The sequence below is a fragment of the Chelonoidis abingdonii genome, chromosome 4 (genome assembly GCF_003597395.2).
Source record: "Chelonoidis abingdonii isolate Lonesome George chromosome 4, CheloAbing_2.0, whole genome shotgun sequence".
In the NCBI taxonomy this organism is placed as follows: domain Eukaryota; kingdom Metazoa; phylum Chordata; order Testudines; family Testudinidae; genus Chelonoidis; species Chelonoidis abingdonii.
In genome coordinates, this window is record NC_133772.1 from 79,667,319 (window position 1) to 79,728,171 (window position 60,853).

A 60,853-nucleotide genomic window follows, 5' to 3' on the forward strand; every position below is an offset into this window, starting at 1 on the left:
TGAGAGCCCCCCTCTGCCCCACTGAGAATGCCCAGCCAGCAGCCCCTAGGTGTTCAAACCTAAAAATGGTCAGCAAAAAAGCACCCCAGCTGGTCTCAGCTTCTGGGGTCAGAGGGAATGATCTCTTTCAGGTGGTCATGAGCCAAACTGCAAAGGATGTTTCAGATCACTTAATACCTGATAGTGAACAGGGACCAGAACAGCTACAGGAAACTGGGTGTAACATGTTCAGTACTTTCCCTTCTGCTGGGCAGTCACCTTTGGAACTAGCAATACCTTCCTCAGAAGCATCTGGTGCTGGCTACTATCAGACAGAGGATACTGGACTAGATGGACCTGGGGTCTGATCCAGTATGGCAATTTGTGTGTTCCTAACTCAGCTTAAAACGACAGTGCACTGATCCCTCCTGAGCTCACTGAAGCAGAACAACCTAGGGGCTGAAACAGCATCAGAGGTCAGTGAGTCAGTTCCGTACTTTGCCACTGCGTATGTTGCATTCCCAAGGAGAGCAGGGAAGGAGGCACTACAGGCTTGAATCTCTTTTTGGCTAGTCTAGATTTATTGTGCAGTCACATGGGCTGTGCTGCAATAACAGGGCCTCTAGATTCCAACAGGAACAACTTTGCAGTCTCTCTCCATCAAGTTCCTTGCAAGCCTTCCTGTCCCTGTTGATGGCCCCAGCTCTTGACAAAGTTTTCTCTGCTCAGGATGATACCTTCTGACCCTATCTATAGGTTTTCCATGAAAGCAGCAGGAATAGTAGTCGCTGGCAGCAGGAATATTCAGCTTTTTTGTTCTCTGGTGGTGAAAAGATCTCCTGCCTGTGACTCTTCTCTGGAAGTGACCGCTGTCACATAAGTACTGGGCAGTTCTGTTTCCTGCAGTTATTTCTTTCACATCTCAGACTGGTCAGGTGATCAGTCCCTCAATGCCAGGTTTCAGAGCTCCAACCTGGCAGCTTGTCCCTCACCCCCTGACTTCCAGGTGCCTCTGCCTTGCATCTGGCTTCTGCCCCTGCTCTGTGTTTAGAGCCCCACTCCTTTCTGAACTGCTATTAAAGCAGATCAGGAGCCAGTTCTAGCCTCCCAATCTCAGTTCTTCTTGCTGTTTCCCAGCCCTACTCAGGAAGCAATGACCTCAAACAGCATCCATTACATGAAGGAAAACAAGTGAAAGGTGACAAGGTTTGTTCTTGATGCTTGCTGTGTGGTGGAGGGCATTTCCCGGCATAAAAGGTCCTGCTGTAAATACGAGTTTGAGCTGAGATTCCAATATAAAGATGAATAGTAAAGAGGAAATCCAAGAATCCTGTGCAGGAAGCAGGGAAATGATCAGAGACAACAGTTTCAGAGGCCAAGAGCAAAGGTGGAAGTGGAGCAATGGGAACAGAATCTACCCCAAATTTACAGGGCCTGGCCCAAGAGAGAAAAATGGAGAATCTCTGAGGATTACCTTCATGTGTTCCAGTGAGTGGGGGCGGCCTGCCTGGGAAAAACATTTATTCCTGAGAGGAACGGGCAGGGAGAAGTAGGAACCCAGTAGGCAGAAGTGTGGAGAAAGGAACATTCAGGAGATGGCCAGTAACCAGACTTCCTGTGCTGATTAGAGACATGCCCTGCCAACCAGAGATGCTGGCCTCTTGTGCCATTACTGAACCAGGTGTCAGAGAGGATATACAGAAAAGGGGCTACTGTGGATTCAGTAAACAATGAAAAACACCTCAGTAAGGAGCAACTCTCCATGGGACACAGTATGCAATGGGTAGTGCCCGAGGGGTCTATCCTGGGACTGGGGGACAAAAACAATATTAATGCAAGCCTTGCATTTTGTATCTTCAAAGCACTTTACAAACGGTAACAAGCCCTCACAGCCCCCGGGAGAGGGGCCAGCACCAACCCATCCTATGGCTGGCAAACTGAAGGTGCAGAGACAGGAAGTCTCTGTTAGCCAAGGCCACCCAGCAAGTTAGTGTCACATCAGGGATAAGAACAGTTCTGCTCCATGGCTAGATCTTGTCTTTTGGTATAAGTCAGGGGTAGGCAACCTATGGCACACAAGCTGGTTTTCAGTGGCACTCACACTGTCCGGGTTCTGGCCACCGGTCCGAGGGGCTCTGCATTTTAATTTAATTTTAAATGAAGATTCTTAAACATTTTTAAAACCTTATTTACTTTACATACAACCATAGTTTAGTTATATATTATAGACTTCTAGAAAGAGACCTTCTAAAAACGTTAAAATGTATTACTGGCACACCAATCCTTAAATTAGAGTGAATAAATGAAGACTCGGCGCATCACTTTTGAAAGGTTGCTGACTCCTGGTGTAGGTGGTTCCATCCCATGGATATCCCAGAATTGCTAGAAACAGGAATAGTACATTAAAATGAGAGAGATGGTAACTAAACCTCTCAAACCCAACCCTGAATGGCGTAGCTGCCTAGAACATGTCAATAGATAGCTAGGTGGTTTCCCCAGGTTATCCACTCAGAGTTCCAGGTGGCTGTTTGTGGAGCTGTCTGCTCTGAGAAGCTACCCCACTTGCTGGTCTTCAGACAGCATTTTTGTAGTCACTGGAGATTTCCCAGGAGTCCTTGCAAGTGGACAAATCCTTTCTCTGGGATTAGCCTTACCAAGTTTCCTAGCCCCAGCTCTGCTGGCCCACTGGTGAGGAAAGGGACAGCTCCATTTCTGGCTTTGATGCAGCTAGTCCTGGTGGTATCCATCCCTATGAACACTGGTGCCCAGCCCAAGAAAATTTATTAGTATCATTTCCCCTGACTAGGTTGCACATCAGTGATGTTCCCCTCCTTTGAAGGGACTCTTGTGGTTCCAGCTCCTTTCAACTTCCCCACCCAGATGCCTCTAGAGAATACTTGAGCCATAATTACACGAACCCAGCACTGCCCACAGTTTGAGCCTTCACTGTATGGCTTCTCTGGGTCCCAGCTGTATTAATCAAAGACTGAGTTCCTACGAGCTTGTGTGGGCAGGGCTTGTCTCCTTCCTGTTTGTACAGCAGCAAGCACAGGATGGAACTCAGTAAATGACTCCAAGGGAAGGGAGTGGGGGGCTTCAGCCAGGCCAGAATCTGGCTGCAGTGGTAGAAGAGGGAGAGAGAAAGCATGGCCATACAATGAGAAGAGGAGGGAGAAGGAAAAGCACTTAGCCAGAGGATTTTCTCCAGCTAAACAGAGTGAGCGGATAGCTCTTGATATGCCACTGCTCTCCATAGCCCTAGAGCAACTGCCTGTGGAAAAAGCCATTGCAGTTTAGGGAAGAGAAAGAAAACAGAGAATGGCAACAAAGAAAGAGAACAGAGAATGGCTAAGAGCATTGGAGAAAGAAAGCCACAAGAGATAAGTTTATTTACTTTTGGAAGGAGACTAGTAGGGGGCAGAAGCAGCCTCTGAGCCTCTCCAGTGTTTTATTCTAGCTTCAGGCTGTTGTTTCATTTAAGAAGAGAATGTGTCTATGTGTAAGTTTTAGGCTGGCTATTAGGGGAATGATCAGTAGATCAGGGAACAGGGGGCTCAGCGCTGTAAAGATCCTAGAACAGGTTATGGCCGATGTCTGTGGGGAGAATGGACGATTGTGGAGGGGGATGACTGGGTGATCAAGCAATCATTTCTGGTCTCCCTGTTACCCATTCTTAGCCCTGCTGGCAGGCAAAAGCATCTTCAGCACTGCTCCTGTCCTTCCAGCAGCTCACAGGCCTCTGGAGTTTCTACATCACTCTTTAGGTGTAGCTAGAACCTGGGCCAGGGCAGCTGATGGGATTTACAGGGTAAAGGAGGGAGTATGGCTCTATGACTGAAGGAGAGGACTAGGCAAGCAGAGACCTATAAGATCTGTTCCTAGCTCTGCCAGTCACTCAGCATGGGATCCCTTGGGCAAGTCATGTTCCCTCTCTGAGCCTCAGTTTCTCTGTTTGTAAAATGGGGGTAATAAATATCTCCAGGGGGCCGGGAGGTTGAATTAATGTGTTCCAGGCAGTGCAGAGTATTATTAATAGCACTCAGGTATCAGAGGGGTAGCCGTGTTAGTCTGGATCTGTAAAAGCATGCATCCGACGAAGTGGGTATTCACCCACGAAAGCTCATGCTCCAATATGTCTATTAATCTATAAGGTGTCACAGGACTCTTTGCTGCTTCCATTAATAGCACTGGGGTTGTGGCCCTGTTGGCTGAGTCCCTCATCTGCACTGGCCTCCTCAGTGGCTGAGTCTTCCGGGACTGTTGCTCCTGCCTGAGCCACTCAAGGTCTGTGTCAGCTATGTACCCTGAGCCTGTTCCCTGCACATGGGTCACACATTTATTAGTCATGAATTTATTGCTGCTTGAATGATCTGAACTTCTGCTCCACACAGAAATCACCCAGAGGGCAACGTCCACCCAGATCCCTTAAAGCCATGGGTGCCAATGTACCATCAGTAGGCGCTAGTGAGACTGTTTCACCAGCAGATGTCTCTCCAGCTCAAGCCAAAGTGGTAAGCCCAGAGCTCCCATCCCATGGGGCCTACAGACTACAGTTAAGACAGTACTTATTGCCGTGACAAGGGAGGCTGGGAGTAGTTTTGTATGACTGAGGCACAGATGGCAGTAAGAGGAATGCTTCCTGCCTCTCAGGGTTCATAGATCTCAGCACTCAGGCTGGCCTCTGACAGGAAGCTGGGGAGGGGAGAAGACCACAGCGGCCAACAATGATGGATTTAAAAATTAACTTATCACACTGTGTGAAAATGTCCTTGGCTCTCACAGTGGCTGGGGTGGGAGGGCCAGGAGCTGGGCCAGCAGGAATACAGGACAGTTAGGTCGTTGGAAGGGTGACTGAAGGTCCTCTGTGTCCTTGCAGGTGGAGCTCATCCATGCTGAGCACCAGTACAGCCTGACGGAGGGCAGAACAAAATCCCCTCTCTCCCCAAACCCTGTGCTAGGAAATGAGCAGGAGCAGGATGCAGCCCAGCGGCGCCTCACCTACTATCGGCTGGAGCTGCGGAGTGTTTTGGAGAGCCTGCGGGAGCAACACCTGCTCCGCGAGGAAACGGAGCACATGCTGAGAGCCCAGTTTACTGGTACACAAGGGGGACAGGAACAGAGGGGTTGGGAATACTGATGAGGACCTTGCTGCCCTTTCAGAGACTGTGTTAAATAACAAGACTTCTCTTGCGTCAGAGCCTCAGCCTGACATGGGAGTCAGCACAGTGAAGGGGGTGAGACCTGACTCTGGCCTCGGGGAGTACACGCTGCTCCTGGTCTGTGAACAGCACATTTCTTCTCCTATAGACAGTTAGATATTGTCCCTCCCCCCTCAATGGCAGCAAACCCAGGGGTGGGGTTTTTGTACCCACTTTGCCCCCCATCCCTTTGGAGCTCTAGGGCCTTATACCTACTAGAGCCCTGAGTATACCTCAAGGAAAGGGCCTCATGCCTGCTCTCTGCCACAATCTGCAGTAGAGAAGGGTACCTACTCTCTGCAGGTCTTTCCCACAAAATAAGCCCCAGCCCAGGGGCTTTTCACTCTACTCTCTACCCCGTCCCCAATACCTATCTCTTTGCTCTAGCAGACTTGCAGCTTGACTTGTGCTATGAAGGAACCCAGCGTGGGAGCTACCCGGCCACCATGCGCAACTTCGCCGTCTCACTTCATCTGTTCTCAGCCAAGGCCTATGAGTGTGTGGCGAGGACTTTCCAGCTGCCAGAACCCACCACCTTGCACACGTGCGTCTCTCCTACATGCATCATACCCTCCACTGTTGGACAAATGCTATTAGGAAATCTCCATCAGCACTGGGCACAGGCCTACAGAGTCTCATTCTTGAGCCCTGTCTCTGATCCACAGAGCCTGCTAGGAAGACGTAATTACGAGAGGCTGAGCAAGGGAGGTCCCAGCACCTCTCAGCACAGCTACAAGAGGCCATGTTTTGGAACTGGACCCTGCTGTCTTGCAGAGGGGTCTGGATTCTCTTTCAGGCCTCATGGGAGAGTGTGGCAGATCAAGCCAAACCACAGCACTAGGCAACATGTACAAAATCAAGAGAAGAAAGTGCAGGAGCTATGAGAGCAACCTTCACCTATTCCAAGGAGCAGAGCTGGAGGCCAGAGGACCATTGTTTCAGTGTCCAAGAGGGACAAGAAGGGAGAAGCAGGAACCTGCCAGCCAGTTACTTAGACATTGGCCCTAGGCCAGGGGTGGGCAATCTTTTTGGCCCAAGGGCCGCATCTGGGTATGGAAATTGTATGGCAGGCCATGAATGCTCACGAAATTGGGGTTGGGGTGCAGAAGGGAATGAGGGATCCAGCTGGGGGCATGGACTCTGAGGTGGGGCCAGAAAAGAGTTCAGGGTGCGGGAGGGGGCTCCAGCGTGGGGCAGGAGGGTTGGAGGTGCAGGAGGGGGCTCTGGGCTGAGACTGAGGGGTTCGGCGGATGGGAGGGGGATCAGGGGTGTGGCAAGGGGTTGGGGCACGGGAGGAGGGCAGGCTCTGGGGGGCACGTACCTCAAGTAGCTCCCAGAAGCAGCAGCATGTTCCCCCTCTGGCTCCTACCTAGAGATGCAGCCAGGCGTCTCTGCATGCCGCCCCATCCGCAGGTGCCATCCGCAGGTGCCATCCCGCATGGTTCCTGGCCAGTGGGAGCTGCGGGGGCGTTGCTTTGGGCAGGGGCACCATGTGGAGCCCTCTGGCTGCCCCTATGTGTAGGAGACAGAGGGGGACATGCTGCTGTTTTGGGGAGCCTCACAGAGAGAGGCAAGCTCCTGACCCTGCTCCCCAGCGGGAGCGGGAGGGCTAGATTAAAATATCTGGAGGGCCAGATGCGGCCCACGGGCCATAGTTTGCCCACCCCTGTCCCAGGCTGAGGATCAGGGAGCTGATATGTAAACATTTGGGTGATATAGCCAATAACAGGCAAATACTGGCCTTAATGAGAAGAGGGATTGTCAGCCTCCAGTGCCATTAATGAGCCACGAGAGAGAGAGGGACCAGTGCGGCTTTGCACAGAGATTAATAGAGAACCGCAAAGAGGGGAAACAGCAAGGATCAGAGACAGGCTTTCTAGCCAGCCACATAGAGGCTGGTGTGGTATCAGATTTACTGACAACCCTGATGCAGACATATAGGAAACAAGGGAGCAAACAGCTGAAGGGGCTGGGACAGCGAGAGCTGAAGACACAAAGATGCATCAGTCTGAGACACCCTTACACTCGGGGAGGGGAGAGGACACAGGTGTAAACTGGGGGAAGAGAAGGAGGGGTGACTAGTCTGAAGAGCCGATGGGATGGGATGGGGAATAATAAGTTTGGGGTACTGTGCAGTAGCATTCAGATGTCTCTAGGCAAATGGCATGTAATACTAAAGTAGTAACGGTGCTGCTTTCCCTAGCCCTGGGGCAGCCAGAACACGAAGTGCAGTTCTCAGCTCCACACCTGAGAAGAAAATGGGGAAAAAAAAGAGCAAACAAACCAGAAAGACAGTTCTGGGATTAGAGGGCAGGACAGTTGAGGAGAGCCCAAGGAGGGTTAACTGAAAGAGGCTTATGAGAGAGGAGCGTGCCTGTTGTCTGAATACCAGTGAGAGACGGAAGGGAGCTTAGCCTCAGGCTGCCTCTGCTTCTCTTGTCCTCAGTGGGGATGACAAGGGTGGGGGAGTTTAACTTAGACACCAGCTTGTGTCTCTTCCCTCACAGATCCCATGGGAAGAATCCCCTCCAGGTGTGTGGCTGCATCCTCACCTTTCGTATTCTCTGAAAGTTATGTTACTTGCCAATGAACATCCTGTTCCTATCACAGTATGGGCTTTTGCAGCTTCCCTCCTGGGTAACCTTACTCTGTTCTCTGTTGCAGGTGGCTCTCAAACCCAGATTACAGGCCAGGGTTCAGCCAGCAAGTCTTTAGTGTACTGGCAGAAAGATCACAGGCAGGGGACAAAGACTTCCAGTCCTGTTCTTTGCTCATTGGTGCAATGTCATTGGAAAGGAGAATCCAGTATGACCAGCACACCAACAGCATGCAGGGGCTCGTGGACTTTGGTGCTGGGAATTATGATTCAGATGAGGTGCCAGCAGCAGGAGAAGCCCTCATGCTTATGGCAGTAGGATTCCAGGGGCATTGGATAGCTCCTCTCGGCTATTTCCTCCTTGCCACACTCACTGGTGACGTGCAGTCCCAGCTGTTGCGTCACTGTATCCTCAAACTGTACAGCATTGGCCTGCAGGTGGTCTCTGTTACTTCAGATGCCACGGCCCCCAATGTGGACACAGCCAGGCGGCTGGGGGTGCTGGTGGATGGAGTCTCTGTGAAGTCAACATTTTTGCACCCTGCCAACCCTGCACTGGAAATTGCATATTTCTTTGACCCCTGCCATCTGCTCACGCTGGTTCATAACACGCTGCAGGTATATGGCAGCCTCCAGGTGTGCAGCAAGGCCATCTGCTGGGACTACATCCTGCACCTAGGGGTTCTGCAGGAGCAGGAGGTGCTCCGGGCTGCCCACAAGCTTTGTGGGGTAAGTCTATCTGGGCAGCGGGTGTGGGGGAACGGTGCTGCACAGCTGTTCAGTGAGAGCACGGCCCAGGCCCTGCACTTTGCAGCCAGCCTAGGCTTGTCCCGGTTTCTGGGGCATGAAACCACATCGCACTTTATCACCCTGCTCAGTGCAGTGTTTGATGTGTGCAGCAGTCGGAGCATCCACACTAAGGGTCCCAAAGCGCCACTGTCCCTCGCCAGTTATGACTCCCTCAATAACCTCTGCAACGAGTATGAGAACCTGCTGCGCAAGCTGCGCAATTGCACTGGGGAGCTGCTAGGGCTGAGCAGGCATCGCTGGGGCTTTCTGGGCTTCCTGGTAAACCTGCGCAGCTTGCAGTGGATGGCAAAAACTTATCTGGAGGCAGAGGACAGGCCTGTGCCATATTTGCTCACCGGCTGGTGGAGCCTGGACCCTTTGGAGTGGTGCTGGGGAGCCATTCGGCAGGGTTGTGAGGAGAGAGGGATTACCACAGCACAGGCTTTCCAGTCTGCATACAGACATATCCTGTGCAAGGGTCTTGCTGGGCTGCGACACAATACACTCAATCTGCTGGACATGTCCTTGAGCAGACGGGCCAGCCTCCAACTGCAGGCCTCCTGGCCACTGGGAAAGGGGCAAGTCTGGCTGGATCATTGGTGCCCCGGTTCCAGACAGGATACCAATGCCATAGACTTATCTCCATCCCTCCTTTCATGGGTAGAGGAAGACACAACCCCCTATGTTTCATGTTTTGTAGTGCAGAAACTCCTGCCGCTCCTCACCTGCGCTGAGTGTCGAGCTGCCCTGATGTCCCCTTCTGGGGTGGAGCCTGCAGGCAGTGCCCTAATGTGTGTGAAGAACAAGGGAAGGCAGTTCCTCCCTGCAGAGTCTGTTCAAAGGGTGATCCGCAGGGCAGAGAAGACCTTTGGCCTTTCCACATGGTTCTTTAGAGACTCCAGGCAGCACAGAAGCTGGGGCTTGGTGCTAGAGCTGGCCATCTTGGCAGATGTGAGTGAGGAGCGAGGCCTTTTCCCATCTCTTCATGATCATCTCTTTGAAAGCAACATGCTCGTTTCCAATCACTACGTCACTATCCTCCAGGGTCTTGTGCGAATCTTCTTGGAGCTGCATTCAGTACAGTTGGGGGCAGCACAGAGACCAGAGTTAGGACAGTCCATTTCGGTAAGTTGCTCCAAGGAAGCAAACAGTGAGCAAAGCCAGGGCAGTGCCAGCAGCCAGCAGAGGAACTGGTCCTGTCAGACACCTGGACTCAAGCAATGGTTTCATGCTCCTTGAAGAGCAGTTGACTGGACTTTGGGGAGAAAGGCCAGTCTGAGCTCCAGGAGAGGTGGGCTGGGCTCATAGCCCAGATCCTGTTTGGGCTATGAATTCTGAGCAGCAGAGTTTAACAAGACCTTGAGAAACTGACAGTGTTTTAAATGCAATTTTTGTATCAACCTTCCTTTGTTCAGGGGTTTTAATTGCAGAACTGGAGGAATAGGCCAAAGTCAAACCAACTGCGTTAGAGAGGAGAAAACGGTTGTTGTGAGAGAAGGTAAAGAGATTCTTTCCTTGTAACAGAATGGATACTCGGTTCCTACAGCCTGTATAGCAGTTCCAGAGCAATATGGCTGCCTAGCACTTCAGGGATCCTCATCACCCTAGTTTTTGAGCTTCACAATACCCCGTGCCCCAGGAGCTCAGGAAGTAAAGTGATCTCTGTGTACAGATATGGAACTACAACTCAGGGAATAAGTAACTTGATCAAGGTCACATGCACTGTGGTGGAGCCAAAGGTGAAACTCAGATCTCCTGAGTGTCTGTCCAGTGCCCTACCCACAGCACCATTATCTCTTTTCAAACTCAGTCCTTCCAAATCTTTTAGCAGAGGCAAGAGACCTATCTGAGCTCCCCTACCCCATCCTTTCAAGTTCTCCAAATCTCCCCTCTACCCCATTTTCTAGTAGCAGCCACAGTCTGTGAGGTACTTTCCAAACAAGGAAGAAGGCAGGATCCCCAGCCATAGGCTGGGCAGGCACTAGAAGGTAGGAGTGTAACACACAGCTAAGGAGGTGAAAGCAGTAAATGGCCACTTGTACGGGGGCTGGCAGAGAATCCAGCAACGAAGAAGTTACACTCATCAAGGTGGGCAATGACAAGGGCTGGAATGAGCATTTCAAGGAGTGGGATGCAGCAAGATCTTGGAGGAAGGAGCAGCAGATTTTGGATTCAGCCTAGATGTGCAGGGAGAGAACTATTGAAGAGGGCAGTTTATAGGCCCAAGTGACAAGGAGATTGATGGGATAGGAATGTTGCCAGTGGAAAAGGGAAAGAGCGGGAGCTCAGTTCTAACCTACTGAGTGCAAGACTGGCTGAAATGAAGGCTTGCATAGAGGGAGACATGAATCTGCAAACCCAGTGAGAGATGCTGTGAGGAAAAGGATGGTGCAGTGAAGCAAGCAGAGATCAGGGGACAATCAATAGTGGCCAGCCAAAGTTGAAAGAGGATGCAGTTGATGGCACTGAAAGCAGCAAGGAGGTCAAGAAGGCTAATTGTTGTGAAATTTGGCCAGGAAAATCTCATTAGGGACCTTGCTTAGACCAGAGACCTGTCTTAAAGACACATCATGCTAAATACCTGATTTCCTCTCACTGTCTCCTTCCCCACAGCAAGTGCCTGTTCTGAATATACCATTTCCATTCATCCTCTGCTTAGTCTCTCCCTGAGAGCCTGGGTGGCCTAGTACAAATATGGAGAGTCTCAGTGCAGGACTGTCCTCCAGCCCTCACCCTGATGGCAGCACTGCACTAGGTTTGGAGTTGTTCCTTCGTTCACAGGCTCTAGTTACATCTTTTGTGAGGTATCTTTAAACCCAGTTTGCAGGTTTCCCCCCTCATTTTATTAAGTCAGTTTATTCTCCTGCTGTTATCGGCCTTTCCGATCCCATTTTGGGTTGGTTCATCCCTTGCCAACTCTCCTCACCACTCCCTCCATGGATTTTTCTATCCACCTACACTGATCTTACCCAGTGGCTTTAGTTCCAGCTTTGGTACAGTCCCTTCCGTGAAGTGCCTCTGATCAGCCTATCATCATCCAGGTTACAGCCTGCTCTGGGGCTGCTGTTGCCATTGGCAAAAAAGAACTTCACCTGCACAGCTTCTGCCCATTAACCTGGCTACCAGGTCATTTGATTTCTGCTGCCCTCTGCACATGGGCAGAGTCTAACTGCCTGAGCAACAGAGCTGAGGCAGCCCTAGTTAATAACACAGCCTGACCTTCAGTCGGAGAAAGCCACCATCCAGCACTGAGTGACTATGGCCTTGGACTAGGTCAATAAATAGCAGAAATGCAGAGGGCGAGGGGCAGATATGGCTTGTTGTAACAGTTCACTGGGGTGCTGGTCAGGTTTCCACACACTCACACCTGTTGCAGTGCTTCAGTGCTAGTGCCAAGCAACCCTACCACACAGAAACCAGCTGCAGCAGGTACTCCATAGGGCCCCAGTTGGGGCTGCTACAGATCCACAGGAAAGTGCTCATCTGCTGCTCATCAACTTTGACATGTCTACAAAAGAACAAGTACACAAAGTGGAGGGGAAAAGAGATGGGGAGGTTGTAAATTTAAATCCTATCTGCAACAAGCAACAGTACTAAGTGCTATGAAGGACCTGGGGATAAAACATTACCCATAGGGTGGTTGGTGTATGTTGATTACCCCATCAACCCCCACCCATAGATGGAAACAGTTTTCCCCGCTGGTTCTGGGTTTCTCTGTAACCTCTCACCCCAGAGACTAGGGGGCTGCTGCATGGGCCACAGTAATAGATGGAGCAGCTCAGGTGGTAGCCAAGTCAGCTGCTGCTTTATCGTGGAGCTATTGAAAGGGACGTGATCACCATCATATCCTCTTCAACTACTTCTGCCAAGCAGGCTCACAGGCCCTCCTATACCAGCCAGGATAGCCAGGCACTGGTTTCTCCTTCCCAGCATACAGAAGCCTTCACTGCTAACTCAAGGTAGGGTTTCCTAGAAGGGCTTCGCTATTGTTATTGATTTAATGTGGAAGGCACGCACATCCTGTGGTGCCTGGGGGCATAGGTAATATAAAACACTTGCATAGAAAAATACAATTTATTTAAGAAATAATGTCGTTAGTACCATGGTGGTCTGTTGTAGTTTAATTTTGCTGTATTCAAAATCTCAGTGTCAGCAACTAGTTCCTCGTTAGCTTTTTGGCTCTCCCAGAGTATCACATGCAACCACATGGTGTGACAGTGTGGATTGGGGCAGGGCCTATGGAAACTTCACAGTCCCTGATTGAATCTTAACATTTAAAGCTCATTTTCCATTCAGTGGAGGAATGGGACAAGTTTTAACACAAACAGGGCTATAGTTTAACATCATCCAAGCATTTAAATCTGAACCTTTCAACAGGTTTCTGTATCTGTTTTAGACAGATTCCTAAAATGATTTCTGGTTTAAGAGCCCCAAACCACATTAACCAATTATGGCAAAGGGTATTTGGCTCCATTATAGTTTTGTATCCATTTTGATTTGTCAGATCTCTGCCAACATCAGAAGTTTGTCAGGCTGTAATTGTATCAGTCTGGTAAACAAGTATACACACAGCTATTTGTACAGAGTTCTGCACTATGGGGCAATCACCAGCAGATGTATTAAGTAGGGTTGGTTTGTTTTTAATTAAATTCTTCACTACTTAGCCTCCATATTTTGTTTAATCCATTTGTTTATAAGAATCTCATACTGTGTCATGCCAAAGTACAGATTCCAGCAAGGTCCAAAACCTCCCCATTCTTAATGTGTGGGCCCCTTGTCCATTAATAGAGTCCTTGGCATTTTATGGAATTCCCAGTGTGCAAACTTGATTTTCTGGATCTGGTCACACAAGCTGTGGTGTATTTAAGTGTTGATGTTTCTGACAAGTTCCAGTCAGTCCGTTATGATCAAGTAGTCATGTTTTCTCAGGACAAACAAAACCTGTTCAGACTTTGTCCTCTGGAGGTGCAGGTTGTTCATTCTGTATCAGGTTATTTCAGCTTTGCTTCTCAGTACCTCCCACCATCTTTCACATACAGTCACCGTTTTTTCAATGTCACTCTTCATCCCTGGCCAGAATACAATTTTTAAAAAGGAGAATTGTGGACTGTCATTTGAAATTGCCCTTCCTGTGTTCTTCCCAATATTTCCTTGTCACTATGGGAAGGCGTATTTGTCCTTTTCTGTGAATGGTTATGAAAACTCATATACGTTAGGAATATATAGGTGGGAAGACTAGATTTCTCCATTTATTACATAAATGTATTGTTTTGTAGGGTTTTATACTTGGCCTGTTTTCCCTCTAGCTCGTCTCATGTTCCTGTTCAGGATACTTCTATCTCAGGGGTAGGCAACCTATAGCATGTGTGCCAAAGGCAGCACACGAGCTGATTTTCAGTGGCACTCACACTGCCTGGGTCTGCGGAGGCTCTGCATTTTAATTTGGGGGGAGGGATAGCTCAGTGGTTTGACCATTGGCCTGCTAAACCCAGGGTTGTGAGTTCAATCCTTGAGGAGGCTACTTAAGGATCTGGGGCAAAAATCAGTACTTGGTCCTGCTAGTGAAGGGAGGGAGCTGGACTCAATGACCTTTCAAGGTCCCTTCCAGTTCAGGGAGATAGGTATATCTCCAATTATTATTATTTTTTTATTTAATTTTAAATGAAGCTTCTTAAACATTTTTAAAACCTTATTTACTTTACATACAACAATAGTTTAGTTATATATTATAGACTTATAGAAAGAGAGCTTCTAAAAATGTTAAAATGTATTAGTGGCACGCGAAACCTTAAATTACAGTGACTAAATGAAGACTCGGCACACCACTTCTGAGAGGTTGCCAACCCCTGTTCTATCCTGTTCATGTGTGCTATCGCTTTGTTCTAGGTCATCTGGCTGCAGGTCAGTGAAGGGAGCACATGCAATTTACTAAGCAATGCCCTAGCTGGAATTTCAGACTCATGGTAAAGGAATGGCTGTATCCTTGCTTATACTTCTCCATGTCCTTCTGTAAGCCATAATCAGTGGTTTATGCTCCATTTCAGCTTGAGGATTCATAACTCTCTCTAGTCAAACTGTATGGTGATCAGCAAGGCCTAGCATCTTTTCAGTGGGACATTTTCTGCCAGGCATGCTACTTGTAGGGAGCCATCAGTCCCACTCTTTTTGAAATCTCTTTAGAGACTCTTCCTGTGAGTCAAAACATTGCTAGAGTAGTGCTCTATGCTAGGCTTGAATTCTGACGCACTCTGCCATCCAAATCTATTCTGTTTATCTCTGAAGCGATTTGACTGGAAGTTGTTTGAGCTGCGTAGGTAGGTACAAGCTTCCTGAGCTAAATAAACATGCCTTGCAGTCTCAGAATTCCTTTATCTTTGGGTCTTTGCATATTCACTAGTGCTTGAATCTTACGAGTCTGCTCAATTTCAGTAACTTAAGCCTCCTTCACTTGAAGGTTGTTACTTCTTATGGTTTCCAGTCCCCTCTAGAGTTGTTCCTGAAGTTCAAGAATGGTTCTGCCGCAGATTATGATGGCATCAATGTACATTGTCACTCCTGAGACACCTTCCTGAACCTGGCACAATGTGCAGAGAAATACCTCCTGGTGCCAAATACACCTCCACCCCTATACAACGTGACCCAGTATAACATAGGTTTGCATACAATGCAGTAAAGCTGTGCTCCAGCGGATCAGGGTGTCAGCTCCTAGCCTCAGCACTCCATTTCCCGCCAGTGAATGCAGGGAGGTTGGGGAAAGGATGCCCCCTGTACTCACCTGTGGCGGGAAGCAGAGCGCCACAGCTGGGAGCTGGTGCAGTGCAGCAGGCTGGGGCCAGGCTGCTCCACTTCCTGCTGCTATCAGTGAGTGCGGGACCTTCCCCCCCCCCCCGAGCAACACGGCTGGGGCCAGGGCAAGGAAAGCAGAGTGGGCCTGGGCTGTGGCGCTCCGCTTCCCGCCGCAGGTGATACGGGGTGGCATCATTTCCCCAACCTCCAGGCACTCACTGGCAGCAGGAAGCAGAATGCCACAGCTGGGAGCTGGTGGAGTGGAGTGGGCTGGGCTGCTCTGCTTCCTGCTGCTGCCGGTGAGTGCCTGGCAGGAGGTGGGGGGGGGTGGGTGGATAGAAGTCAGGGAGCAGGGGGGTTGGGGTGGATAGAAGTCAGGGAGCAGGGGGGTTGGGGTGGGGTCCTGGGCATGATTAGGGACAGGGGTCTCTGGAGGGGGCAGTCAGAGGACAAGGAGCAGGGGGACCAAAGCAAGTTCAATATAACGTGCTCTCACCTATAGCATGGTAAGATTTGTCTCCAGAGGACCCCGTTATATGGGGGTAAAGGTGTATATCCCAAAAGGCAACCTCATGATGCATTGGAAATGCAAATATCAAAGCTTTGTGGCCAGGCCCATCTCCTAAACCCTGTCAGTACATCCATTGTGATGAAGAATTTGGCTCCTACCATCACAGCAGATATTTTGCTACTTGTGTTTTTGGTAACTCCTTAGGCAGACTCAAAACTCTGTGCTGACCCTGTCTTTTGTCTCTACAGTTAAAGAAGTGAACCTGGGTGTTGGTTCTCTTTCTAGTCTAAGACTTTAGAACTTTTTTGTTGGCCTGTATAACATCTGGGTTACCAGAATGCATTGCACCTGTTTTCCAGTTCTCTCTTTTGTGTTTGGCCCAAGTTTGTCATTAGTTATTCTGACTCCGGCAGGTATCTTCTTGACTTTTCATGGGCCAAGCACACCTCGTGTGTAAGTGCAGTTACCTTCCTCAGTGAAATTCTAAGTGCTGTTTTTACAGTCTTGCCTCTGTATCCCAGTGATATTCACTTGCCCAGGACTGAAATCTTACAGTGAAAAATTAATTCCAATCTCACCTTTAGTTTTGCACTTCAAATGTCTCCTGTTACATTTATTTGGGTTCCTACAGCCATTCTGTAGGTCACATGTAGGCCAAAATCAAGGACCCTAGGCTACCACATGATATTTGAATGCTAACACCATGAACTTCAGACCCCAACCTGATCTTAGTTGCCCCAGTGGAACAAAGAGAGAGAGACTACCCAGGCCATAAAAGGCTTTATAAATCACCATCACTGAATGGCACCTGGAAATAGTTGGGAAGCTAGTGGAACTGGGGTAAGGTAGCTTCTGTTGCGAAGCAGGTAGGTGCATTCTATACCATATATTGCTTCTAAATGGTCTGCAAGCACTGAACCCCATGTAGAGTGCAATACAGTCATCCAGTTGCAAGTCAAGGGCCTGAAGGATGTGGGAGAGGGTCTTGGCCATGTGAGAAGTGCTTACAAGTACCTTTACAGACAGAAGAGGTAGTTTGAGCTACAGTTATCAAGGATCCAAAAACCCACTTCAAACTAAAAGTGCCATGAACCTGAGTGGGGTAGGCACGAAGCCTCTTCTCCCCTATGTCAACTTCATCTTGTCAGAGGCTCCAAAAAGGTACATCATCCACTTCCCAGTCCCAGCCAGATAGTAGGAAAGTAGAGAGTGTGCACCATCCTTGGTCCAATGACACCCTGGACATATTTTGTGACACTTCAGCATCCCCCCAGCTGTCTGGCATAAATATTGACTAGGATGGGAAACTTAGTTGAACCTCAAGATCTTGGTTGGCTCCACTTACCCTGCAGGAGCCCAGAGCCCCCCACTGCAGCCACAGTGCCCCCAGCCCTGGTGGACCAGGCACGCAGTGCAGCCCCAGCCGCCTTGAGTCCCTGTAGGAGGCAAGCCAGCTAACCCCCGTCAGCCTGGGCCAGGGTAGAGAACTGGAAACTGTAGGAGGGGACCTGGCCTGGGGGCAGGCCCAAGCTAGGCTGTTTGGGGAGGTACAGCCTCCCCTTGCCTATGAGACCCACCACCCATGCTCAAGATGCTCCACCTGGGATAGCCCTTTGGGCAGGTGAGCAATAACCAGACCTACCGTACTGGATCTTTGGAAGAGAAAAGAATAGACTAGAGCCACTCAAGCTATGTCAGCTACTCCAGCTGCAGTCACAGAGCAATCAATGAGACTTAGAGGTGAATGGTATTGAAAGCTACCAGCAGATCTAAATGAATTACCATGGACGCTTGGCTTTTGGCAGTCCCTGTGGGAAGGGGAGCCAAGACCACCACAGCCATACCTGAAAGGGTCCAAAAAAAGGAAGCTACACTAAGGTTTCCTCACAGCAATTTGTCTTAAAAGTTTCCCTAAGGAGGGAAGCTTAGTAACAGAGCAGCCTTCAACCAACCATGGACCCTAGAGCTCTCAGCTAGATTTTACAAGCAGAAGCAGAGTGGCAAGGTATCAGTATGTCCCAATAGCCCATCCCAGCACAAGACATTAAGACCCCTCCAAATCCCTAAAGTGCTCAGAGGCAGCAGCAGTCTTTACTCAATTTTTGTTTATTAGAAAATCCCTACAGCTCTAGAATTTTAAAATGAAGCATTGATTACAAGAAATAAGTGTCCCCAGAGAGTCCATAAATTGCTACATATGCTGTTGATGTGGGTTAGGGGCCCAGCAGTGACCTGGTGACCTCTGCAGAAGATGCTGATATACATGTGAGACACACACACACACCCCCCTCAGGATGAAAGTAGCAATCATGATCCCACCCTCTTGACATAGTTAGCAGGATAGAGTCCAACCTGGCCAGTGCAAAGCCGGCCTTTGCACCAGCCCTGCTCATCCTCTTCACTGATCTTCATTAGCTCTTCACCTAAAAGAGGAAACGGCACAAACTTTGCCACTAGAAAAGAGTCAAGAGTCCATACACCTTCCAGGGTCTCGATAGCTCCCTAGGGGGAAGGGAGCATGACCCCCCCAATAAGAAGTACAGTATCTCCTCCTCACTTAATGTTGTTTTGGTTAATGTTGTTTTGTTGCTGATCAATTAGAGAACATGCTCATTTAAAGTTGCGCAATGTTCCCTTAAGTTGTTTGGCAGCCACCTGCTTTATCCACTACTTACAGAAAGAGCAGCCGGTTGGAGCTAGCTGGTGGGGTCTTGGAACCGGGGTGGATCAGCAGCCCCCCACTCCCGTAAATTCCCTGTGCTGCAGTGGCCCAGCAGGCTATCAATTGCTGGGCAGTTCAGCTGTCCCTCCCCTCACTGCCATTTGCTGCTCCCAAGAGCCTCCTGCTTGCTGGGGGGCAGGGGGAGAAGGGAGAGTGCTGATATCAGGATGTCCCCCTCTCCCTCACTCCTACCCCTCATTCCTGTACCCCATCTCCACAGGGCTGGGGAATAGGACAGGGCTCAGGATGGAGGGAGCAGCTGCTGTCTCAACGTGCTGATCTACTTAAAAAAGGCAGTGTACTTAGAGTGGTGTCAGGCATACTTAAAGGGGCAATGTGCATCTCTCTCCTCCCCCTCCCCCCCATGTGTGTCTCCCTCTCTCTCTCTCTCACACCCCCACAGCACTTTGGAAAGTGGAGGGAGTTATGTGCTCCAGTGGGATAGCAGGGGCTCATCATCATGTTCAGTTTCCCCAGGGAAAGTTTGCAGCCACTGCCATGCTGTGTCTCCTCCCTCCATTTGTGCTGCCTTGTAGAGTGAGAGGCTACATTAACAACGTGTTAACCCTTGAGGGCTCAGTCGAGTGCTAGTTCATCATTTAGCAGTAAGGCATTCCCTGGGAAATATCCCACCCTCTTACTCCACCACCTCAACCAAGCTTCACAATCATCATGTCTGTATTCAATATTAAATTGTTTGTTTAAAACTTTATATATAAAGTCTGTCTGGCGAAAAAAATTTCCCTGGAACCTAGATACCTCCCATTTACATTAATTCTTATGGGGAAAATTGGATTCGCTTAACATCATTTCACTTAAAGTTGCTTTTTTCAGGAACATAAAATTACAACATTAAGCAAGGAGTTACTGTACAAACCCCACACAGGTGAAATGCAGCAAACAAGTCTAATCTTGATTTCACCACCACATCTCAATATTTCCCGTTGGACTGGAACCATATTGCAGGCACACAACTCTATAGAGAGAACTCAAAGGAGGATATGTTGCTCATGAAGGATTTTTTTTTTTTCCCTAGATAAGGAAACCAGGACCAGAGAGGTCAAGAGAAGGCCCTTGGGGAGCACAGCAGTTCAAGTTTTAGTGCTGGAACTCCTGCTTCATATTCTCTCTGGCCCAAGGCTCCTCCGAAGCAGTTGGAAAGGACTAGTGAGAAACTGCGGAGTTCTAGCTGTTAGATGCCTATTCAATGATTGGCCAAAGACCATGCAGTCAGTAAGCTGTGGAATAGGCCCACAGAGATTGGCCAGGAAAGGCTCTCATTCCTTACCCCAGCTCTGAACTTTGGGAAAGTGAAAGAATAGGATCACTTGCCACCAATAGAAATCCTTTGTCTCTACCATGACAAGGAGATTTGACAGCCATTGTGGGACCATCCAATTGTTCAGAGACTGGGAAGGAAAGTCACATTGCAAGCCAGGTTGAACTCAAGCCCCACTAGTACAGGGTGGTTATAGCAGCATTTGGATGGAATAAGCTGACCCCAGCACTGAAGGGACTAACTGGTTTGATTTAGAGCTGTTTCTTTTGGGGGAGGGATGGGGCCCTTGGGCCTGCTATCTTCCATCTCCTCCCAAGCAGCAGGTGTCAGAGAGAAATTGTATCTCTCCTGCCCCCTAAGACAATTATCCTCATCCACATTATTGCTGAGATTGCTTTAAAAGCTGTTCTACTGAGCCAGTAAGTGAGTTAGTGCCAAGAAATCTAGCAGTGACTCAGCAGCACAGATGCTGACCTCATGCACCAGGCCTTTGCTGGGCCAGGGATTTTAGTACCTGAAAAAGAGTCAATGTTTCTGCAAGCAAGTCAATACAAGCAAGATTAGAAACACTCCCAAGATCCAGATGGCCCCTCGGCAGACTGGGGAGGGGCAGGCAGAGTACGAACAGCTGAAGTGGAGAGAAAGGTCCCAGGGTTCTCCTTAGCCTCATCATCTACTGGGAGCAGACTACTCCAGTCCCAGAAGCTCCCTCACCTTAAGTCAGTATATCACAACCCATGACCAGTGGGCTGCATGTAGCCCAATTAGCACACAGCTGGGTGCTAAAGACCGCCCAGCTTCTGTGCTGCAAGGACAGAGCTGCCGCCCAGCTTGCACACCAAGCTGAGTGGCAGCCCCAGTGTGCATGCCACAGGGCTCTGCTCCTGGCCCAGCTCTGTGGAGGGAGTCGGGGGGGCGGGGGCTGTGGTTCTCAACTTGTGTCCCAGTAACGTGTGGCCCACAATGATAAATAGGTTGAGAACCACTGCCTTAGGTGGTGGCTTGTGGAGCTTCCTCCTGCTAACCTCACTCCAGCTTATCGGACAAGAACTTAATCCCCCCAAAACTAGCTCTGTCTGGCCACTTTACAAAGGCAAGAGGAGGCACTTTATAAAAAGGCAACCCAAACCCTCCCCCTTTAAGTTCCTAGGGAAAAGTTTGGAGATTTTCACACTTTTGGCCGAAGGGAGCAACATTTGCTAATAAGGGCTCAACCTCATGTCTTTGTTCAGAGTTTCCACCTGACACACACCAAGTAGGTCCCATCCTCCGCCAAACAAACACAAATCAGGTTATGGGCCTGCTCTTCCCCAACCCCTTGGTCAGGACTCAAAAAAAAATTCCCTTTTCAGCATTTTAATGTCTCACTAAGCATGAGGTGCCTCCTCCACAATATGAGCCTTGCTGATCCCCCTCACTGAGCAGCGTGGTGGAATGGAGTGCTGGCCTCCCTAGTGCTATGCCCTTCTCCAGGGGCAGTGGGCAAAGACAATGAACAGTTCCCAAGGAGCTATCCAGATCTCAGTGGGAGGTTTCCAACCATCAGCCCAAGTGGTAGTGGCAAGGGGTTAATGCCTCTGTACCTGCTTTAAAGCTCAGTTCATCAGCCTCCTGTCCTGTGTAATCATACAGCGCTCGCACCTGTACACCTGGTACTTTTACGTCCTCCTCGTGCCCATTGGCATCCAGGCACTTCTTGGGAGTGTCGTCATCGGACCACTCTGACATATCCTCTTTCCCACCGCTGCATGTATGGGGAGCAAAAACAGAAATCCAGACTCATCTCAAACTCAGGACTGACCCTCTGAAGCGCCTCCTCATCGCCTGAGTCATGCACCACCGTAGAGCCCCAGGGACAACTATACTGTTGAGCCAGGAGGAGACAGAGAGGCAGGACAGAAGGGTGGAAACGTACGGGAAAGAGAGACCAGGAAAAGTTAGAAAACTGCGGAATCCCAGGGGGTTGTGCAGGTAACTAGTCCAAACAGCAGCTCCCTTTCAAGCCCCAGCCCCACTCAGCAGACACCCCTCACCCAGGACAGACCAAGCCAATTTTAAATACAAGGAAGTTCAGGTATTTCCAAAACACACACAGCTGGAAACAGTCCTGAAAGAGAAAGGAGGCCACATCCCCCCAGGGCAGACTCAGCTGGTTTCCCTAACTCCGGGGCCAGAGCAGAGGAGAAAGGAAGAGCAGAACACAGATACTTTGAACCCAGACACCTCCTGGATAGGTTGTGTTCCATACTAACTTCAAATGGGCTGATGCCCTCAGGGTGTCATAGAAGAAATTGTTCTTCTCCGTTTGGTAGGAAAACCTGTTGATTAGCAAATAGGGCCCTGAATCCAGCTGCCTGGAGACAGCTCCACCCAGATTGTTTCCAACTCCTTCCCTCCCATGTTCAACTCTAAGCTTCATTTGTGCCAGCAGGAGATGTCGTCTTCTGGGTCAGGAAGGAAGTGACCACCATAGGACTGATTTCCTAAGCCCCTTCCCATTCTCTAACTCATTTACTACAGATCCTGGAAGAGGAAGCAGCTACCTGAATTGTGTAAACTGTCACCACTGGGCTTGTCAAGTTTTGACCATGTAGCACCCCACACCAAACCATAAGATGCTCATATCCAGGGAAGACAGTCCCAGGCTTCAGCCCTTACCCTTGCCGTGTCTGTGAAGGGGTCTGAGAGACACCATCTCGTGTGGGCACAATGCTGGTCAGCATGACATCTTCAGCACTTTTACTGCTTTTCGCCTTCTTGCTGATTGGCCGCTGGGTTTCCAGGGTCCATTCCTGTCCAGAAGGAAAGGAACATCAGTCCCCTGAGTCCAGAGAGCTTTGACACAGTTTATTCTACTGCCAGGGAGGAAGATAGGAGGCACAAGAACACAGAACCATATTTAATGTCCAAGCAATGCAATGGAATAGTCTGCCAAATAAGAGCCCTGCAAAGGCAGTATGATCAGGCCTGAGGACTGCGGGTGCGGGGGAGGGGAGGATGCAGCATGTCTCATTACCCTTAGTGTAAACCCCCATCCCTGACCAGAGCTGGGTGCGGGGCCAGAATGATTGCATTGTAGCTGGCATGGCAACTCCCCAGTTATCACAGGGGTGGAACTTCCAGTACTATCTCCTCAAAAAAAAAAAAAAAAAAAAAAAAGGTGCAAACATCATGATCCCAGGTGAGCAGGGATAGAGCCTTTTCCAGTGGGAGGAGTCTCAGAGGGCAGGGGGAAGCCACAGAGTACGAGTACAATAAAGTAGCCCTGCGGCATGTGGAAATATATTCTAGAGGGATATGCCACCTCAAACTGTGGCCAATTCATGGCCATGCCTGGCCCATGTGTGTTGCGCCACCATTTCAGGTCCTCCTGGTCATCTGCAGCCACAATTCCCTGGTACAGATCCCGGTACAGTGCATGGAAACTGCAAGCAGAAGCAGAACCAATGTCAGTGAGCAAGTCTCTGTACAGCCTCAGATTACTGTCAGGTGCATAAGTCTCCCCTTTTACCACCACATCATCCCACTTCAAGAACCACTAGGGATTAGAGGCTGTGCTCCAGTGCCTTTAACCCCAAAGCATTTCACAAGCCACACACATCCCACTCCATAGAAACACCATCCCCTCAGAGATGGAGCAGGGAGCCAGTTGGCCTGGCTCACAGGGACACAGACAGCTGGGGATGCCCTGCTGCTGGAACTTGCAGAGGGTTGGCAGAATTCCATGAAGAGATGCCGGGAAATGGGTCTGTTTGATGTATAATGTTCTCTGACCCTACACAAAAAAAAACAAACAAAAAAACAAACAAACCACACACCATCCTGGGAGGCTGCAACGGCTACCTCCATGCTCCTGCACAGTATTACACGTCTCCTGACTCATATCACACCAAAGGAAGCAGGTTAAGTGTCCCTCCAATAGCTGGAGAATGGGGTGGTGTTGGCCGTCAAAGATTATGGAGCAGTGAGTTGGGGTATGTCTATACCACATCTGGGAGTCTCTCTCTCAACCTGGGTCCATAGTGGAGCTGGCTCACTAAAAATAGCTGTGCAGAAATGGCAGCTCAGGCTCTGAAGCCTGGGGGTAGGTCTGTGCACCCAGATATAGAGTAGACATCCCCTTAGAGGCATGTAACAGCCTTCACTTCAAAGTGAAGGACTGAGTAAACTAAAGACTCACACCCACAAGAAGGGTGCATGATGGTAGGAGCAGTGGAATCCTCAAACTGAGGCGGAACCCTCCCTGAATAAAACCAGAGACAAGCTGTGGTCGGACTGCAACTATTCACTCAGACACCTTAGAAGGGGAAATAGGACACCCCCACCCCCACACGGTCTCCTTTCCAAGAGGCCATGAAGTGAATATCCCCTGTCACAGACCAGGGCACGCTGAACAGGTAGGTACCTTTCATTAATGGAGATGTTGAGGTGTTGGTGTAGATCCAGGAACATCTCCTTGAAGAAGCACAGTCGCTTGCACTCTGCCTCCTGGCAGCCCTCAAACACCTGTTCCATGTCCTCCATGTAGCGGGGATTGTAGCGGTTTAGCTCCTCCAGCATCTTCTCATACTGATCCTTACACTGCAGCAGCCGGGAGAGAGAACAAACATAAGCCAACCGGTTCTCTCCATCGGGGGACCCAGCACAGAGTTCCCTCCACAGCTAAGTGTGGTGTATGGAAACATCAGGGGAACCCAGGCAAGCCCCTTTCTCCCCAGAGCCAGGCTCCCAGTCCTGCCATATGAATGACCCCTCTCTGCCTTTGACACCTTCCCTAGTTCTCCAATGGCAGTGACTTTCCCAGCTGGGGGGGGGGGGGGGGAAAGGGAGACAGAGACAGACACACACACACACACACTCAGCTCTTCAGCTCTCCATTAAGTAGCTCTACAACTCTGCATTCAGCTAAACATGCACACTAGTCACTCCTGGGCCAGATCCTTCTGCACTGCAGCTTCTATCCTGTGGAGCAGTAGCCTGGAACTATTTGTTACACAGCACCAGGTGCGCGGTCTGATCCTTGTCACCAGGACCTGGCTAGCTATAGGTCAGTCCCATGAGGTACCGAGCTCCCACATTTCCCACTGAAGTCAGCAGGCAGCGAGGATACTTGGCACCCTGTAGGACCAGGAGCTAAGTTGACTTCTGCCTTAAACACACTTATTTCAAGTCTCTTCTCCCCATGCCTCGCTAGTATAGTGACCCCTAATGGTATGAGTCCACATTGGGCACACTCACCTTCTCAGCCTCTTGTGCACATTTCTCCACACGCTCCTGCAGCTTGTGCAGCTGCTCCTGTGAGATTGAGGAATCTGCCTTGGCATGGTTCTCACGTGTCTGTGCAGTCTTCTCATCCTTCCGGGCTGTGTGATAGTTCTTCTTAGAGGTCTCCACCTAACACAAGTAGTTCTGTAAAAACAGAGCCAGATGCCCCAACACAAACTTCTCCATCCCTTACATGTTGCTGTGGGGTGGGAGAAGAATTGGTAGGTGTTGTTTTTCAGCCTTTGTTACTGCCAGCAAACATTACACAGGAGCAAGCCCCATCGGGAGTGGCCAGCTCAGCCATCAGCCTGCCACGCTCAAAGGGAAAGGCTTCCCCTGAATGACACAGCCAGGAAGTCACCTCCTATAAAGTCACAGGTTGCCACACAGGAGGGCCCCAGCCCACCAACCTTAGATATTGCTGCACCAAGGAAGGCTGGAAGTCTGCCATGGGCAAGGACCCAGCCACACCGAACAGAATCAACCCCCACAATCTAAGAGAGGCCTAAACAAAGTACACCCAAGTTAACTGCACTCCAGGCAAAAATGTTTAGCCTCAGCATCCCAGCCCCCTCTGCCTTACACACACTCCTTGCTCACATCTTTCAGCTTCTTCACCCAGGGTTTCTGGGCCTTACGGAATCCATCCTCTGCTTCTTTAGTCTCCTTGAACCCACCAATCATCTGCTTATGGTAGGCCTCCTTCTGCCAGACCTTCATCTTGTCTGCATCTTCACCAGCAAGATGGTTCCGCACCTCTAGATGAACCTCACTCAGCTTGTCTGCGGCTGTCAAGAAGGCGTGCCAAGTCTTCTCTAGTGTGCCATACTGAGGGCCTGGAGGAGCAAACACAAGAGTGGCCATTACAACCCTATGTCCACGGATATGGGGACCAAGTTCAAAAGCCAGCCTTCCCTCATAACGCAGGACACCTCTGCCACCACCAAAAAGTACTCAGGCCAACGTGGACTGTTCTCTGCACAGATAGGAAAGAGAGGAAGGACTAGGTGTTACAGCTCAGAGTCAGGTATTAGCAATGAACATCCATAGCTGATGATCTAGTCCTGCTTCAGTCAGTGCAGGGTGAGTCCCTACAAAATATTCCTCAGGGGCTTTGTCTGAGGGCTTGGCTACACTGGCACTTTACAGCACTGCAACTTTCATGCTCAGGAGTGTGAAAAAACACACCCCTGAGCGCTGCAAGATACAGTGCTGTAAAGCCTCAGTGTAATCAGTACTGCAGCGCTGGGAGCATGGCTCCCAGTGCTGGCACCCCCCCCACACTCCCACTTCAAAGCGCTGCCATGGCAGCGCTTTGAAATTTCAAGTGTAGCCATACCCTGAGCTGAGCTTAGAAGAGGGAAGCAATGGCAGCCCCCTGGCTGGAGCTTAAGGCCAATTTCACAGGCTACTGGGCACTTTAGGGCATCTGTTCCAATACCCCCTCATTCCTTGTTATACTTTAAGGCCCTATCACCTTGTGATGTCAATCACTTGCCATTAGAGTCTCTTAGGCACTTGTGTCCCCATCCTCTCCTCCCAAGTCATCCTTTAGTCAGGCTACAGATCTTCCCTTGTACACACTCTAAGCCTGAACCTCCCCTCTCCAGTCTGGCAAACATTTTTTTGTAATGGAGCACTTGGAAATCAGAGGGAACATCCCTTCCCTGAAGGGATCAGAGAACTGGTGGCTGGACAGGAACCACAGAGCATCCCTGTCCTAGAGCTACTTGGTTTGAGCCAGGAAAGAAGAATACAAGAACTCCAGCTCCATGTTGCCCAATGGGTGTGCTCATCTTCTACAGACAGCCCCAATCACAGTGAGACAGGGTGCTCTAGGAGCAGAGAGCTTCTCCTGAAGCCTGTGCCCACCCCAGCCTGCCTGCCTCACCCTTCTCCACAGCAGTCCTCCATTTGCGGGACCAGTCTGTTAGCTGCTGGGCATAGTTCTTCTCAATCTTGGCTCGCTCCTGGAAGCAGGAGATGAGGTCGTTACAGAGACGGTGCCCATCATCTACACGCTTCACTGTCCGCCTGTAGTTACCAGCCTGAAAGAGCAGACAGCGTCAGTCCCATTGCATTGACTTCACACCCACCCATCCACCCACCCTAGGAGCCAGAGGGAGCAGGTCAGACCACCACATAGTGAGGGCAGGTCCTGCTGAGGCTAGCAGCTGGGCTAGGACCCCACCTAGAGCTTCCGCAGGAGGCAGCGAATATATTCTGGGAGGTTTAAAAGGTGGGATATTCTGGCTTCACATTCTTCTCTGTTGGTGCTGATTCAGGTCTAGAACAGAGGCATCACTCAGTAGCTTCTGAGAAGGGAGGAGACACCTCCCCCTTACACCAAGGCCTATACACCCTATTGAACCCCCTCCAGAGAAGTATATCAGTCCCAAAAGCAAGTCAGTGTCTCTCCCTCCCCACCACTCCAGGGGAATAGTATATTACCCAGGGAGCTTGAGACCCACGCCATAACTCTATGGGTGACATGTAAAAGACATTTTCCTCCCTCTTAATGATCCCACCTTACCTCCCAAAAACTGCCCCCAGGAGCCTCCCCACCAACATCATCTTCTGATGACATAACCCTGGTTTTCTTGCAGCAAAGAATTTTTGCAGATTTCAGTGCAGCTGGAAGAGAAAGAAGAGCTGTTTGTAGCATGACACTGTCTGGGATTCAGCTACGCACCATCCCGACAACTCAACACTTATGGAAGGGAATTCAGTTCAGTTACCAGTGGGCAAGTGTCCATATCACAGCACCACTGACACTTATCAACCCCCTTACTCAGTTCCAGCACTGAACTGGCCATGCAGACTTAACTCCTCTCCCCACTAGAAGGGATCCATGTGGGAGAGGCTTGTGGCATATTAGAAGGGATGTTGTGGAGGAAACTGGCCCTGCCACCACCCAGACTACACCTGTCCTGGAGACCCTGGTAAGTCCAGCACCTTTCATCAGCACTGTTAGCCTCAGCAGAGGCTCCTCCTTTTCACACCAAGACCATCAGAGGAAGAGACATTAAACTACTGAGCATGCTCAGCCTTGAAACACTTAAAATAAGTTGTGTTGAAAGAGATGACTCTAGTGTCCCAATATAAAAGAGTGAGGAGGATTAAGGGATTACATCAGTTACTGACTACAGAAAACAAAACCCAAGGGTCACCAGGAAGGCATGTCCTGAATGAGGTGCAGCCTGTCGGGCTAGGAAGGGAACTATAGCCACACCTAGTGCCATCTATCCAAAGATGTGTTTGGGTTTCTGGGCAGAACTAGCTTCTTGGGAACATCACAACTTACATTAGGCCACAGTCTGTCACCACATTCCTGTTGGGCACAGGGAGTCTGGTGTAGAAGGCAACAAGGCCCCATCTCACTCCACACTGATACACTATCACTACCAAATCCTATTCAGCCCAATAGATAAATTTTGGCTGTGACTGGGATGATCCTGGCACTGCTGCCACACGAGGACTGCCCTGATGGTGGTGCTCAGGACGGTCCTGGCACTGCCACCCTTGGGGCGGGAAGGTGACAGAGGGAGACAGGAGAAAGGCCTGAGTAAGGAGCAAAGACAGGCCTGTCTCAGGCAAGTTTTGATTAACATAGGATTGACATGCTTTGCTGCTGCTCTTCTCCTGTTGCACATTCCCAGTTATAAAAAGCTTCCCTCACACCCTAGAAAGGTATCTGCTCACTCTGCCAGCCCCAAGGCAGAACTCACACACCAGAAGCCTGAGATCAGTCCAAGAGACCAGATCTCCCATGTCCCCTCAGTCCTTCTCAGCGTCTGCTTTCTGGACTATCAGCCACACAATAAGAGCCCCATGGTAGACTTCATAAGACATACAGAGGGAACCAAGGAGGGGGTTAAGTATCATCTGCCTGAGCAGCACATTTGGGTAATATGAAGGGTGTTAGAGGGGAATCAAAGAAATTCCTCCGGCTTCCCAAGAAAGTTCCAACTTCCCCCAACCTCACTGCCCTCCAAGAAACTCCCCTTCAGTTACAGGAGCAAGTCGTTATACCAAACAGAAGATTTGGGCATAAAACCTTAAATGCAGAAGGACTCCTCCCCTCACCAGCAGCCCTGATAGCCAGCCTGTGAAATAACTTTGCATGACTACAGCTGGAGTAGTTCCACTCCTGTGCCCAGCAACAAAGTAACTACATACCTGAAAGAGAGAAGAACGAGCACTCTGGAGGCCCCAGCTGCCAGGAGTGACTTCTTGGGCTGCTCCAACTCTAAACGTGGTGGTGGGTAAGAAAGAGATGTACAGACAGTCAGACTCTGCTGCTCTGACACAGACAGAGACACTGCTGTTCTGACAAGTAACAGTCCTAGGATAGGAACCTGGGTCTCGCCCTGTGCTCAAGGCAAGGAGGGGCACTCCCGATACAGCAGCTGTTGCTACTCTCCATCTTCCAAGGTGCCACATTCCAGCATGTAGGGGAGATGCCAAATCCCTGTGTCACAAGATCTAGTCCCAGAGATTTAAAATAGAAGCAGTGGGGCAGCATGACGGCATTGTGCGGGAAAGGTGCTGTTATAACAGCTGAGCTAAAGGGACAGCCCAGTGCTGGAATGGACTAAACTAAATGAGGTTTCCCATGCACAGCAGCTGCACTGAGCTCGGTCCTCCCTTCTGTTGCAGTACAGCCCACATGTCTTCTCTAGCTTCTCCCACTGCTGCGCACACTTGGTTTTTTGGTTAAGCCTAGTGCCGTCTATCATGATGTGCAGGAGAATCAACAGGCAAAAGCCTTCTCTAGTGCCATTAGGCGAAAGAGCTAAGTGATTTAGACATTTTATTGCAGTACTAGCAATCCCACTCATAGACCAGGACCCCACTGTGCTAGGCACTGTATAAACATGAGGAGACAATCCCTCCCCAAGGAGCTTGTACTCCAAATAGTAGTAACATTTCGTGTTTGGATTGGCTTTGTTTGTTTTGATTGATTTTTCTGTGTTAAAAATGGACATCCTGCTGAAGCTAGAAGGCTACAACAGCAGAGAATTAATTACATGGAGATAACACAAGAGCCAACAGAATGGAAGCCGCAGCACCTGAGAAGGGAGGGGATTTAGTCAAACTAAGATTTGGCAGGGAAAGGCAGGGGTAAGGGAAGGGGATGAGGGGCGGCTTGAGTCACTGTGCTAACCTTTAAGTGTTAAAGAGGCATCGCATTGCCCCTTCAGTTAAAGTGTAGGCATCCCTGGGACTTCTAGTCATCCTCCAATACCACCAGACTTTACACTCTGGAAATCTCTAAGGTAACACATAAGCAGTTAAACACATATATTTAACCTATCTCCCAGGCCTTATTTCTCCTTCATAAAGAAGCAAGAGGGATAAGACCAATTTAAAAAAATTCTTCTCAGGTCACCTTTAAACAAAGTATTGAGTCCTCCCGCTACCACCCAGTGAGCGATGAATCACTGACATGCTTTCAGACTCTGGTTTCCAGTCCTGACTGACTACCCCATGTGAGAGTTTGGGGGTTGCAGCTGAAAATTGTTTAATGTGCTGTGGAGCAGCCATGCTCCATCTAGGGAGCAGTCAGTCAGAAAAGAGACTAAAGGACACTGAGAACCCAGGTCCATTTTTTCTGCAGTTTTTACATCAAAGATTCAATTTAGGAGTCAGACAGGTGGCTTCTTTAGCTGCCAAAGCTATTAATCAACCCCAGAACTGCAAACCCAGATGGATTTACTATGTCTTAACACCAGAAATAATGGGCTTCGCAACCCAGAAGTATCTGGCATTAGGTTAGGGCACAAGCTTCTCCTGGAGCAGGACAGGCCCTAGAGAAGTCCAGTGGGTCTGTCTTGGTAGAAGAGACACATCAGGAAATGAGAGGGACCCTTTTTTGTACAAGCTCTTTCCAGAGCTCCTACACACTGAATCCATGTCAGTCACCAGGTCATACTGACCTCACATGCAGACTTGAAGAGAACACTTTATAACGAACTCAAGCACCGAGAAAGGTAGATGCCACTGCCACTCTGAGCCCCAGAAAGAGCAAGAGGCTTGTCCTCCAAGTTGGTTATTCCTACAGCATCATGTGTGCTGTCCGCTCCCACCAACAGCTTGAGGGCAGGGATAGCCAGGAGAGTTTACTAGCACAAAAATTTCTTTGTAGATCTATGTACCACACTCTGAGGCTAGTGGGATGGCAAAGCCAGCCCAAACTCCAAGTAGGAGAATCCCTGGGGTGGCTTTGAGGAGTGGGGGTTTTATTTGTGGGGAAGGAGACAAACTAGAAGCAGAAGGAAGCTCTGACTGCTGGACAGCTTTGACAGTGTTGCCATTTTATTGCAAGTCTGGGAATCACTGGTATTTTCTTAGAGCCCCAGGTCCCGGGGTAACAGTATTACAAGAGACTCTCCACTTTCATTTTAAAGGGTTCCCAGCCCTCACAGCTGTTGAGGATAAAAAGCTTAGAAACTATGACCCAAGTGCACTACAAAAAGGGAAATTTTTCAAATGCATTTTGAAACCAAACTTACGATTTTTGAATGCCTGAGGTTGGCTGTACCGTTAGGGGGTCATTTCACCAATGGAGACTCCAAGCCCGCCTTAAAATACAAAATTACATTAGTTTTGTGGTCACAGCAGAGTATCTTGTGGACATCTTAACACAGCAGAGTGCTGGCAATTGCTGTACAGGAGAGGCCACAATACCACAATAGTAGGGGGTATGTAGGTCAGACCCAAGGTTCTTTGGCAGAGATAGTAGCAGTACTGGAAGAGCAAAGGATGTGGCAGGTCAGGATTGGGTGGTGGGGGGCAGGAGGAGACGTGCACCTGTCTCCCTCTCCTCCCTTCCACACCAGTAGTGGAAGAGAATCACATACTGTGTTGCCTTGCCTGCTCCTGCAAGAGCACTAGAGTTAGACTGATCAGGACTCAGGCTCATTCTGCAGCAGAAAGACTACATGCAGGGGCATCAGAGACTTCTGCAGAGCAGCTGGCTGAGAGAGCAGAAAAAATAAATACAGGATTTCCACACCAAAAAGTTAGACCCCATAAATCAAAAGGGCTTTCAGAAAATCTCCTGACAGCAAAAATGTGGCCAGAATAATATTCCCTCTTCTCACTATCAGCTACCCCATCTAGCTATCTAAACAAGCAGGAAGACTCTCAGTTATAAGAAGGTGCTAGAGTGGCTCGGGGTTTCTTCAGAAAGTTATTTCCTACCCAGGAGCATTCTGTAAGCAGGGCTCAGCACCAGAGAACCCATTATGGCAGGACTACGCCTGCCTCCAGAGCAAATTGAGAGGCAAACAACAGTGCTTGAGACCTAGTGATGAGAATAAAAGGTTGTGGAAGAGCTGTTAACTCACCCTCTGCTCTTCCCAGGGAAATGGCAGGAAGTGGTCCCCAGGGTGACTAACTAGTCTGTGTCAGTACAAGGGAGCTGATTTTTTCTCTCTGCTTGGTCATTTCCAGCCTCTAGTTATCAGGCCACAAGCCAGTTCCATCCTCTAAATCCAGTGACTCCACAGGATTTACACCAGGGGTGGGGAATCCTACGACCCACAGGCCAGATCTGGCCCATTGGTTAATTTCATCCAGACTGCAGCACCCTCCTGCGGGGTTGGAGTTGTGAGCACTGAGTTGGGGAGGAAGCCCTGAGCCTCTGCCCTCCCCTACCCCGCAGGGCTGGAGCCACGAGTGCTGGCTGGACCTGCTGTGGGAGGGAAACGCTGAGGCTTGGTGCGCTCCCCCCACTCATGAGGCTCACCCCACTGCAGGGGGGGAAGCCCCGAGCACTGCGCCCCCCACCCTGGGTAGGTAAGTGGCCTGCGACTGATTTTTTTCTGTGGGTCAATGGCCCATGACAGAAAAAAAGGTTCCCCACTCCTGGTTTACATCAAGACTGGCTGACCCTAGACAGTTTTGTCTGCTCCCCAAGGACAGGCAAAGGCTAGAGTACTGTAGGCAAAAGAGGCTAAATGCGGAATTGCCCCCTCCCCTCCCTCCCTCTCTCTCACAGGGAAGGAATAGCCAGACTCTGCATGCGTTGCATACCAAGAGCCCAATACCCATGTGTGCCCATAGCCCCTTCACTCAGCTCATACCCCTATCCACTGCTTTTGCATCTGTCTGCCACCCATCTTCATGCCTTCATCCCTGCAGTCCCGATGCATTAACTCGTTCTCTGGCTTGGGATGCCAGAAGACCATCTTCTACTTCTTCCAGGAAGAATCAGGAATCTTTAGCCACTGTGAGTGTTTACCCAAGGCAGACAGAAAGCCTCCTCCCTGTGCACCACCCTTCAATACTTCCACCTTCTGAGTGCCTAGGGCACTATCTGGGTATATTGTTTGGATTGCCTCCTTGGACTGCTGGATCATTGTGGACAAGGTCTGAACTTTTCTATTCAGTAAAGTGAGGGGCATACTGAGATGGAAGGTTCATTCTCACCCTCCCAACTCCCCTAATTCTGGAAGGCAGCTCTGCAGGAGCTTCACCTTTGAAGTGGATTTGCACAAGTGGGAGAGCACAGCCTTTGCCCCACTAGGTGTTCTGTCCCACCTTCCCCCACAGCACCCCAGTTACTGCCAGACACAGGGTCATCATGCAACTCGTTCCTATCTAGAAACTGAGGTTTTTGTCTGCCCAGCTTAGCCAGACATCTTTAACAAGGAATGATTTTCCCTTGTTTTTAAGTCATTTCCACATCAGACACTGAAGCCAAGGATAGCCCATGTTTGTCAGGAGCAGGCCATGTCTATCTCAGTTCCACTTCAGGGAGAACAGGGCCTTTGTGACTGGTTTGATTCCCCAAATAGTTCTCAGCCTTATACCAGATAGAGGTGAAGGCACTGTCCCTACCGTACTCTCGGCCACAGTTACAGACATTTAGAGTGAACAAACTTACAAGAGATACTGAGCCTCAAGCCTCCATAGTTAGTTGTGACCTTTAAGGCAGGCTAGATAGAAGACTATCTATGAAAGCCAGGCTGCCCTGCCATCTTATCTACAGGCCATCAGCCAAGAAGGCCCTTTATTTTTTCCACTCGTCTAGTGCCAGAAGAGACTTCCTGGTCTCAGCAGACCCCAGCACATTGGTAAACATGCATTTCCTTTGAGCTAGTGATGTGTTCTACATTCCCACTATATAGCAGCTTCCTGTAAATGCCACACAGTACTTACCCACTTCCAGCAGGGCATGCCCAGGTCCCTATTCTAGCTTGCAGCTACTCAGTTGGGTGCCTGGTCAAGATGCCAGATAATGCAGAGATCCCACAAGCAATGGGAATATTAAGTGAATGCATGGGACATCCTTGTTGCTGGGGCGGGGCAGACTTTCACAATAGTGTTTATTCCAATCCAGGGATTACACCACCCTTGGTGGAGTCACCTGTCTGGGAAAGGAGCTAGGAGCCAATATTTCCCAGATGCTCCCTTGGAACTGGAGCTCCCAAAGCTGCCTAGTCCAGTTTAAAGAAGATTTTCAGCTGGGTTCTCCAGCTTGCGAAGAGAGAGAACGAGACAGACAGACAGCGTTTAGGTACATGCAAAGGTCACTCCAGCAGCCTGCTAGCAGAAAAAGACATCTTGCTGAGGTCAGACAAATCCACATCGGGTTTCAAGGACTGCAGTGCATCAGCAAAACACACAGAAGGAATCCCACATTCTTTCAAAGTTGGGAGATTCTGTCACTGGAATGGACAAATTCACACGGCCAAGCAGCCAGGGGCAGCTCTATGTATTTTACTGCCCCAAGCATGGCAGACAGGCGGCTTCTGGCGGCGCGCCTGCAGGAGTTCCGCTGGTCCCGCGCCTTTGGCGTACCCACCGCCGAATTGCTGCCGAAGCCACGGGACTGGCGGCCCTCCCACAGGCGCACCGCTGAAGGCAGCCTGACTGCAACCCTCACAGTGACCAGCAGGCCGCCCCTCCCCGGCTTGCCACCCCAGGCATGCGCTTGGTGCCCTGGTGCCTGGAGCTGCGCCTGCAAGCAGTGAACTCAAACTTCTCCTGAATGTTGGGAGTTAGCTTTACTCTTTGCAGTAGTATCCTCCACAACTCCAACAGACAACTTCCTGAAACATAGAGACTGCACCATGCCCCATAATCCTGAAAATCCTCATTCTTACCTCAGGTTGCTCTCCTTGCCAAAAGCAGTTCCTCATGTCCAAATCCTCCTTTAGCTTCAGGTTGCTGCTCTCTCTTCTATTGTCTGGGGGTGTATCTACACTACGAAGACTACACTGGCATAACTATATCAGCATGGCTCATAACGCACACGTAGCCTACACTGACAGAAGAAGTTATGTTGGTGTAGAAACACCACCACCTTGAACAAAGTTAACCATGTCAATGGAAGCCCCCCCCATCCACTGCTGCAGCTGCGTCACTACCAGGGGTTTTGTCAGCATAGTTACGTCGGTCATGGTGTAGTTTTTCCTCACCCCTGACCAATGTACTTATGCTGATATAACTTTTCGGTGTAGACCAAGCCTGACACAGGAGCGCCTTTCTTTCACTTTGGAGTTATCGGGAATGACCAGATTACTTGGGGGTGGTTTTTTCACACCTCTGAATGACATAAGTTATACAGACATAGGCTGTAGTGTACGCATAGGGTATGTCTTCACTAGCAACATTATGCAGCACTTTCACATGGCTGCATAGTTGTGGCATCAGCGCTGGGAGAGAATTCTCCCAGAGCTGTTAAAAACCCACACACATACCCACGCCCCATGAGGGGAGCAGCTAAGCACGGTTCTCAGCTCTGTAACACTGTCTACACTGCCACTTTACAGTGCTGAAACATTCTCACTCCGGTGTGCGAGAAAACACCCCCCTGAGCAATGCAAGTTTCAGCACTGTAAAGTGGCAGTGTAGACAAGGCCTTAGTCTCAGTCTCTCCTTCTATCCTTGGGTTGGCTTTCTGGTACTTTTGCCTTTTCCACAGCTTTCCTGAGTTATGGAGAAGAGAGCTGCATCCACTATTCCAGGGACAGGCATGTCAGGTGACAGTTTGGGAAATTTGTCTATGTAAAACTTAGGAATTTTGGTTGACTTTTTGAAATTTCTCTGTCATTGAATCCTGCAGTTTATATTGATTCAGCCATTTGCTAACACAGTTTTTGTTATGTATCTTCCCAACCAGAGCTAGGGAGATGCAACAGCAACAGTTAACAGTCATTAATCTGAATGGTCTTCCATTCAGATGGAAGCTGCCTAGAATAACAGGAGGGCTGGAGCCTGGGCGAAACTAGTCCTCCCCAAACTTTCTGGAGGGGGGCAGGGTAGGGTTGGAGCAACTGAAAATCCCCAGCTGAAAGGAAAAAAAACAAAAAACTGACAAGAGATGTTAAAAGCTGCTGTTAAAAACAGGGGTATGCTCACTGAGCAGGGGAGCCTTTTGACTGTCTAACCCAAACAAGCTAAAGCAGTGGTTCTCAAACTGTGGGTTGAGACCCCAAAGTGGGTCATGACCCAATTTTAATAGGATTGCCAGGACTGGCATTACACTTGCTGGAGCCCAGGGCCAAAGATGAAGCCTGAGGGCTTTGGCTCCAGGCCTCGAGCTTTGTCCCCCACCCCACCTCAGTTAATGTAGTAATTTTTACTGTCAGAAGGGGGTCGCAATGCAATGAAATTTGAGAACCCCTAAGACAGCTTGCTGCAAGAGTCAGGGGAGAGTCCATGACCAGGAAGAGAAGACTGGACCAGAGCCAAAGAATGTAGTGAGTATTGAGGGTGGTTCCCATGTACAGGTGTTTATTATTTTTCCACAGACCTCCTGTGCTTGGTCTATAATAGAAGTATGATTGGTTTATAGTTTCATCCTTCAGGGACACGTGACAGCTTTACAGAGCAATTTCTAAACTAGAGTATCCATGATGGTGGAGCTCTGGAGAGGATGTGCTTGAGCAACTAGGGTGTCTTGGAGGACCAGGGCAGCTTGACCGTGATGTCTCATTCCCTAAGAGAGGTACCAGACAGAGTCTGCGCCTGGAAAGTGCTCCCACAAGGCTAGAGTAAAAGGCTAGGGCTAGACCCTGCCCAGACTGAGGGCTTGGCTACACTTGCAAGTTGCAGCGCTGGCGAGGGGGATACAGCGCTGCAACTTAGCAGGTGTCTACACTTAAAAGCTCAGCCAGCGCTGCAGCTCCCTGTTTGCAGCACTGGCTGTACACCTGAGTCTGCTTCCGGTGTAGCGAGACCACGCTGGTGATGCAGCGCTGGTCATCAGGTGTGGACACTCACCAGCGTTTTTATTGGCCTCCAGGGTATTAGGACTTATCCCAGCATTCCTTTTCAGCCTCTCTGGTCATTGCTTTGCACTCCACTGCCCTGGGCTCAGAGCCTGGAGAGGAGGGGAGGTTGTAGGGAACCTGAGAGGGAGGCTACTGAGGTGTTTGGAGACTCCCAGGAGTCATGCAGGCAGGAGCTATTTTCCAGCCAGGAAGAAGCTAGCCAGTCGCAGCTGCTGGGACCTGGTAGTGAGGAACCAGCAGAGGAGCCTGTTCCTGGTAAGAAGCTTTTATTATAAGGATACAAATGTTTTGGGAGCAGGGGGCTATGGCTGCCTGCAAGCATGCCTAGATGTGGAATAGCCCATTGATTTCCCTGTAGCTGCTCTTTGCTTTCCACAAGCCACAGAAACCCCATGGCTTCCACAGTGAAGCAACCCCCACCCCTTCCCAGGTGAGCTGCGTGTGCAAGATGGCTCTGAGAGTAGCTGCTGTGGCAGATGTGGTGTTAGGGTTCAGTGTTATTTCCCTGTAGCTGCTCTTTGCTTTCCACAAGTCACAGAAACCCCATGGCTTCCACAGTGAGACACCCCACCCCACCCCTTCCCAGGTGAGCACGAGGCAGCCCCCCTTACACTGTGAGCCGCGTGTGGGGAACTCGCCATCTCTATCTGCAGCTGCGGCCTCTCTGTGCTATGCTCAGAATGTGTAAATGATGCTACAAAAACTCTTAAAAACAATGCAAGCTCTGTATTAACAGTTTATCTCTCTGTGTTTTTTTTTAAAGTGACCTTGAATACTGCTTCATCAGTGCAGACTTCTGAAAGACTGCAAAGCTTAAGAAAAAAACCAAGGAAGACAAGAGATGGTGAAAGCAGTTATGAATCTGTATTCCACAGAAAAATAAAAAGTTGCAAGCTGGAGGGATAGGAAACCATGAAAAGGAACAGGCTGCCAAGATAAAGGAGAAGGTTGCCAAGGAATTGACTACCAAGAGAAGCACAGACGGCAGGGATGACTTAAAAAACAGTGGGGAAAAAAGCCTCTCATTTCTTTCATGTATTATTTTACTTTCCATACTATATGAATAATAAAATTATATACATGCATCATATATGCTGTTGATTGGTTATTAATGACTGCTGTTTCACATGTGTGGGTCCCCGCCACTCCCTGGGGGTGTGCACATGTGTGGTTCAGCTGCTCCCTGCAGGGTTAATGCCTGGAAACTGCAGGGCAGCAGTGACATGGGGCTGGCTAGGCAGGGCAGGGATGTGGGCTGGTTGGAGACAAGGGTGTGGGGTGGGCTGGCTTCAGGAGTGGGGTGCAGCAGGGGTTGACTGGAAACAGGGCAGGGGGTGCGGGCTGGGCAGAGTGTGCAGAGCTGGTGCGGGCAGCAGTGTGTGGGGGGCTGGCTGGCTTTGGGCAGGGGTTGGCTGGAGACAGGACAGGGTGTTTGGCAGAGGTGGCTGTGGGCACGGGGTGCAGCTGGCTGCAGGCAGGGGGGCTGGACTGGTGTGGGCAGGTCATGGGGTGCAGCAGAGGCGGCTGGAACCCCAGCCCTTTAAGTAGCCCCAAACCCCTTCTACTCTGGGACCTTTAAATAGCCGGGAGCGCTGGGAATGCAAGAGGAGGCGGGGCTCCGGAGGCTATTTGAAGGACCGGGTGGCAGAGGCAGCTGGAGCCCCAGGACTTTTAAATACCCCCTCACTGCCCCAGGGCTCAGGGGGCTATTTAAAGGGCCCAGAGCTCCAGATTGGAGAGCAGGGCTTGCCGCGCTCTGGCCGGAGCTGCGGGCTTGCCGCGCTCCGGCCGGAGCTGCGGCGCGCTCTGCGACTCCGCTTCCGGCTGGAGCCCCGGTCAGAGCGCGGCAAGCTCCGCGACTCCGCTCTCCTGGCCGGAGCGCGACAAAGCCCCGCCGCCCCACTCTCATGGCTGGAGCCCCAGCCGGAGCGCCGCAAGCCCTGCAGCCCGGCTGGAGCTCTAGCTGGGAGAGCGGGCCATGCGCGCTCTCGCCGGCGCTTCACTCAAAGGAGTGGGACCATGGAGCAGACCGCAGCTGGGGACGGGAGTTTAAAAAAAAAAATTAAAAAGGTGCCTAAGGTGCGGGGCCTCTTAGGGGTGGGTCGATTCCCTGGCAGCACGGGTCGTTGGAACAGGAAGCGGAATGCCCGCACCCTTCCGTCCCCTTCCCACACCCACAGCGACAAAAATGGGACGAGGTGCTCTGTGGGATAGCTGCCCACAATGCACCACTCACAACAGCGCTGCAACTGGTGCAAGTGTGGACACACTGCAGCACTGGTCGCTGTCAGTGTGGACACACTGCCGCGCTGGCCGTACACAGCTGTACGACCATAGCTGTAACTGCCAGCGCTGCAAAACTGTAAGTGTAGACAAAGCCTGAGGGGACCTTAGAAGCACACAGATTCAGTGCATGGTCCCAAACACAGCTGCCCCGTGGGCATCTGCAAAGTGGAGCTGCCAGAACTGTCCCATCAAGGCTTCAAAGAGCTGCAATATCACTTCCCTACTGTCACAGCAGGGCCACCCAGAGTGGGGGGCAAGTGGGGGAACTTGCCCCAGGCCTTGGACCCCACAGGAGCCCCCACAAGAATATAGTATTATATAATGTTGCAACTTTTTTGATGGAAGGGGCCCCCCGAAACTGCTTTGCCCCAGGCCCCCGAATCCTCTGGGCGGCCCTGTGTCCCAGCACCATAAATAGCATGATTTCTGCCCCACAACATCTACATTCACCACTTAGTCATGCTGCTTCCCAGATGCCACCCATGACCGGTTTTCCCCTCTGACTGTGAGAGGGTTTCACTCATACCAAGTAACCCTCCATGCATGCAACCTCCACTGTTTGTCTCTTTTGCTCGATTAGCTGTTTGCTTCTATCCTGTGCATTTCCCACCCCTACCAGTCAGTGTCAGCTAGCATCAAACTTGCCAGTGAATTCATGCCAGCCTCCAGACTCATTTCAGCTGGAAGGAATCTCAAGTGAGTTATCTATTACATCCCTCTGTATTGGGGCAGGAGTGATTTCATCCCCAAACTATCTGAGGCGGGTGTCTAACCAAACCCTGACTAGCTCCAGGGAAGGCTGTCACTCTCTCCCTTGGCAACTTGCTCCTGCTCCAGCTTGTTCCCCCAATATTTAACCTACATTTCTCCTAATACAGCACAAATCCATGGGCTTGTTCACACTCACTGACTAATGAGAATAATGCTGTAACAGAGCTGCCTGAGAGCAGTAAAAGGATCTCCTTTGACCACAAGGGTGGGCAGCATCTGTCCACTTCCATACAGCCCTTGAATAAAAAGCTTATCCTTGGTGCCGCTCCTCTACAAACTCTCCAGTTTGTTCACGTTGTTTTGTGAACTGAGTGAGGTTCTCCAAACAGAGCCGAGTGCTCCAGCCTCATCCGGACAAGTGCCAGGTTGAGCAGAATAATTTGTGGTTGTTTTTACATTGGAAACTCCTATTCATTCCAGAAGGCAAATATTCCACTGAGATGGAGTCACCTTGCCAGACCATCAGGGCAAGGACTGGATCTTTATGTACTGAAAAGCTTTATGCACACAGGCCATATTCAAATAATCCTCCACAACAACCACTGCCTGGTTAGTCCCATTCTAGACCTGGGCGTTTCATGGTTTCTTCCTTCATTAGACTTCATACCGTTCTTTAAAATTACTCATGAGTCTTTTCTGCCCATTTTTTCAATATGGAAATTTCACAGCATGTTAATCCACCCTCAGTTTTATATCATCCATGTACGCAAGTAACCTCTACTACATCCTCCAAGTAATAACTATTTCCATTTGCTTCTCATTACACTGACTTGTCATTTGAGTTGCCACTTGGAGGTTTTATCATTAGGGATTTCTTTGTTGTTCAGACCAAGTCTGTGACTGTGTCACGCTCTGACAAATTCAGAGAGCCTTTACCAGCTGCACCTCCTATTATCAGCAGTTACGTCATAGAGGCTCTTGGCTTTGCCTGGCACCACCTGATTTTACTACCCGTGTGTTTTTCACTGAAGTGCACCTTTCTCTCAAACATTCACACAATGGAGATAACAGGCTGGAAGAAAGAGGTCAAAACACCAAGGTTTCCTGAAGTTCACCTGGTTCCCTGCACAACTCAGAGTTCTATTTTCTCCTCTACAGGTTACGGAAAAGCTAGAGAGCCTAAGACAACACCTAAAGAAAAGCAGGATCAAAGACAGGATTGAAACTGGGATTACTCATTTGGAGGGATATGAGCTGGTATAAGGAGGGAGAGGGAATGAAGAAGCAGGGGGAGGGGGGGTGTCACATACCTTGGTGGCCTTACTACATGTTGTGGTCAGTTCCTCTGCTTTGATGATGTGCAGGTTCATTGTTCACACTTTTGGCACTAAAACTAGTTTACTCAATTGCTTCCTCAGAGAGGAAAATCTAAGCAACCGTGGGGGTAAGACAGTTCAGAGCCACACAAACAGGCAAGACTATAGACCAACAGCTACACACAGCACCATTCTGCAGGGCTGATAGTGCCTTTGGAGATCATGCATGCCAAAAAAAGAGTGTATTTTGTTGAAGGGGTGGGGAGAACACCCAACAAACAAAAAGCTTTCATAACATCTCCTGTCCCATGAGAAGAGCTGATTTAACTACCTCAGCACTGCTCTGCCCCTTGAGATCTTCACTAGCCCTTTAGGAGCATCTATAGGATTGTAGTCCCTAAAGCAGGGTCAGCAACCTTTCAGAAGTGGCGTGCCAAGTCTTCATTTATTCACTCTAATTTAAGGTTTCGCGTGCCAGTAATACATTTTAACATTTTTAACATTTTAACTCTATAATATATAACTAAACTATTGTTGTATGTAAAGTAAATAAGGGTTTTAAAATGTTTAAGAAGCTTCATTTAAAATTAAATTAAAATGCAGAGCCCCCTGCACTGGTGGCCAGGACCCGAGCAGTGTGAGTGCTACTGAAAAAAATCAGCTCACCTTCGACACCTGTGGCATAGGTTGCGTACCCCTGCCCTAAAAAGTATGCCTAGGCAGCAGGGTTGAGCAGGCGCTGCCACTAGCAACTGAGCTAATTTTTTTTTTTTTTTTTTTTTTTTTAAATACTCAAACTCTCATGTTCCGCCTATCAAGATTTTACATTGTGCTCCATTCAGGGAAGTCAGAAGGGTTTTTTGCTATCTCTGTTGCCTGAAAAGTGCAAAGGGAATCTAACAAGGCATAAAATCTGCTTCATCCTTTAAGTATCTATAGTGGCCTAATGACCTTTTTGAAATAGAGTCTTCAGCTTGAAGGGCAAACATCAAATTTAAATCCCATGTGTTACCATCCACCATAGATTCCTAACTATCAGAATAGACACAGGGGAATGGGACAGACATCTCTGAGAAGCACACACTGCAAGATATTTCAGCTGTTCAGCATCACCAAAATGTGGCTTCTTCCCTCCCAGCCCAACCCCTAGAGCAGAGAATCTTGCCCTGTCTTTTCAGTGCCGAGCCTGCAATGCCAGCAGGAACTGGGAAGCTTTAGTACAATCCAAGCTTTTTCTGCTTGGCTTGCTGAACAAGACTATCCCACAGCTGGAGAAACCAGTTTTCTATTTGCATTTGGGATAGAGCCACCCTGACCCTCCTTACTTCTCAGTATGAATAGAGTGCTTCCTCTCTGGAAAGGCTTCCAGGTCTGCTCGCTAGTTTAGTTCATAAGCCCAGACACCTCCATTTGGAAGGCGACACAGCACACAGCAGTTAAACAAGACAGGTTCTGTGAGCGTCTCTCTCTCAGGCTCTGTGAGCACTGGCACAGCACCCTCCGGTCTACTCAAAGCCAACACCAGGCTTTCACTCAGGCCTGCAGCCTATGGAGCAGGCCCCTCTAGCAAGGACAGAGCAAAGAGCAGACTGAAAATACCAGCGGGCTAAATAAAGATGGAAATGAATCCAGGAATGCCTATAATTAATTGTTTTGTAAATGAGAAATGTGCTATGACACATCTCCCAACCTTCCATAAGGCTCACATGCCCTTATCAAAAAGCATCCAGAAAGCCCCACCTCTGAGCTCTACACAGCAAGGGACACATCCCCATCCACACCAACAGGAAGGGCTCTGCTTTAGAAGAGACAGCACAAAAAAGTTGCCAAGTACCATTGTTCAGTCACCTGTAAATGTGGCATACAAGTTTATCAGTACCCACAACACTCCTGTGAGGAAAGCAAGTACTATCTCTATCTGCAGAACACAGAGGTGATTTGACTAGGACAGTCACACAGATCAGTGGCAGAGGGAGGATTAAATTCAAGATCATTGATATCACTGTGATGGGTTCGGTCACAGAGACCCACTTGGGACTGTCACCTGATGTGCCGAAATTACCTCCGAGCCCATTTTCCCTGCCACCTTGGGACTTCAAGAACCCTGCTTTGCTGAGCCAAATATGCTAGCCTACTGCAACACAGACCCAGGGTCTGGCCACGTCCCCAAAGCTGCAGACTTAACTGAAAACAGCTCAGCAGTTACCTGTCTCTAGCACCCAGACACCCAGTTCCCAATGGGATCCAAACCCCAAATAAATCCATTTTACCCTGTATAAAGTTTATACAGGGTAAATTCATAAATTGTCCGCCCTCTATAACACCGATAGCAGTGCATTATCTCTGTTTGCTCCCCCAGGTATCAATCACTTGCTCTGGGTTTATTAATAAACAAAAAGGAATTTATTAAGTATAAAAAGTAGGATTAAGTGGTTTCAAGTAATAAACAGATAGAATAAAGTCACCAAACAAAATAAAGCAAAAACCACACAAGTCTAAGCCTAATGCATTAAGAAACTGGTTAAGATAATATCTCACCCTCAGAGATGTCCCAGTAAGCTTCTTTCACAGACTAGACTCCTTTCTAGTCTGGGCCCCATCCTTTCCCCTGGTACAATCCTTGTTAGTTCCAGCAGATATCTCAAGTGGTGAGCAGGGGTTCTCTCATGACTGGCAGCCCCCTTTGTCCTGCTCCACCCCCTGGGTTGGCCCACAGGAAGGTTTGCAGGTAAATAAACCATTTACAACAAATTGTCTTGGCCAATGGAGCCATCAAGATTCTAAACCACCATTAAATGGCCCACACTTTGTATAATTACAACAGAGCCTCGGAGTTATACTTCATATTTCTAGCTTCAGATACAAGAATGATACATGCATACAAATAGGAGGAATGTATTCAGTAGGTTATAACCTTTGTTATACCTTACAAGAGACCTTTTGCATAAAGCATATTCCAGTCACATCATATTCATACTCATCAACATATTTCCATAAAACATATAGACTGCAACATCACAATCATCACTGCCAGCTAGTAACTGGAAACTTATGAACTCCATCAGCTTGTATGCTGCCTACAGTCACTCATCTGGCTGTTCTAATCCTCTGAGCTAAAAAGTTTACTTGTAGGGGGGGAAAAGTTAGATTGGTTCCCAGCAAACCAATCTACCAGGAGAGCCTGGGACATCATGAGATCCCACTTATTCCTTCCGTTGCCTACAGAGACAGACCCCTGTTAGCTGGTACAATGATATTCTACTCGAGCATTTCAAAAATGTGGCCACCGTAGCTCCATGCTCCTGGATGCACAGCCTTGGTGTTGATTGCTCAGGCTTCCAGCAACAGTTGGGCAGATGATGAGTTTCCCCGTCTTTCCAGGGGTGGTGGCTCAGGATTTGGGCTTCAGCCCAGTGGTGGCAGGAAAGCAGGCTCAGGTTGCAAGCCTTTGGGTTCCAGCCCTGGGGCTTCAGGCTCCGCCCCCACTTCCCATTGCTCCTGACCCCTGCTGCCTCCCCCAATCCCTCATCCAGGGCTTAATTTGTCCCCAGACTTCCCAAGGCTGAGTAAGTCTGCTGTGAAAAGTGATACTTGTACGTTTGTTAATATCACTTTTCACAGCAGACTTCCTAGCTAGCAATAATAAATTACAATGATCTGGACATGTGCATACTTATTTGTTTAAAGCTAATTGAGTATTTTAGGAAAAAGTGTGAGAGTGGCCATCAGCAAGAGTTGGTGGCCACACTCTGAGGCAACCAAATAATTTGTCCTGAGAACTTCTGTTCTACTCCAAACCTAATTTCTCAGAATTGTAGAAAACAGATCTCAATGCTTTTAGTATTTTGACAAGGAACATTAATAAGGCACTGGCTCAGCAACAGTCTCCTAGTGGGGAGGCTACATGAAAAATGAGAGAATGGTGCCATTCCCAGAGATACCCACTCAGATATCTACTGTTGGCCTCTGAGGAGCACCCTCAGGAAGAGATAGGTAGAGTTTGGCATCACCTCTGACTGGGCCTACCCTAAAAGAGAAGGTACCACTATGAAAGATACTGACCAACTACAAGGGATAACTTAATGAGGGAGTCGTGCAAACAGTTTGTAGCTGACCATGGTTATGAAGGAGTGTCAGAGGTAAAAAACAAACAAACACACACAACCACACATCCTAAAAAGGGCTGGGGGAGGAGAGCAAACTCTTCTCTGGCAGACCATACAGGGCATTCTAAACTAGTCTGGATTGGAGCTCAATCAGGTGTATGCCCTGATCTTTTTTCCTCAGCAGAGGGGGTGCCAGCCCATTGGGGGGTATAAGCAGGAATATTTTTGGCCCCCCAAACACACTAAAAAAAAGCAGCTGCTCAGGAACCTAAGCAATTGCTAAGGCTATGTCTACACTACGCAGCTTTTAGAGACACAACTGTGTCGCTACAGCCAGGCCACTAAAAGGTGCGCAGTGTAGCTACTGTTTGTCACTGCTCCTGCTGACAAAGCGCTGTTCACAGCGACGCTTGCTGTTGGCAAAACTTTCGTCTGAGGGGAAAGGTGGGTTAACACCTCTGAAAGACAAAACTTTTGTCGTTCAGTTCCCAGAGTAAACACAGTCTAAATCTGCTTCTGCGTAGCATCAGCTCTGTTTCTCAGGCACAGCCCCAAACCTCAGGAGAATTAAGGGGTAAAAAAAATAATAATAATAATAATAATAATAATAAAATAAAAAAATACAGAAGAGCATCAGTTAGTGTGGGCATCACAAAAAGTGTTAAAGAGGGACCTGCAAACAAAAAGAACATTGAAACTATGCCTTTCTGCTTCTTTCTAACCAATTAAGTGGCCTAGAAAGTTTTTTGCCTCAGAAGTTCCCTGATTTTTTTGTTTTTAAAAGTTTAAACTATCTGCCCTGAAGACTCTGTGGTGATTGGAGGACTAGAGAAATAAATGACATCACAAGAGTCAAGAGAGAAAAAACTGAGCAACAGAAAGGTGGAGGGAAAGGATTTTTTTTTTTAGTTATGGGGAAGAAGAGAGTGGTTCATTAACAACTTCAAGGACTAGTATTTGGAAAAGGACATCTATTAGATATTTAAAACATCTCTACTGCTTCAATTAAGATGCAAGAACTGAAAATAAACATCCTCCGATATCTCCAAGGAGACCAAGGTGAACCAGGAAGTCAGATTTGATGTTTCTAAGGCTAAAGGAGTTTTTAAATCCTCTCAGGTGTCTCTTGCAGGTCACCTTTGGCAGATTACAATGTCCTAGTGGCACCCACTGGATAATACTCTGCCTCCCAGGAGTCTGGGAGGCTCAATCCATTAGTGCAATTCATGGAGGGACGGAACTATTATAGGACAAAAATATGATTAGGAGGCCAGTAACATATTTGAAACTATTGTACCAAACAGTGAAACAAAGCTGACTAATCACAGGAATGAACAGACCAAACTTTCTGCAACATAAGGACCATCTCTTTGTAGGTGCAGTAACTTCAGCTGCACAGAAAGACAGGCAGCATTTGGGACACTCCATTAGGACAACAACTGTGCTGCATAAGGGTGGAGAGCAGTTAGACATCTTGCAACAGCTTCCTAATTCAAGCACACTAGCCTCCTTCCTCTCCTCTAAAGAGGCTCCTAAATTCACATTTTTCATAAATACTTCCAAACAACTCACTAGACACCCTTCTTATTCTGTTTTGTATTCTATTGCTAAGGCCTTTAGACTAAGATTTTGGGAGCAGCCTTTATCTGTCTGCGTAGTTCCCCCTTTATGGTGCCACGTACACTCACATTCTGTAAGCAGTAATAAATTTGCATGTTCAGAAAGATCCACTTTTATAAATATTAAAATCCTGCCCTTCTTTCTGGGATTATTCATCACCATTATTGTTTAGGCAGATCCCAGAAATTCTCACCCACAATGCACCTATAACCCATGTTACCCATTGTCCTCAGTTCCTGATCTATAAAGGATGGAAATGCAGCCAGTCTATTACAACTCTCAGCTGGTGAACCTAGCTCTTTATTTCAAATTGTAGAGATTTTCACTTTTAGCTCTGGAAGACTTATTTAAGCCAAGATGCCAGACACTACTCACCACAAATGGGATAGCTCAAGCAACAAATACTTTGTAATCCCTCAAACAGACAAGCAGGGGAATACCTATTGTTAATTACAGAACATATCAAAGCATCTGGAGCACACTTGCTAAGGGTAGCACAACGGAATATTTGATTTCATAGCAAATGAGATTATGATGCCTTATCCAATATCCTCACTTGCTTCACGATAACTGGTCCATGCAATTTTGCAATCCTCTCCCAGGAAGACAGTATCATATGGTATGACAACCTTGAGTATGGAAGTAGAATTTGGAGCCAGTGTCCACCCAGACCCAGTACACAGGATTTTAGCAGGCTCTTGCACAAGCCACAAGGCTCTGAATCTTCACTAGGAACACCAGACATGACGACATTTCCCAATGAGGGGATTCCATTCACTTAGAACAATATTTTCACACTCTTATGGCTTGGATACATAAAATCCTAATGACCACTCACCAGCCAACAACCTGCCCCAGAGTTCTCTACTGTGTTGACAGAGTCCACAAGCCTGTGTGGTCCATCCCATCTTAAATCCTGTCAAACCATTCACTTACATAATGGAGTCCCAAGTGGGAAATAGATGTCAGCACTATGCTTGGCTGCCATAGAGATGTTAGACTCTTTTCACTGCATAGGAAAGGAAGGAAACAATCTTCACAAGAACAAATGCAGACAAGCCACAGACAAGAGCAAGCTCTTAGGTAAAAGTCTCAGCAGGCACAGAGTGGGGAGAACAGCAGGACACTCAGTCTCACATTTATCTTTTTCCTCAAACTTTAGCTTGGAAGAAGGCAAGAGGATGCTTCAAGGAACACAATCTCTTCTGCTGAAGTAGATATTAGGAATATAGGAGTTGCCAAAACAAAACAGACTGTTGGTTCATCTTCTAGGTGACAATTTGTCAGTGAAGAATGTCTGATGCTTCATAGTCAGGTAATCCTTCGACACAAGGTGTACCTAGTTGTGCAATGCACTAGAGGAAATTCCATTTTGACCCCACCCAGAGATCAGCTCATACCCAGAGACAGAAGAATCCAGTGCTCTAGTCATTTTACTCACTGCAGAGCAGTTTAAAATGCTATTCCTATTACAAACAGAAAACTATACGAGCTCTTGTAAGACTTAACTAGTTCTCAGCTGTATTTAAATTCAAGAGTGGGCTGGAAGAATTTTAGGGTTTTGTATGCAACTTATTATAATAGTATCTTCATTAGACTGGCAGTGGAATAGTTCCTAGTGAGATTCATTGAGTGTCTAGTTCAGCTTCTGTTTTGGAAGGCAGAAAAACTCTGCTTGGGGTAGAGATTTATTTTTATTTTGGGAGGCAGAGGGAGAAAAGGAGGCTCAGGAGCTCAAGGGGAACTTCAGAGAACAAGCACAAAAGTTCACCTCCCCCAACAAAAAAAGGTCTCAGAGCTTGGGAAGTGCAACAGGCAAAAAATACGTAGTTGGCACAGAAAGTGGACAAACTGGTTAAAGCATTTGGGCCAGGATCGCTGCACTTGTTGCTGTTTCTGCTGAGGAGTCTGACCCCTTCTGCCACAGTTAAGGACAAGCCATAGATGGTCTGTGCTCTCAAGGCACACACAAAACCTGGTGGTGAGCACCCAGTACACCCACATCCCATATTTGTTAATGCACTAAAGAGGAGATGATAGTCCCAGGGGGTTTATGCAGTTACCAGATGGTAAAAACAGGTAGGTTAAAAAGAACTGCTCCTCTTACTCCCCCAAAATAAATATTTCTCAGCCTTCCCACCACCACAGATCCACCACTCAGCCCTAGAAAGGCCAAATGCAAGATCAGTGGCCACAGTTAAGCAAGGACTGGAGTGGTAGAAGTTTCTGCAGCACATAATTCTAACTTGTCTCCCTGAGTTCTGGGAGTCAGGAATTTACAATATGAGGAGGATGTCCCCAGCTAATGGGAGGGGAATGCCTAAGGAGGGGCAAAAAACCAAAGGGTCCAGCTGGACCTGAGGAATGGGTAGCACACTGATGAGGCCTATTTGTTTTGGGAATGGATATAGGACGGAGTCCCTGTTTCCACAGACACCTCCCCAGACAGTCTAGTGGGAGTTGGGCTAAGGACTGGATGGGATCTTGGTGGTCTGCTGCTGTTTCAATACATTTATCTTAGGAGACTAGAGGCAGCTAGTTGGATAGGATAAAGGTATCAGTACCATGGTAGTACCTCCCCACTGTCCAGTTGGCAGCGAGCAGGCGGGTGCCTATCCCTTTAACAGAGGCTCTGCCAGACTCCATGGCCTGCAGCTCCGGTTTCAGTGTGGGAAGCGACTCCGCATGGAGTCTTCACAAAAGGGCCCTGTCCCTTTCTCCCCCGCCCCTTCCCTGGCTGCAAAGGAGAGAAGCCTGCTTCAAACAGAAGGGGGGAGGTTCCCACAGAGAACCCACCCTAGGAGTCTCCGGGGGAGGAGAGACGGGGAGCAGGGGACTGCGTAGAAGCACAGGCACTAAGGGAGGCTCTGGGGAACCTTGTTCAGATGCGGACATGCTAGTTCTGAGCCCGGGAACTGAGGTGGGGGTGGTGTCTGAGACCTCCAGCCAGGGGACAGGCAGAGGGGTGGGTTGCCTCAGCAGCTGGGCTGTAAGGGCAGATCAGTCTGAGGTCTCCAACTAACCTCTTGGCAAATGCTTCCATTATACCTAGAGTAACCAGATGTCCCGATTTTATAGAGAGAGTGTCCCTATATTCCGGGCATTGTCTTATTCAGGCATCTATTTCCCCCACTTCACCCAGTACTGATTTTTCCACTTACTATTGGGTCACCCTCATTATACCCCTTGGGGCTGGACACTAACAGGACCCTGCTCCCGCAGAGGGGATGGCGGGGTTCCACTGCCCAGAGCACAGCAATAACCAGAGAGCCTGCGGCGCACATACCAGCGGCCGATTGCCCAGCCTAGCGGAAGAGAGCGAAGTCCCTGCCAAGGGGGGGTTTCAGCGCAGATCCGGACGGCGGCGCCTCCTGCCCCTACCCACAGCTGGAGGCCGGGAAGGGGGGCGGCCTCCTTCCCTCCATGCCACTAGGAAACTTTTACCTTTAAGACGCCAGCCCACTTACCATTAAGTGCAGCTCCCCCGCGCTCTGCCTCCCTCCCAGGCGGGGCCGGACCACCACACCCCACCTCCACTCGGACCAGCGCCGAACAGGCCGGGCTAAGCTGCCAGCACCCTAGGAGCTCTGGTACTTACCGGGGAACAGGTCCGGCAAGAGCCTAGGGGAGCGCCCTGTTTGGGGGTGCCGAGCGGAGAAACCCCACAGGGGATAAAAGCCTAAGGGGCCTCTGCTCTGCCCTTCGCCAGGGCTAGGGAACAAACCGATAGGAGTCCCGCTCCGACAGCGCGGGGAGCGTTAAGGCCACCCCCGTCCCTGTGCAGTCCGGAGGTAGATTTCTTTGCATCTTACCTCTCTAGTTGCTACCCTAGGGACTTCAGCTCCAAGCCCTGCTCCAAGGGAGTCCCGCTCGGCAGCGTCCCAGAGCGTTCCCGAGGCAGGCTGCCCTGCCTGCGGTGGGGTGAGCTGCAGATCGGATTGTCTCACAGCTCTAACTTTGCCCCTCGCCTTCCAGCTCTAGCAGCTCCCCACCCTTATTTCAGGCTGCAGGACACAAGGTCCCCCGCCCCGCCTCCCAGCGCGAGGAGCTCCCAGCTGGGCGGACCCAAGCAGCCCCGGGGATTCCAAAGGAGTCTCGCTGGTGGCTGCTGGAGGGTAGATGCGAAGGCCTGGGACAGCGGGAAGGGAGTGCGGGCTGGAGCAGCGCCAGGCGGGGAAGCAGCAGGACTCTCACCACGTTTCCCTCCTCCTAGTTCCTGGAGCTCTTGATCCAATTAGTCGGCTGTCACTGCGGGATGAGCCAGGCTGCTGCCCGACAGCAGGTGGGGCTGTCCTGTCCACACTGAGGATAAGAGCAAAACCACGTGCCTAGAGTGGGCAAGAGCAGCAGGGGGTGGTTTATTCCAAGGGGAGGCCCAGGAGCCGCTGGCACCGGAGCGTGGTTAGCCATAGTTCTTAACGTTTAAACAGGGTTTAGTTTGCTTTTTTTCCCACTTTTATTCTTTAAGAGCAGGAGGTGACACTGCAAACAACCTCTTGAGTTTAGCTACAACAGTGCCCAAGACTCAGCTGGCCCAGGGACCTGGAGCTCTGCTGTGAGGGGGCTCACTTACTGGAGTTTCAGCTGGGACCGGACCGGACAGGACAGTTCAGTGAGAAGCCAAAATTTGCCTGAGTCGGGGCTAGGTACTGCTCTGAAGAAACTCACATTACTTGGAATCTCAGCTGCCTACTGGTGAGGCACCACTGGGAGAAGATCACATCTCTGGGGCTGACCATCAGTAGGGACGAATCTGGAATATGAGTCTCTCCTCTACTCAACAGTTTTTCACCTCTTTCAGCTAGGGTCGCTAACCCTCCAGGATTGCCTTGAAGTCTTCAGGAATTAAAAGAGTAATCTTTCATTAAAGAATCTCATGCGATTAAACCTCCAGGAATGTGTCCTGCCAAAACTGGCAACCCTATTTTCAGCCAATTAGCTGATCTGCAGGAGCAATGAATCAATCTGGCTGGCTGAAGGGAGACCAAGGGCAGGTCTGGGAAATTTGTATGTTGTTGTTATTTCCCCTTCTCCAAAAAAGCGGAGAAGCCGGTCCCTTTCATCTTGCCATAGTTTAGCTCTCTCTCTCTCCCTAGTGCAGGGACAGAGGAGTTTCGCCATCGCCTTCTTTGGCTGCTGTTTGTCCGCCTCCCCGCTCTACCTAACTCATTAGGCGTCAGCAACGTTCTCTCTCCTTTTATCTGAAAATGCCATCAGCTCTTTCTGAACAATTCAGATCCTTAGTGCTTTTATGTCCCTAAACTGGAGATAATTTTGTGCCGCCTTGGCCCTCCATGCTCTTAAGTACCAAAGTTTCGGTGCCCCAAAGCAATTGGCCGTGATATGAGGTGAGGTTTTAGGGCAGGCAGTGCCGGTGCTAGCCCACTGGGGGTCCAAGCAGGAATATCTCCCCCTCCTCCGAACTCATGCTAAGAATAGGGGGCCGCCCGGAGCTGCTTGGGGACCTAAGCAATTGCTAGTGCTGGCTCTGAAGGCAGGTTTTACATTTTGGGAGTCGATGATCCTTGCTGCCCCATCTCCTATAATTTGTTTCTCATTAAATTAGTTGGTACTCAAACAGCAGGACCAACTATGGGTTCCCAATGGCATTAATTCAATAAAAGGCTAAGGACCTTAAGGCTGGAAGGAAAGGGCAGCTCAGCCCAGGAACCTTAAGAATCCATGTTATTTGGTGCTGATTGTTTGACACCTGGTCTGATGTCTGTAGATACTTGGAACTGATTGATTAACAACAGTTGTGTCAGGTTTCCTGGGCGCTAGAGTAACTCTTGCATCATGGGGCCTGAGATGCAGACTCTAGAAAAGATAATCAGATACCTTTTGGTTTCCTTTACTCTGATGTTTATATTTAACCTGAATGGTCATGCTGAAAGGGTACCACACATGACATGGGACCTGTGGTTTCTGATCTGTCCTAAGGCAGATTCTTTCCCAAAGAGTGTTTAAAAATTCTTACCCAACCTTAAGTTAGCTCGAGGGGAAATAATAGGTAGCAAATTGATTTCCCTTTTCATATTTTCATTAAAAGAAGAGGGTTGATCAGCTTTCTTCAGCATAGTGTGATGCTCATTCATGGCTCCATTAAATTCCAACATTTTACCTACTCTAGTAACTCTACATGTGTTTCCAAAGTGTGAAAAGGGCAGAAACCTTGGGTAATTGTCAGAGGTGGGTACAATGTATCCTGTGTCTGTGTAGGACGTAGTGTGTGGGGGGTGTGATCTCAGTACACCCAGCACTTGTCCAGGATGGGATTTAATTTTTTGTTTGGGGTTTGGTCCCCTGTGTTCATTTGTCAACACTGTCCATTTCTGATTTGGTGGCATGATTCTAAGTAGCTACCTTTATCTCTGCTGTCTTTTTCCTTTCCTCTGGGCAGGAGTGGCTCAATGGGGGCAGAATGTCCAGGTATAGGAGGAGGTCAGAAAATATGATGTTATCTCTGACATTTTGTTTCCCTGGGGTAGGAGCTGTTTGATAGGTTTGGGTCTTAGAACAGATAGGTATCTCTACTGTCTCTTTTTTTCCCCCTAGAGTTAAACACAGCTTTTCCGCATTGTTTTTAGTGGAATAAATACTTGCTTCCATATACTGGCCTAAATTGAGTTGCTATGATGTTACTGTGGGGCTGGCTACACTTGCAGATGTACAGTGCTGTGAGTTAAACCCATCTTTGGAGAGCGAAGTAGGGAAAGTGCTGCAGTCTATCCACATTAGTGACACTTGCAGGGGCATTGGGAGTGGTGCATTATGGGCAGCTATTCCACAGAGCACGTCTTCTCATTCTGGCACTATGGCTTGTGGGAAGGGGTCGGGGGGGCATTCTGGGTCCTGTTGTAATGCCCAGTGATGCATCAGTTCGCATCCCAGCATTCCCTGTACTTCCGTCCATATTTGGCACCATCTTTCAACATTTTTTGTACTGCGCGCTCTGTCTTCCCTTTCGGTCTGCGGGAATAGAGCCTGAACTGCTGAGGAATATGCTGTCAAGTCTCGCCAGCACATCACATTTGCCAGTAGAGTTAATGCCAGTTGAGGGCTCCAACTATGATTGTGACTCTAGTAATGCATACGACACAAGTTTGCTTGTGGCATTCATGGTCATGCTCACCACCATGGAACGCCGCTTTTGGGCTTGGAAAGCAAGCACTGAGTGGTGGGATCACATCGTCACGCAAGTCTGGGATGATGAGCAGTGGTTGCAGAACTTTTGAATGAGGAAAGCCGCTTCCATAGGACTGTGTGAGGAGCTCGCCCTCAACCTGCGGCACAAGGACACGAGATTGAGAGCTGCCCTGACGGTGGAGAAGCGGGTAACTATTGCAACCAGGAAGCTGGCAACTTGAGACAGCTACCGATCAGTCACTAACCAGTTTGGAGTGGGAAAGTCGACCATTGGAATCGTGTTGATGCAAGTTTGCAGGGCCATTAATTGCATCCTGATAAGAAGAACCGTGACTCTGGGTAACATGCAGGACATTGTGGATGGCTTTGCACAAATGGGTTTCCCTAACTGTGGAGGGGTGTTAAATAGCATCCATGTTCCAATTCAGGAACCATCCCACCTAGCGTCCGAGTACGTTAATCGGAAGGGGTGGTTCTCCAAGCGCTTGTGGATCACTGTGGGTATTTCATTGACATTAATGTAGGCTGGCCCAGAAAGGTGCATGATGCAGGCATATTTCGGAACACTGGCCTGTTTAGGAAGCTGCAAGCTGGGATTTTTTTCCCAGGCCAGAAGATCACTGTAGAGGAAGTCGAAATGCCCATTGTGATCCTTGGAGACCCCGTCTACACTTTAATGCCGTGGCTCATGAAACCCTACACAGGGAGCCTTGACAGCTGCAAGGGGTGATTCAACAACAGGCTGAGCCAGTGCAGAATGACTGTGGAATGTGCTTTTAGCTGTTTAAAGGGCGCTGGCGCTCTCTGTATGGGAAGCTGGACCTGGCCGATGACAGCGTCCCTGCAGTTATATCCGTATGCTGTACCCTCCATAACATTTGTGAAGGGAAGGGTGAATGATTCACTCAGGCATGGAACTTGGAGGCTCAACATCTGGAGGCAGAATTTGAACAGCCAGAGAGCAGGGCTATTAGAGGGGCTCAGCATGGGGCTGAAAGGATTAGGAATGCCTTGAAGGAGCAATTTGAGGCTGAAAGCCACCAGTAATGTCTGGTGCCTTGCACAGGAGTGAAATGCAGAGGTTCCAATGTTAGTAGGAATCTGCATTTGCTATGCTGACTTGCAGTGCCTGTTTCTTTCCTGGGCTAAGGTATCTTTTACTTTATGCAACAATAAAGAATGTTTTCAAAGACAAAAAATCAATTTATTGCAAAGAAAATTCATGTATTGAAAAGAAACACAACTGCTTGGGAAACAGAAAGGGCAAGGGGATGGGGTGGGGAATGGTACAATCAGAGATTTGCGTATGTCCTGTCTGGAGTGCTGTGCAATGAGTGCTACACTTCAGGATGGCTATACTGCATGGTGATGGGGGTTGAGTGCAGTGGGTAAGGGTAATAGTTTTCAGGTCTGGATGGTGAAGTTACAGGTGTTTGGAGGGAGCTGGTGGCAGTAAGAACCCGGATGTTGAGGAAAGTGGGTTGGAGGTGAAATGGGGGCACAAGGGAAAGAGTTTTGGGACAAGGGCTGCGGGGGGTGGGGTGGGGGAGGTGTGGTAGTGCTCTGCCTGCATGGTTACAAGTGCTTGGGTAGAATCTGCTTGGCACTCCATTATGCTTATCAGCCAATCCGTGCTTTTCTGCTGGAGCACCGCGCTTTTGTGCCGGCACTCCTCGTTCTGCTGTCGGATCCTTCTTTCGCTCTCCCACCACTCCTGTTCTTTTTGATTTTCATTACTTGAATGCTGCATTACTTCATGCAACATGTTTTCCTTGCGTCTACATGGCCTCTTTCTGATCCTTTGGAGTCTTTTGGCACGTGATAACACAGACAGCTGAGATCTCAAGGTTGCATCTGTAAAGGCAAAATGCAACACTTCACAGAGGCAGCATTGTTCACACCAGACACAGCAATGATTCCTCCGTACTTAAGGGCAAACACAATCTACACAATAGCATAATTTGCCCATCTCAAAGCAAGCGCACATAAACCTACAAATGCCCAAAAATGGTGAGTAAGGACAGGATCAAGCGTGATTGATTGTTTCACGGGTGTACTGTCCTCTGGGTTTCTGTGCCATGGGGAGAGCCAACAGTGGCAGAGGGCTCCTATACCAAACACTGTCCCCACAGGAGTTTGTCTTGGAAGATATCTCACTGCTGAGGGTGACCTGGGAAGCAAGGGGGGGGCCTTTTACTGCAATGCGGCTTCTGCCCTGGCCCATATGCAGCTTGCCTGTGTGCAACAATCGTCCCTCCACCCTTCACGGCACAGTGGCATGGACAAGTTAGCCTTACTGGGACAAGGACACAGTGGCTCCCCTGAGAAACCTCCACAAGTGCATTCCCCAAGTTCTGGATGAGACCTTTGAAGTGATCACTGAAGCCAATTACTACGATGTGAGAGAGCACATCAATGCCCTATCTAGGCGTGCATTGAGCCCTAATCCTCCGCGCACCAAGAGCCTCCACCAAATAACTTCCTTCCCAAAATAAAAGCCACTTACCGGGAACCTCCTCTGGTGTTTGTCCTTCCCCACGCACCAGTTGTCGTGACTGGCTACCTTCCTCCTGGCTTGAGAACAGCTCCTGGCTGCATGCATCTAGGGATTCTGGGTTGCCTTCCTCTTCCTCAGCACACTCACTCCTGCTTTGTTTCTCCTCCTCCTCCTGCCTTTTTGAACTGGGCTCTGAAGTGTCCATGGTGGTACTTGGAGTGGAGGTGGGGTCGCCCCCAAGTAGCATGTCCAGCTCTTTGTCGAAACGGCAGGTTGCAGGGGAAGCACCAGAGTGGTTGTTTGCCTTGCAGGCTTTGCGGTAGGCATTCCACAGCTCCTTCAATTTAACCCTGCACTGCAGTGTGCCAGTCATGGCCCCTTTCCATCATGTCTGTTGATATCTGCCCAAAGATATTAGAAGTCCTACGTCTGGAGCGCAGCTGGGACTGGACAGCTTCCTCCCCAAAAAACTGATGAGGTCCAGCACTTCACCATTGCTCCAACTGGGGATCACCTGGCGCGTGGAGACATGGTCACCTGGAAAGATTCGCTAAGAGCACTCCACGCCTGGCTGAGCAAACAGGAAGGGGATTTTCAAAATTCCCAGAGAATTTAAAGGGCAGGTCTGATGGTTGGTCATCTGAGGGCAGGGCAGTAGAGTTCAAAGTGATGACCAGAGTGGCTAGAACAGGCACTGTGGGACACTTCTGGAGGTTGATCTGAGCACATTAACAGGACAGGTCGTCCACACTGGCACCGTGGCACTCTAGTGGGGGCACAGCAAACGTTATTCCACTCGCTGAGGTGGAGTACCAGCAGTGCTGTAGCCGCAGAGTCAGAACGCTATATGTGCCTTGCCAGTGTAGACGGGGAGTGAGCTAGGGTGCCCGGGCCTCCTTTATTGCACTGTAAGTCGCAAGTGTAGCTAAGTCCTGTAATGTTATTGTCTCTTAAAATGGTATAAGGAAGTAGTCAGACAAAAGCAGGAACTTTGGATTTCTTATAGCAGAGATCCAGGCATTGGGCAGTAAAAGTCTTATTTGTACTACATATACCATCAAGCTTACCACACCACCAAGTCAGAAGCCACAGTTAGAAGTATGTTTTTTCCCTGATCTTGTTGCAACATAGCAGAAAAGACCATAAGCATGTTAAGATTATAGCTCAATTACAAAAGATGAAAAAATAAGGATAAAATTCCATCCACACTCCAATTATAACTGGATCCCCAGACTTGGTTGCCTTTGTACTGTTAGTGGGTCCTGAGAGGAATACAAACAACAAAAATATTATATTCAAGTGAGTCCTGTGTCCGGGCTTCCCAATGCACCCTGTTTTCTCCATTCCTGTCTTTTAGATTGTAAGAACTCCAAGGCAGGGACTGTTCTATTTTGTGCCTTATGCAGTATTTAGCACTGTTGGCCTTTAACAAGTAAAAATAATTGCAAAGGAATCTGGTGAGTTTCTGGAGTGAAAGTAAGCACAGTGTTAGTGTTTGATAAGAAATAATTATTAATTACTTCCATTCTAGCTAAGTGAAAGGTCCATAGGTTGCTATGTGTGGTCTCTTCTGGGCAGTGAAGTTAAAACATCAGGGAGGTGAATGAGATAGGGAGAGTGTTTGCATCTTTGCTGGAGACAACTTTCTGCAAGTCTGAGTTAACAGGACCACAGTTTTAAAAACTTTTATTAAAACTAATGTTTAAAATCAAGTTTATACAAGTTAAGAAGGAAGGTACTATACATCTAGAGTCATAAGCACCGACTTCCCCTCTGCCCGGTGGGTGCTCGACCCCCCCGCCCTTCCTGTCCCCATTCCATCACTTCCTCAAAGTCCATGCCCCTGCCCCATTCCCCTGAGCACATCACATTCCCGTTCCTCCCCCTCCCTCATGGAAAGTCCTAAGCATCGCCAAACAGCTGTTAGGCAGCTGGGGGCAGGAAGTGCTGGGAGGGGATGGAGAGGAGTGGGGATGCGACACGCTGGGGAGAGGAGGAAGCTAGGAGGAGGGAGCTTGTCTTCCTGCTTATTTTTCCCTGAGGGTGCTTCGGCCCCTGAGCATCCCTGGAGTTGGCGCCTATGTCTGGGGTCAGGCTTGAGTTATGAGAGATTACAAATATCGGTTACAAGGTTCACAAGATACATACATAGTACATAACCAGCATAGACCCAGATTGGGGTGTGGGAGTTTTTAAAGTCTCAGTGAATAAGTGATCTCGGATATGCCACCCACAGAATGTATTTAGAGTCCAAGTCGGTATTGGTGTAGCGAATAGGTTACTACAGGGCCACTGAAGTCAACAGGAGTCTTTCCATCCACTTCAGTTGGGTTTGAATCAGGCCCTGTTTTTCAGTGGAAAAGGTTAGAAAGGTACACTTTTAAAATTCTTTGGAAAGCAGCAGAGATTAAGATTTAAGTAATATAATATATATTTTTCTGCTGACTGTTAATGAGATATTTGAATCTCATGGATCCCTCTCTCTTCTTTTGTGATCTCTCTGAATCTATCCTGTTGACTACACTCTTCTTGCCTGCCATGAGCGGGAGGATAATTTTCCTGTAGTTTCCTAGAGATCTAATACTGGACACTTTCAAGACATCAATGTGTGTTCAGTGGACAGATGGCTTGCAGAGGCAGGTGCTAGTTTGAATTATTTATACATACATGCATACACATACAGTGCCCAAATGTGTGGTAGGTATTTTGCAGATACGTATAAGAAGACAATTTATCATGAGGTGCCAGTGTTGATATGTATGTTTATACAGAGAAAGATACTTGTTTCTTATGATATGTTATTGTTTAGACACCGTTTTGGTATGTTAGCAGCTGGTGCAACATTGTTATATTCCAGTAGACAAGCATGGTTTGTGTGTGTTTTTAATGTAGCTGTGGTTACATGGAAGACTATATATAGGTGTTCATTGCAGCATTTTTATTTATTGAGAGATGCACAGACAAATATTGTAGGAGTTGTACTTGTAACTAACTGTGTGGATGACTGGAGTACAGGCAGTCCTCTGACTTACGACACAACTGGTTCCTGAAAATTGCATTGTAAATCAAAACGTTGTCCCTCGGAACTGTAATCCACTCTGTTGTCGGACCGAGCGTTGTAAAGTCTAAACCAATTGTCGTAAATCGAATCAGGGTATCAATTCAGAAACGTCTAAGTCGAATGTGGTAAAGTTGAGGACTGCCTGTATAGCCTTTCTGTAAGGTTGTCAATATATGAATAACAGGCTGATATCCCACCAGGTGCAATGGAATGTAATTTTAACTTGGGGTTGTTTTGTCCTAATTTCTTTAATGTTGTTAAATTAAGTATTAACTAAGGTCCACTGATCTCTGATTTTGTGATTTAGATTTGAACTGTCATTTGTACCATATCTTGTATTTTCTTTAGCCACATTGTAAAAGCATAGTTTTCTCAGATGAACCATACCATGTGAATGTTAACATTTTGAACTAGTATTTCTGATGGCTGTAAAATCCACTATGGACCTCACCATGCAACTCCAATGTACCTGTTTAGTGCTCCAGAAATGCATAAAATTGATAAAAGAGATTAAGTTTATGGGGCCCATGCCTAACAATGTGAATTATTTGATGATAACCTAAGTCTTTCTGTAAGCTTTTGTGCATGACCAGATTGTTCTGGTCTATGGGTAGGTCCAAAAAACATGTGTATGGTAAAAGGCCTACTCATATCCACTCCAGAAGAGGTTGAGGCTGTTTGTGTTAATTTTGTTGGTGATCACTAAGGTCAGACAAAATGTTACTTTCCACTGGAAT

The 60,853-nt window shown here is 48.8% G+C and overlaps 1 protein-coding gene across 7 annotated transcripts; it reads right to left on the bottom strand.

Annotated features, from left to right (window-relative positions):
- Window positions 1-17,949: 17,949 nt before the first annotated feature.
- Window positions 17,950-51,688, bottom strand: PACSIN3 (protein kinase C and casein kinase substrate in neurons 3). Of its 7 annotated transcripts, none has more exons than XM_032782190.2 (12): window positions 51,607-51,688; window positions 31,641-31,709; window positions 29,305-29,374; window positions 27,659-27,759; window positions 27,017-27,173; window positions 25,726-25,961; window positions 25,099-25,254; window positions 24,266-24,441; window positions 23,165-23,285; window positions 22,519-22,652; window positions 21,444-21,604; window positions 17,950-18,282 (listed from the first exon to the last, which is right to left on the bottom strand). In XM_032782190.2, the coding sequence occupies exons 4-12, from the start codon at window positions 27,710-27,712 to the stop codon at window positions 18,167-18,169; spliced, it is 1,311 nt and encodes a 436-aa protein (XP_032638081.1). In that variant the 5' UTR covers window positions 27,713-27,759; window positions 29,305-29,374; window positions 31,641-31,709; window positions 51,607-51,688; the 3' UTR covers window positions 17,950-18,166. The 7 variants fall into 7 exon arrangements, with proteins under 7 accessions (XP_032638081.1, XP_032638080.1, XP_032638082.1 ...); XM_032782189.2 differs by lacking the exon at window positions 51,607-51,688 and adding an exon at window positions 51,225-51,577; XM_032782191.2 differs by lacking the exon at window positions 51,607-51,688 and adding an exon at window positions 51,011-51,172.
- Window positions 51,689-60,853: the final 9,165 nt, after the last annotated feature.

Bases quoted from the DNA above. Each gene is read 5' to 3' on its own strand.
- PACSIN3 (XM_032782190.2), bottom strand. From the start codon at position 27,712: ATGTCATCAGAAGATGATGTTGGTGGGGAGGCTCCTGGGGGCAGTTTT. The intron at 24,442-25,098 runs GTGAGTGTGCCC...CGGCTGCTGCAG, and splicing joins GTGCACAAGAGGCTGAGAAG to TGTAAGGATCAGTATGAGAA. The intron at 23,286-24,265 runs GTACCTACCTGT...TTCTGCTTGCAG, and splicing joins AACATCTCCATTAATGAAAG to TTTCCATGCACTGTACCGGG.